General features: G+C 43.5%; 3 protein-coding genes across 9 annotated transcripts in view; 2 read left to right on the forward strand and 1 right to left on the reverse strand.

Annotated features, from left to right (window-relative positions):
* LOC123992823 (serine/threonine-protein kinase PAK 1-like) overlaps positions 1–6,013 on the forward strand; it is a 46,050-nt gene extending 40,037 nt beyond the window's left edge. For 5 of the 6 annotated variants that reach the window (XM_046294368.1, XM_046294367.1, XM_046294370.1 and 2 more), the window contains 5 exons: positions 1,171–1,288; positions 1,441–1,540; positions 1,711–1,907; positions 2,098–2,235; positions 4,621–6,013. In XM_046294368.1, the coding sequence (XP_046150324.1) occupies positions 1,171–1,288; positions 1,441–1,540; positions 1,711–1,907; positions 2,098–2,235; positions 4,621–4,707 (640 nt within the window). In that variant the 3' untranslated portion in view covers positions 4,708–6,013. Of the gene's footprint in view, positions 1–1,170; positions 1,289–1,440; positions 1,541–1,710; positions 1,908–2,097; positions 2,236–3,853; positions 3,877–4,620 lie in introns of all 6 variants that reach the window. The other variant, XM_046294372.1, reaches the window with a different exon arrangement.
* Positions 6,014–15,141: 9,128 nt separating this feature from the next.
* On the forward strand, positions 15,142–40,635 carry LOC123992289 (glycerophosphodiester phosphodiesterase domain-containing protein 5-like). Its single transcript, XM_046293452.1, has 17 exons — positions 15,142–15,215; positions 22,004–22,051; positions 22,644–22,749; positions 24,176–24,279; positions 24,454–24,547; positions 27,438–27,497; positions 28,091–28,189; positions 28,329–28,422; positions 29,536–29,681; positions 36,805–36,887; positions 37,474–37,624; positions 37,754–37,972; positions 38,185–38,342; positions 38,416–38,560; positions 39,076–39,158; positions 39,317–39,396; positions 39,775–40,635. The coding sequence occupies exons 1-17, from the start codon at positions 15,142–15,144 to the stop codon at positions 39,867–39,869; spliced, it is 1,839 nt and encodes a 612-aa protein (XP_046149408.1). The 3' UTR covers positions 39,870–40,635.
* Positions 40,636–68,115: 27,480 nt separating this feature from the next.
* Positions 68,116–70,000, reverse strand: part of LOC123992826 (unconventional myosin-VIIa-like) — a 68,156-nt gene continuing 66,271 nt past the window's right edge. For both annotated transcript variants that reach the window (XM_046294378.1, XM_046294377.1), the window contains one exon: positions 68,116–69,741. In XM_046294378.1, the coding sequence (XP_046150334.1) occupies positions 69,649–69,741 (93 nt within the window). In that variant the 3' untranslated portion in view covers positions 68,116–69,648. The remainder of the gene's footprint in view (positions 69,742–70,000) is intronic.

A 70,000-nucleotide genomic window follows, 5' to 3' on the forward strand; every position in this document is an offset into this window, starting at 1 on the left:
ACACACACCAACATTGTTTACTAGACAGGTGAGACACACACACACACACCAACATTGTTTACTAGACAGGTGAGACACACACACACACACCAACATTGTTTACTAGACAGGTGAGACACACACACACACACACCAACATTGTTTACTAGACAGGTGAGACACACACACACACACACCAACATTGTTTACTAGACAGGTGAGACACACACACACACACCAACATCGTTTACTAGACAGGTGAGACACACACACACACACACACACACACACACACACACACACACACACACACACACACACACACACACACACACACACACACACACACACACACACACACACACACACACACACACACACACACACACACACACACACACCAACATTGTTTACTAGACAGGTGAAAAACACACACACACACACACCAACATTGTTTACTAGACAGGTGAGACACACACACACACACCAACATTGTTTACTAGACAGGTGACACACACACACACACACACACACACACACACACACACACACACACACCAACATCGTTTACTAGACAGGTGAGACACACACACACACACACCAACATCGTTTACTAGACAGGTCAGACACACATACACACACACACACACACACACACACACACACACACACCAACATCGTTTACTAGACAGGTGAGACACACACACACACACACCAACATCGTTTACTAGACAGGTGAGACACACACACACACACCAGCATCGTTTACTAGACAGGTGAGACACACACACACACCAACATCATTTACTAGATGTGTGAGACACACACACACACACACACCAACATTGTTTACTAGACAGGTGAGACACGAACACACACACCAACATCATTTACTAGACAGGTGAGACACACACACACACACACAAACCAACATTGTTTACTAGACAGGTGAGACACACGCATACAAACGCACACATTGACATGTAAACACAAACACACTTTCAAATGTAAACACACACACATTAGTTGTGAGAACTATATATCTTCATCTTGTCTTTCGTCTCCTTCTTCATCACACACCCTAACTCACTCACACCATATCATATCTTCCCCTTACCATTGAGGAACTGGTACAGTGGTGATATTTGGTGTTACCATGGTAACATGGCCATGGTTGTTGTGTTTCTGTAGTTACCTGGTGGGGGAGGAGCTGTGGGTGGTGATGGAGTATCTGGCTGGAGGTTCTCTGACTGACGTTGTCACGGAAACCTGTATGGACGAGGCTCAGATCGCTGCTGTGTGTCGGGAGGTCAGTGCTGCTGCGTGCGTGTGTGTGTGCGTGCGTGTGTGTGCGTGTGCGTGTGTGTGTGTGTGTGTGTGTGCCTGGCTTGTTGGCCTGCTTGCTAATTCAGAAAGTGATGCCTTGAGCACTTTTGTACATCTCTCTCTCTGTCTCTCCAGTGTCTGCAGGCCTTGGAATTCCTCCATTCCAACCAGGTGATTCATCGTGACATCAAGAGTGACAACATCCTTCTGGGAATGGACGGATCAGTGAAACTCAGTAAGTAACACACTTGGGGTTGGACATGGGCATTAATGTGCAGTGTCTCCATTTGACCAGCAGTGGGCACTCATAGTCTGTGTTCTAATGCAGTACTACCACCTTAGACTTATACAGTGCATTGGAGTGCTATGTCCTATTCTAACGCGTGTTCTCTCTCTCCTCTCTAGCTGACTTTGGGTTCTGTGCCCAGATCACTCCAGAGCAGAGTAAGAGGAGCACCATGGTGGGGACTCCCTATTGGATGGCTCCAGAGGTGGTGACCAGAAAAGCCTACGGTCCTAAAGTTGACATCTGGTCTCTAGGCATCATGGCTATAGAGATGGTGGAGGGAGAACCCCCTTACCTCAACGAGAACCCACTCAGGGTAAGAGAGAGAGAGAGTGGTGTGTGTGTGTGTGTGTGTGTGTGTGTGTGTGTGTGTGTGTGTGTGTGTGTGTGTGTGTGTGTGTGTGTGTGTGTGTGTGTGTGTGTGTGTGTGTGTGTGTGTGTGTGTGTGTGTGTGTGTGTGTGTGTGTGTGTGTAACGGCCCCTCTCTGTCCTGTCCTATTTCCTAGGCGTTGTATCTGATTGCGACCAACGGGACTCCAGAACTTCAGAACCCAGAGAAACTGTCCTCAGTCTTCAGAGACTTCCTCAACTGCTGCCTGGAGATGGATGTGGAGAAGAGAGGGAGCGCTAATGACCTACTACAGGTAGAGAGGGAGCGCTAATGACCTACTACAGGTAGAGAGGGAGCGCTAATGACCTACTACAGGTAGAGAGGGAGCGCTAATGACCTTCTACAGGTAGAGAGGGAGCGCTAATGACCTACTACAGGTAGAGAGGGAGCGCTAATGACCTACTACAGGTAGAGAGGGAGCGCTAATGACCTACTACAGGTAGAGAGGGAGCGCTAATGACCTACTACAGGTAGAGAGGGAGCGCTAATGACCTACTACAGGTAGAGAGGGAGCGCTAATGACCTACTACAGGTAGAGAGGGAGCGCTAATGACCTACTACAGGTAGAGGGAGCGCTAATGACCTACTACAGGTAGAGAGGGCGCGCTAATGACCTACTACAGGTAGAGAGGGCGCGCTAATGACCTACTACAGGTAGAGAGGGCGCGCTAATGACCTACTACAGGTAGAGAGGGAGCGCTAATGACCTACTACAGGTAGAGAGGGAGCGCTAATGACCTACTACAGGTAGAGAGGGAGCGCTAATGACCTACTACAGGTAGAGAGGGAGCGCTAATGACCTACTACAGGTAGAGAGGGAGCGCTAATGACCTACTACAGGTAGAGAGGGAGCGCTAATGACCTACTACAGGTAGAGGGAGCGCTAATGACCTACTACAGGTAGAGAGGGAGCGCTAATGACCTACTACAGGTAGAGAGGGAGCGCTAATGACCTACTACAGGTAGAGAGGGAGCGCTAATGACCTACTACAGGTAGAGAGGGAGCGCTAATGACCTACTACAGGTAGAGAGGGAGCGCTAATGACCTACTACAGGTAGAGAGGGAGCGCTAATGACCTACTACAGGTAGAGAGGGAGCGCTAATGACCTACTACAGGTAGAGAGGGAGCGCTAATGACCTACTACAGGTAGAGAGGGAGCGCTAATGACCTACTACAGGTAGAGAGGGAGCGCTAATGACCTACTACAGGTAGAGAGGGAGCGCTAATGACCTACTACAGGTAGAGAGGGAGCGCTAATGACCTACTACAGGTAGAGAGGGAGCGCTAATGACCTACTACAGGTAGAGAGGGAGCGCTAATGACCTACTACAGGTAGAGAGGGAGCGCTAATGACCTACTACAGGTAGAGAGGGAGCGCTAATGACCTACTACAGGTAGAGAGGGAGCGCTAATGACCTACTACAGGTAGAGAGGGAGCGCTAATGACCTACTACAGGTAGAGAGGGAGCGCTAATGACCTACTACAGGTAGAGAGGGAGCGCTAATGACCTACTACAGGTAGAGAGGGAGCGCTAATGACCTACTACAGGTAGAGAGGGAGCGCTAATGACCTACTACAGGTAGAGAGGGAGCGCTAATGACCTACTACAGGTAGAGAGGGAGCGCTAATGACCTACTACAGGTAGAGAGGAGCGCTAATGACCTACTACAGGTACAGGAGAGGGAGCGCTAATGACCTACTACAGGTAGAGAGGGAGCGCTAATGACCTACTACAGGTAGAGAGGGAGCGCTAATGACCTACTACAGGTAGAGAGGGAGCGCTAATGACCTACTACAGGTAGAGAGGGAGCGCTAATGACCTACTACAGGTAGAGAGGGAGCGCTAATGACTTACTACAGATAGAGAGGGAGCGCTAATGACCTACTACAGGTAGAGAGGGAGCGCTAATGACCTACTACAGGTAGAGAGGGCACGCTAATGACCTACTACAGGTAGAGAGGGAGCGCTAATGACCTACTACAGGTAGAGAGGGAGCGCTAATGACCTACTACAGGTAGAGAGGGCGCGCTAATGACCTACTACAGGTAGAGAGGGCGCGCTAATGACCTACTACAGGTAGAGAGGGAGCGCTAATGACCTACTACAGGTAGAGAGGGCGCGCTAATGACCTACTACAGGTAGAGAGGGCGCGCTAATGACCTACTACAGGTAGAGAGGGAGCGCTAATGACCTACTACAGGTAGAGAGGGAGCGCTAATGACCTACTACAGGTAGAGAGGGAGCGCTAATGACCTACTACAGGTAGAGAGGGCGCGCTAATGACCTACTACAGGTAGAGAGGGAGCGCTAATGACCTACTACAGGTAGAGAGGGAGCGCTATGACCTACTACAGGTAGAGAGGGAGCGCTAATGACCTACTACAGGTAGAGAGGGCGCGCTAATGACCTACAGGTAGAGAGGGAGCGCTAATGACCTACTACAGGTAGAGAGGGCGCGCTAATGACCTACTACAGGTAGAGAGGGAGCGCTAATGACCTACTACAGGTAGAGAGGGAGGAAGGTTAGGGTAAGTACGCCTGTGGTGAATAAGGTTGGTTTGAGCATCATACCACATCACTAGTTTTACCAGTTATAAACTACATCCATCTCTCCTCTCCTCCTCCTCTCTACAGCACCAGTTCCTGAAGGTGGCCAAGCCTTTATCCAGTCTGACTCCTCTCATCCAGGCAGCCAAAGAAGCAGCTAAGGCTAACCGCTAACCTGCTAGCTGCTAACCCCACAGATCACCCCTTCATTCTCTCTCTCTGTCGCTCTCCCCCACTGGGGCAAACAAGACCCAGACAGGGGGTGTTTCAGGGGGTCCCATCCCCCTCAACCCCTTGACCGATCACGGTGACTGTGGGAAGGACGCTCTTACTGATGTCATCGCTGGTACAAATATACTGATCGGATTGGAGGAGAGATTCAGGCCCAAAGACTCATGGGAGTTGTAGTTTCAGCAGGACAGTGGCTGTGGACTGGATCTTATCTGACCTTTGAACTGTTTGTTTGTTGATGTCTGCCTGTTATTTTCATGTGTTGAAAAAGTGCATTTTAGTTTGATCTTTTCTTATGTGCTTTGTTTTGTGGAGAAGGGTTTGGTTGAAAGTGTAATGAAGAGACACAAAGTGGTACTGTTGATATCATCTCAGTCCCAAACTGCACCCTATTCCCTACATAGTGCACTACGTTTGTCAAAAATAGGGTGCCATTTGGGACAGTCTTTCAAGTCTGATCAAACGTTGGAATTCTATCTCTTTATCTCTCCCTCTCTTTCTCTGTCTGGCTGAGTGAGATGACACGCATGACAAACCTTTTTTATGGAATGTCTAACATCATAATACAATAGTGATGATAATGATGGTACATGAAGGATGCCCGTGTACGATACAGTATAGAAGAACATATCTAAATCCTATTTTCCAGTACAATCGTTGCGGTACAATGTTGAACTGATCCTAGTCCCAACCCTCTGAAGATAGTGTACATTACATGTGAAAAAACTGCTCTAAAAGAACCAGAAGAATATTGTGTGCATTCTTTATTCAGCAACGTGCTTTCTTTATGCAGATGGCGCTGAAGAATACCACGGTACCATTAAGAAGTATACTTTCTACCAGGTTTGGCTTTGTTCTGTTTTTAAAATCTTGTGTTGAAACTGCCTTTGGCCTTAAACTGTCTCACAGGTGGAAGAGTTCCAGCAGACAGTTGGACAAACTCTAGTCTCTCTCACCAGACTCAGTGCTCTGCACGCTCCTGCGGCTGTGAGAAGAGACCACACAACCTTCAAATCTTGTCAGTTCCCCAGACTACTGTAGCCCACCTGAGGTTAGACAGGTTTAGAACTGGGATAGACTGGATTGAACTTGCCCAAACTGGTTTAGACTGGTTTGGGACTGGTTCAGAGAAGGGTGGTGATAGTTATTGAAGTCTTCTCTTCCTGTGTATTGGAGCCATAATTATGTTTATCAAATGATTGGATTATTTTGACTGAGACAAATAAAGTAAAGAAAACGCTGTATGGTGGATAGAGTCTGGCTGTCTGTAAATCTGTTTCGGGCTGTTGTGTGTACCCCTGGTTAGGTCTGTTTATATAAAGTGTTATTGTCATCTTAAGTGTGTCAGCTCCTCTAAGAGGGTTCTCATCTGAATGGGAAATTAGACTCGTCGCTGATTAAACTGGTAATTACTGTTGCCACAGTCTTAATCTGCCAGGCTAGACAAAGGCTATGTGTGTGTCTGTCGTAACCCACCAGCTCTTTATTTCTAGACCTTTTGTTTCTCTCTCACTGCCTCCAAGTCTCTGTCTCTCTCTCTACTTCTCTCTCTCCATCTCTGTGAGGATCTCAATTGCGTACTCCTTGCATCCTCTCTCCTTGCCTCTTACTCAAAACCCATTGGATGAGAAAGCCAGAGGTCCCGCTCCTCTGGCCTTCTCCTCCAATGGGTTTTGAGAAGGAGGCAAGGCGAGAGGACAATCAGGAGTAAATCAGAGATTTTCCCTCTATCTATTCTCTCCACCTCTCTCCCTTGTACGTTCTTCCCCATCCTGGGCTGGTAGACTGATGATGCTCATTCTTGCTGAATCGGCACGAGAGAGAGAAGAGAAGAGATGTGGAGGAATGGCAGAGTGTGACATCATCAGTGACATGGGCAAACAACCACAGGAGCAGAGGAGAGAAAACAAAGGAGAAAAACGGGGAGACCCAAGGAGAGAGTGATCAAGACACAGGCTCAGAGTTAGGCTCTACTCAAGGGGATGGTGTGTCTGCTCTCCTTCATGTAATAATGTGTCTGCTCTCCTTCATGTAATAATGTGTCTACTCTCCTTCATGTAATAATGTATGTGGGTGTGTCTGCTCTCCTTCATGTAATAATGTATGTGGGTGTGTCTGCTCTCCTTCATGTAATAATGTGTCTGCTCTCCTTCATGTAATAATGTTTCTACTCTCCTTCATGTAATAATGTATGTGGGTGTGTCTGCTCTCCTTCATGCAATAATGTGTCTGCTCTCCTTCATGTAATAATGTATCTGGGTGTGTCTGCTCTCCTTCATGTAATAATGTATCTGGGTGTGTCTGCTCTCCTTCATGTAATAATGTATGTGGGTGTGTCTGCTCTCCTTCATGTAATAATGTATCTGGGTGTGTCTGCTCTCCTTCATGTAATAGTGTGTCTGCTCTCCTTCATGTAATAATGTATCTGGGTGTGTCTGCTCTCCTTCATGCAATAATGTATCTGGGTGTGTCTGCTCTCCTTCATGTAATAATGTGTCTGCTCTCCTTCATGCAATAATGTGTCTGCTCTCCTTCATGCAATAATGTGTCTGCTCTCCTTCATGTAATAATGTATCTGGGTGTGTCTGCTCTCCTTCATGTAATAATGTATCTGGGTGTGTCTGCTCTCCTTCATGTAATAATGTGTCTGCTCTCCTTCATGTAATAATGTATCTGGGTGTGTCTGCTCTCCTTCATGCAATAATGTATCTGGGTGTGTCTGCTCTCCTTCATGTAATAATGTATCTGGGTGTGTCTGCTCTCCTTCATGTAATAATGTGTCTGCTCTCCTTCGTGTAATAATGTATCTGGGTGTGTCTGCTCTCCTTCATGCAATAATGTATCTGGGTGTGTCTGCTCTCCTTCATGCAATAATGTATCTGGGTGTGTCTGCTCTCCTTCATGTAATAATGTATCTGGGTGTGTCTGCTCTCCTTCATGTAATAATGTGTCTGCTCTCCTTCATGCAATAATGTGTCTGCTCTCCTTCATGCAATAATGTGTCTGCTCTCCTTCATGTAATAATGTATCTGGGTGTGTCTGCTCTCCTTCATGTAATAATGTATGTGGGTGTGTCTGCTCTCCTTCATGCAATAATGTGTCTGCTCTCCTTCATGTAATAATGTATCTGGGTGTGTCTGCTCTCCTTCATGTAATAATGTATCTGGGTGTGTCTGCTCTCCTTCATGTAATAATGTATCTGGGTGTGTCTGCTCTCCTTCATGTAATAATGTGTCTGCTCTCCTTCATGTAATAATGTATCTGGGTGTGTCTGCTCTCCTTCATGCAATAATGTATCTGGGTGTGTCTGCTCTCCTTCATGTAATAATGTATCTGGGTGTGTCTGCTCTCCTTCATGTAATAATGTGTCTGCTCTCCTTCATGTAATAATGTATCTGGGTGTGTCTGCTCTCCTTCATGCAATAATGTATCTGGGTGTGTCTGCTCTCCTTCATGCAATAATGTATCTGGGTGTGTCTGCTCTCCTTCATGTAATAATGTATCTGGGTGTGTCTGCTCTCCTTCATGTAATAATGTGTCTGCTCTCCTTCATGCAATAATGTGTCTGCTCTCCTTCATGCAATAATGTGTCTGCTCTCCTTCATGTAATAATGTATCTGGGTGTGTCTGCTCTCCTTCATGTAATAATGTATGTGGGTGTGTCTGCTCTCCTTCATGCAATAATGTGTCTGCTCTCCTTCATGTAATAATGTATCTGGGTGTGTCTGCTCTCCTTCATGTAATAATGTATCTGGGTGTGTCTGCTCTCCTTCATGTAATAATGTATCTGGGTGTGTCTGCTCTCCTTCATGTAATAATGTGTCTGCTCTCCTTCATGTAATAATGTATCTGGGTGTGTCTGCTCTCCTTCATGCAATAATGTATCTGGGTGTGTCTGCTCTCCTTCATGTAATAATGTATCTGGGTGTGTCTGCTCTCCTTCATGTAATAATGTGTCTGCTCTCCTTCATGTAATAATGTATCTGGGTGTGTCTGCTCTCCTTCATGCAATAATGTATCTGGGTGTGTCTGCTCTCCTTCATGCAATAATGTATCTGGGTGTGTCTGCTCTCCTTCATGTAATAATGTATCTGGGTGTGTCTGCTCTCCTTCATGTAATAATGTGTCTGCTCTCCTTCATGCAATAATGTGTCTGCTCTCCTTCATGCAATAATGTGTCTGCTCTCCTTCATGTAATAATGTATCTGGGTGTGTCTGCTCTCCTTCATGTAATAATGTATGTGGGTGTGTCTGCTCTCCTTCATGCAATAATGTGTCTGCTCTCCTTCATGTAATAATGTATCTGGGTGTGTCTGCTCTCCTTCATGTAATAATGTATCTGGGTGTGTCTGCTCTCCTTCATGTAATAATGTGTCTGCTCTCCTTCATGCAATAATGTATCTGGGTGTGTCTGCTCTCCTTCATGTAATAATGTATGTGGGTGTGTCTGCTCTCCTTCATGTAATAATGTATGTGGGTGTGTCTGCTCTCCTTCATGTAATAATGTATCTGGGTGTGTCTGCTCTCCTTCATGTAATAATGTATGTGGGTGTGTCTGCTCTCCTTCATGTAATAATGTATGTGGGTGTGTCTGCTCTCCTTCATGTACTAATGTATGTGGGTGTGTCTGCTCTCCTTCATGTAATAATGTATCTGGGTGTGTCTGCTCTCCTTCATGTAATAATGTATGTGGGTGTGTCTGCTCTCCTTCATGTAATAATGTATGTGGGTGTGTCTGCTCTCCTTCATGTAATAATGTATCTGGGTGTGTCTGCTGTCCTTCATGCAATAATGTGTCTGCTCTCCTTCATGTAATAATGTATCTGGGTGTGTCTGCTCTCCTTCATGTAATAATGTATGTGGGTGTGTCTGCTCTCCTTCATGTAATAATGTATCTGGGTGTGTCTGCTCTCCTTCATGCAATAATGTATCTGGGTGTGTCTGCTCTCCTTCATGTAATAATGTGTCTGCTCTCCTTCATGCAATAATGCTCTTTGGCCATCTAGAGCTTTTACTAGCTGAGGGTTGTCAAAGTCCATTATGGCTGCTTGGTAAGGTACTATTGTCATTACACACATGTGTTACAGATTACCAAGAGCTTCACTGCCTCAAATTAGAGAAACACACACACTGTAGCCTAGGCTACTAAATAGTGATCAATTCGACTATAACAATATAAAGTCTGTCGGTGTGGTTAAATCGGTTATGTAGCACCAGTCCAGTCTGAGCTTCAAACAACCTTTTCATTTCCTGCCAAAGAACAGAATAGTTTCAGCCTATTTGTATCATTATTCCTTACTGTAATTATAGATGCATGTACTGTTAGCAACAGGTGGGAGTGGCCGTCTCTACGGCGTGTGCTGTCGTACTTTCTCTGGCGCGAGACAAACGCGGCTCTGATTATACCACCAGACTGCAGGAGGCTGCGGCAACACAGATCGCGTGCTTTTTTTTCAACGGATAAACAGACGGAGAATAATAACGGCCGACGAGCTTTTATAATCACCGTCCGGTAAGTCTAAAATAGTTCCTAGCACAGTAAACGGTGGTAATATGAACCAACCGTTGTGTATTTTCTTGTTTTACTATTGGTTAACTAGTCCCATGCATATAAAGGCGGATCATCCTCTCTTGTGCAATGGGCAACCTACCGTCACGAAAGAATAGTAGTTTACTGGGCTATTCTACAAATATATAAATAAAACGATGACTGACTATTCGTTAGTATTCATTAGTAGGCCGTAGATTGACCAGTGAACACTATGATCATAACAGTTGATTGAATGAAGATTGATAGATTGCGTCTGCTGGCTGCTGCTGTGTGGAGTAGTCATTATCTCCGTGGAGACCGACACACGGAGGGAATGACCAGGCGGTTCTGTTGGCCACCGGTAAATTTCTAGACTTACAAGATCTATCTGTTTCTTTCGGGGTCCTGCCTTTGTTTATTCTGTTATGTATGTGACGGTCCAGGAATATGAGGGTACACAGCCTACAGAACTCTCTCTCTCTCCCTCATCCCTTCTTCTGTCCATGATTAGCCTGGATGCTGTTTTAGGTTAGGTATTGCATTGGTGCTGGGCTAGCTCAACTGCTTTTTGGATGGGTGCTGGTATAATGGTATGATTATTTTTTATTGGTGCTGGTGTATAGCTTGGATGGGAAGCCGATTGGTGCTAGTCTAGCTTGAATGGGAAGCCCATTGGTGCTGGGTTAAAGTGTGGATGGGAAGCGTATTGGTGCTGATGTATAGCTTGGATGGGAAGCCTATTGGTGCTGGGGTGTAGCTTGGATGGGAAGCCTATTGGTGCTGGTGTATAGCTTGGATGGGAAGCCTATTGGTGCTGGTGTATAGCTTGGATGGGAATCCTATTGGTGCTGGAATATATCGGGGGATGGGATGTCTATAGGTGCTGAGATATAGCTTGGATGGGAATCTTATTGGTGCTAGGGTATAGCTTTTATGGGAAGCCTATTGGTGCTGGGGTAAAGCTTGGATGGGAAGCCTATTGGTGCTGGTGTATAACTTGGATGGGAAGCCTATTGGTGCTGGTGTATAGCTTGGATGGGAAGCCTATTGGTGCTGGTGTATAACTTGGATGGGAAGCCTATTGGTGCTGGTGTATAACTTGGATGGGAAGCCTATTGGTGCTGGTGTATAGCTTGGATGGGAAGCCTATTGGTGCTGGGCAGCTTGGATAGGAAGCCCATTGGTGCTGTGGTATAGCTGGGGGTGGGAAGTCTATGGGTGCTGGGATATAGCTTGGATGGGAATCTTATTGGTGCTGGTGTATAGCTTGGATGGGAATCCTATTGGTGCTGGTGTATAGCTTGGATGGGAATCCTATTGGTGCTGGAATATATCTGGGGATGGGAAGCCTATTGGTGCTGGTGTATAGCTTGGATGGGAAGCCTATTGGGGAAGCCTATTGGTGCTGGTGTATAGCTTGGATGGGAATCCTATTGGTGCTGGAATATATCTGGGGATGGGAAGCCTATTGGTGCTGCTGTATAGTGTGGATGGGAAACCTATTGGTGCTGGTGTATAGCTGGGGGTGGGAAGTCTATAGGTGCTGGGATATAGCTTGGATGGGAATCTTATTAGTGCTAGGGTATAGCTTTTATGAGAAGCCTATTGGTGCTGGGTTAAAGCTTGGATGGGAAGCCTATTGGTGCTGGTGTATAGCGTGGATGGGAAGCCTATTGGTGCTGGTGTATAGCTTGGATGGGAAACCTATTGATGCTGGGGAGGGCTTTGATGGGAATCCCATTGGTGCTGTGGTATAGCTGGGGGTGGGAAGTCTATAGGTGCTGGGAAATAGCTTGGATGGGAATCTTATTGGTGCTGGTGTATAGCTTGGATGGGAAGCCTATTGGTGCTGGTGTATAGCTTGGATGGGAATCTTATTGGTGCAGGAATATAGGGGGATGGGAAGCCTATTGGTGCTGGTGTATAGCTTGGATGGGAATCTTATTGGTGCTCGTGTATAGCTTGGATGGGAAGCCTATTGGTGCTGGGGTATAGCTTGGATGGGAAGTCTCTAGGTGCTGGTGTATAGCTTGGATGGGAAGCCTATTGGTGCTGGTGTATAGCTTGGATGGGAAGCTTATTGGTGCTGGTGTATAGCTTGGATGGGAAGCATATTGGTGCTTGGAATAGCTTGGATGGGAAGCCCATTGGTGCTGGGGAATAGCTTGGATCGGAAGCCTATTGGTGCTGATGTATAGCTGGGGATGGGAAGCCTATTGGTGCTGGAATATATCTGGGGATGGGAAGCCTATTGGTGCTGATGTATAGCTGGGGATGGGAAGCCTATTGGTGCTGGTGTATAGCTTGGATGGGAAGCTTATTGGTGCTGGTGTATAGCTTGGATGGGAAGCATATTGGTGCTTGGAATAGCTTGGATGGGAAGCCCATTGGTGCTGGGGAATAGCTTGGATCGGAAGCCTATTGGTGCTGATGTATAGCTGGGGATGGGAAGCCTATTGGTGCTGGAATATATCTGGGGATGGGAAGCCTATTGGTGCTGATGTATAGCTGGGGATGGGAAGCCTATTGGTGCTGGTGTATAGCTTGGATGGGAATCCTATTGGTGCTGGAATATATCTGGGGATGGGAAGCCTATTGGTGCTGGTGTATAGCTTGGATAGGAAGCCTATTGGTGCGGGTGTATAGCTTGGATGGGAATCCTATTGGTGCTGGAATATATCTGGGGATGGGAAGCCTATTGGTGCTGTGAAGAGCTTGAATGGGAAGCGTATTGGTGCTGGGATATAGCTTGTGCGGGAAGCCTATTGGTGCTGGTTAGCTGGGGTATAGCTGGGGATGATGATGTGGTGATGCTGGGAGAAAATGAACAACAGAGACAACAGAGAGTCACTGTTAAGTTTAACACTATTTAAAGACACACACACACTGTCTGTAGCCCTGGCCTATGGTCATTGTTAAAGCCTACGGTACAGGGCAGATACCAGATGGTGTATATTAGGCCATATAGTAATAACAATGAGTGTTATGGGAAGCCCCTTTCAATGTCAGCCATTGTGAGTGTACCGATGAGTTTACCAGTCATTGACAAGGTCAGGGGTTCCTTGACCATTCTACTCAGTCTAATTCTATGGTTTCCAACACCAGCCCATGCTACCATTTACAGTGTCTTACTGTTTGCTGCTGTTTGTTTGCTGCTGTGTTTCTATGTGGTTTGTGTATGTTATGTGTGAGCTGTAAGAATTTCCTCTTGTAGGACAATAAACATCAATCTAGACAATAAACATCAATCTAGTCTATCTAATCTTTACCTGGACCTCAGATCAGTTTAGTCACTGTCTCTTTCACTCCTTCAGATTTGACATCAAATCTCTTTTACCATAGAGAGTATTACTCCAGTGAGCTGGTATGGCACCGCCACCATAACACCACTGTTATGTGCCAGTTCACTGGAGTGTCCTGTGAAAGAGATATGATCATTGTATGGGATTAACCTAGTTTAATGGCAGTTCAGATGATTTGTCATGGGTTAGTGTTACAGTACAGATGAGGTAGGTTTATTTAATCCTACATACAGTTGAAGTCGGAAGTTTATATACACTTAGGTTGGAGTCATTAAAACTCATTTTTCAACCACTCCACAAATGTCCTGTTAACATACTATAGTTTTGGCAAGTTGGTTAGGACATCTACTTTGTGCATGGCACAAGTAATTTTTCCAACAATTGTTTACAGACAGATTATTTAATTTATAATTCATTGTATCACAATTCCAGTTGGTCAGAAGTTTACATACACCAAGTTGACTGTATCTTTAAAAAGCTTGGAAAATTCCATAAAATGAAGTCATGGCTTTAGAAGCTTCTTGAAAGGCTAATTTACATCATTTGAGTCAATTGGAGGTGTACCTGTGGATGTATTTCAAGGCCTACCTTCAAACTCGGTGCCTCTTTGCTTGACATCATGGGAAAATCAAAAGAAATCAGCCAAGACCTCAGAAAAAATATTGTAGACCTCCACAAGTCTGGTTCATCCCTGGAAGCAATTTCCAAATGCCTGAAGGTACCACATTAATCTGTACAAACAATAGTACACAAGTATAAACACCATGGGACCACATAGCCGTCATACCGCTCAGGAAGGAGACGCGTTCTGTCTCCTAGAGATGAACGTGCTTTGGTGCGAAAAGTGCAAATCAATCCCAGAACAACAGCAAAGGTCCTTGTGAAGATGCTGGAGGAAACAGGTACAAAAGTATCTATATCCACAGTAAAATGAGTCCTATATCAACATAACCTGAAAGGCCACTCAGTAGGGAAGAAGCCACTGTTCCAAAAAGCCAGACTGTGGTTTGCAACTGGACATGAGGACAAAGATCGTACTTTTTGGAGAAATGTTCTCTGGTCTGATGAAACAAAAACAGAACTGAACTCCTGCGAGCAAGGATACCTTACAAACCTGACTCCTTTACACCAGCTCTGTCAGGAGGAATGGGACAAAATTCACCCACCTTATTGTGGGAAGCTTGTGGAAGGTTCACTGAAACGTTTGACCCAAGTTAAACAATTTAAGGTCAATGCTACCAAATACTAATTGAGTGTATGTAAACTTCTGACCCACTGGAAGAAATGAAAGCTGAAATAAATCATGCTCTCTACTATTATTTTGACATTTCACATTCTTAAAATGAAGTGGTGATCCTAACTGACCTAAGACAGGGAATTTTTACTAGGATTAAATGTCAGGAATTGTAAATGTATTTGGCTAAGGTGTATAAACTTCCGACTTCAACTGTAGATGTGTGTACCTTAGCTCAATGGAGTACAGGCTTAACTGAATGAACAATAAAGACGGACAGCAATATGACATTTTATTAAATAGTTTGGGGAATGGCCTCGTCGACAGATGATGTGATGGCAGGTAGCCCTATGCAGGACTCCTGGCATCGAAACCACCCCGCTGGGTGAAAGGAGTTCCAATTATGGCCCTTGTTATTATAGCTGCTGGTGGTGGGGAGGTGGATGGTGCTGAAAAAGAGCAAGTGAGAGAACATATAAATTAAATTTACATATAAATACATCCCATGATTTACGCCCGTTTGTTGAGAGAGGAAGGTGATAATTGCAAGAGTGAGCCCATAGGTTAAACAGCTAGCATGAGGAATGTGCATTATTGTGCCGTGCCTATAGGCTATAATGTAAATAGGTGAATGGTTAGTATGGAAAGAGGTAAAGAAATGAGAGGCTATGCTGATGATACGTTTGTATTCGTAGAATAGGAAACAACAGTGATTTATGTTATGCTAAATGGATTAAGTTAAACAAGCATTCAGACCAGCCTTCCTGATTGAACTTTAGTCAACTACATTTTAATCCACTAACTGTACGCTAAATGTCCAAAATGAAAGCAAATAGAGTGAAGAAGGTAGATAGTTTGTATTCTGTGTGAGAGACCTGTTTGGCTAGCCTGATTATCTGATTGTTTGTGTCTGATAGGTAGTAGGCCTTCAGCGCTCTGGAGAAAACGGATCCTATTTTTACCCTAATCTCTTTCCCTAGTCTTAATAATATCAAATCAAAGTTTATTTGTCACTTGCCCCCGAATACAACCTTCCAGTGAAATGCTTACTTAAAGGCCCTAACCAACAGTGGAATTTTAAAGTAAAAAATAGGTATTAGGTGAACAATAGATGAGTAAAGAAATAAAAATAACAGTAAAAAGACAGTGAAAAATAACAGCAGCAAGGCTACAACAGTAGTGAGGCTATAACAGTAGCAAGGCTATATAAAGTAGTGAGGCTATAACAGTACCAAGGCTATATAAAGTAGTGAGGCTAATAACAGTAGCAAGGCTATATAAAGTAGTGAGGCTATAACAGTAGCAAGGCTATATAAAGTAGTGAGGCTATAACAGTAGCAAGGCTATATAAAGTAGTGAGGCTATAACAGTAGCAAGGCTATATAAAGTAGTGAGGCTATAACAGTAGCAAGGCTATATAAAGTAGTGAGGCTATAACAGTAGCAAGGCTATATAAAGTAGTGAGGCTATAACAGTAGCAAGGCTATATAAAGTAGTGAGGCTATAACAGTAGCAAGGCTATATAAAGTAGTGAGGCTATATAAAGTAGTGAGGCTATAACAGTAGCAAGGCTATATAAAGTAGTGAGGCTATATAAAGTAGTGAGGCTATAACAGTAGCAAGGCTATATAAAGTAGTGCGGCTATAACAGTAGAGAGGCTATAACAGTAGCAAGGCTATATAAAGTAGTGAGGCTATAACAGTAGTGAGGCTATAACAGTAGCAAGGCTATATAAAGTAGCGAGGCTATAACAGTAGCAAGGCTATATAAAGTAGCAAGGCTATATAAAGTAGTGAGGCTATAACAGTAGAGAGGCTATAACAGTAGCAAGGCTATATAAAGTAGTGAGGCTATAACAGTAGTGAGGCTATAACAGTAGTGAGGCTATAACAGTAGTGAGGCTATAACAGTAGTGAGGCTATAACAGTAGTGAGGCTATAACAGTAGTGAGGCTATAACAGTAGCAAGGCTATATAACAGTAGTGAGGCTATAACAGTAGCAAGGCTATATAAAGTAGTGAGGCTATAACAGTAGCAAGGCTATATAAAGTAGTGAGGCTATAACAGTAGCAAGGCTATATAAAGTAGTGAGGCTATGACAGTAGCAAGGCTATATAAAGTAGTGAGGCTATAACAGTAGCAAGGCTATATACAGTAGAGAGGCTATATAAAGTAGTGAGGCTATATACAGTAGAGAGGCTGTATAAAGTAGTGAGGCTATATAAAGTAGTGAGGCTATATACAGTAGCGAGGCTATATACAGTAGCGAGGCTATATAAAGTAGAGAGGCTATAACAGTAGTGAGGCTATATACAGTAGTGAGGCTATATACAGTAGTGAGGCTATATACAGTAGTGAGGCTATATACAGTAGTGAGGCTATAACAGCAGTGAGGCTATATACAGTAGTGAGGCTATAACAGTAGCAAGGCTATATAAAGTAGTGAGGCTATAACAATAGCAAGGCTATATACAGTAGAGAGGCTATATAAAGTAGTGAGGCTATAACAGTTGCGAGGCTATATACAGTAGAGAGGCTATAACAGTAGTAAGGCTATATACAGTAGAGAGGCTATATAAAGTAGGGAGGCTATAACAGTAGCAAGGCTATATAATGTAGTGAGGCTATATACAGTAGTGAGGCTATATACAGGCACCGGTTAGTCGGGCTAACTGAGGTAGTATGTACATGTAGGTATGGTTAAAGTAACTATGCATATATGATAAACAGAGAGTAGCAGTAGTATAAAAGAGGGGTTGGTGGGCGGTGGGCGGTGGGTGGCGGGACACAATGCAGATAGTCCGGGTAGCCAATGTGGGGGTCACCGGTTAGTTGGGCTAATTGAGGTAGTATAGTTAAAGTGACTATGCATATGATAAACAGAGAGTAGCAGCAGCGAAAAAGAGAGGTTGGTGGGGGGGGGCAATGAAAATAAAAACTGTTGAGAAGCATTACATTACATTTACATTACATTTAAGTCATTTAGCAGACGCTCTTATCCAGAGCGACTTACAAATTGGTGCATTCACCTTAATGACATCCAGTGGAACAGCCACTTTACAATAGTGCATCTAAATCTTTTAAGGGGGGGGGGAGGATTACTTTATCCTATCCTAGGTATTCCTTAAAGAGGTGGGGTTTCAGGTGTCTCCGGAAGGTGGTGATTGACTCCGCTGTCCTGGCGTCGTGAGGGAGTTTGTTCCACCATTGGGGAGCCAGAGCAGCGAACAGTTTTGACTGGGCTGAGCGGGAACTGTACTTCCTCAGTGGTAGGGAGGCGAGCAGGCCAGAGGTGGATGAACGCAGTGCCCTTATTTGGGTGTAGGGCCTGATCAGAGCCTGGAGGTACTGAGGTGCCGTTCCCCTCACAGCTCCGTAGGCAAGCACCATGGTCTTGTAGCGGATGCGAGCTTCAACTGGAAGCCAGTGGAGAGAGCGGAGGAGCGGGGTGACGTGAGAGAACTTGGGAAGGTTGAACACCAGACGGGCTGCGGCGTTCTGGATGAGTTGTAGGGGTTTAATGGCACAGGCAGGGTGCCCAGCCAACAGCGAGTTGCAGTAATCCAGACGGGAGATGACAAGTGCCTAGATTAGGACCTGCGCCGCTTCCTGTGTGAGGCAGGGTCATACTCTGCGGATGTTGTAGAGCATGAACCTACAGGAACGGGCCACCGCCTTGATGTTAGTTGAGAACGACAGGGTGTTGTCCAGGATCACGCCAAGGTTCTTAGCGCTCTGGGAGGAGGACACAATGGAGTTGTCAACCGTGATGGCGAGATCATGGAACGGGCAGTCCTTCCCTGGGAGGAAGAGCAGCTCCGTCTTGCCGAAGTTCAGCTTGAGGTGGTGATCCGTCATCCACACTGATATGTCTGCCAGACATGCAGAGATGCGATTCGCCACCTGGTCATCAGAAGGGGGAAAGGAGAAAATTAATTGTGTGTCGTCTGCATAGCAATGATAGGAGAGACCATGTGAGGTTATGACAGAGCCAAGTGACTTGGTGTATAGCGAGAATAGGAGAGGGCCTAGAACAGAGCCCTGGGGACACCAGTGGTGAGCGCGTGGTGAGGAGACAGATTCTCGCCACGCCACCTGGTAGGAGCGACCTGTCAGGTAGGACGCAATCCAAGCGTGGGCCGCGCCGGAGATGCCCAACTTGAAGAGGGTGGAGAGGAGGATCTGATGGTTCACAGTATCGAAGGCAGCCGATAGGTCTAGAAGGATGAGAGCAGAGGAGAGAGAGTTAGCTTTAGCGATGCGGAGCGCCTCCGTGATACAGAGAAGAGCAGTCTCAGTTGAATGACTAGTCTTGAAACCTGACTGATTTGGATCAAGAAGGTCATTCTGAGAGAGATAGCGGGAGAGCTGACCAAGGACGGCACGTTCAAGAGTTTTGGAGAGAAAAGAAAGAAGGGATACTGGTCTGTAGTTGTTGACATCGGTGGGATCGAGTGTAGGTTTTTTCAGAAGTGGTGCAACTCTCGCTCTCTTGAAGACGGAAGGGACGTAGCCAGCGGTCAGGGATAAGTTGATGAGCGAGGTGAGGTAAGGGAGAAGGTCTGGAGAAGAGAGGAGGGGATAGGGTCGAGCGGGCAGGTTGTTGGGCGGCCGGCCGTCACAAGACGCGAGATTTCATCTGGAGAGAGAGGGGAGAAAGAGGTCAGAGCACAGGGTAGGGCAGTGTGAGCAGAACCAGCGGTGTCGTTTGACTTAGCAAACGAGGATCGGATGTCGTCGACCTTCTTTTCAAAATGGTTGACGAAGTCATCTGCAGAGAGGGAGGAGGGGGGAGGAGGATTCAGGAGGGAGGAGAAGGTGGCAAAGAGCTTCCTAGGGTTAGAGGCAGATGCTTGGAATTTAGAGTGGTAGAAAGTGGCTTTAGCAGCAGAGACAGAGGAGGAAAATGTAGAGAGGAGGGAGTGAAAGGATGCCAGGTCCGCAGGGAGGCGAGTTTTCCTCCATTTCCGCTCGGCTGCCCGGAGCCCTGTTCTGTGAGCTCGCAATGAGTCGTCAAGCCACGGAGCGGGAGGGGAGGACCGAGCCGGCCTGGAAGATAGGGGACATAGAGAGTCAAAGGATGCAGAAAGGGAGGAGAGGAGGGTTGAGGAGGCAGAATCAGGAGATAGGTTGGAGAAGGTTTGAGCAGAGGGAAGAGATGATAGGATGGAAGAGGAGAGAGTAGCGGGGGAGAGAGAGCGAAGGTTGGGACGGCGCGATACCATCCGAGTAGGGGCAGTGTGGGAAGTGTTGGATGAGAGCGAGAGGGAAAAGGATACAAGGTAGTGGTCGGAGACTTGGAGGGGAGTTGCAATGAGGTTAGTGGAAGAACAGCATCTAGTAAAGATGAGGTCGAGCGTATTGCCTGCCTTGTGAGTAGGGGGGAAGGTGAGAGGGTGAGGTCAAAAGAGGAGAGGAGTGGAAAGAAGGAGGCAGAGAGGAATGAGTCAAAGGTAGACGTGGGGAGGTTAAAGTCGCCCAGAACTGTGAGAGGTGAGCCGTCCTCAGGAAAGGAGCTTATCAAGGCATCAAGCTCATTGATGAACTCTCTGAGGGGACCTGGAGGGCGATAAATGATAAGGATGTTAAGCTTGAAAGGGCTGGTAACTGTGACAGCATGAAATTCAAAGGAGGCGATAGACAGATGGGTAAGGGGAGAAAGAGAGAATGACCACTTGGGAGAGATGAGGATCCCGGTGCCACCACCCCGCTGACCAGAAGCTCTCGGGGTGTGCGAGAACACGTGGGCGGACAAAGAGAGAGCAGTAGGAGTAGCAGTGTTATCTGTGGTGATCCATGTTTCTGTCAGTGCCAAGAAGTCGAGGGACTGGAGGGAGGCATAGGCTGAGATGAACTCTGCCTTGTTGGCTGCAGATCGGCAGTTCCAGAGGCTACCGGAGACCTGGAACTCCACGTGGGTCGTGCGCGCTGGGACCACCAGATTAGGGTGGCAGCGGCCACGCGGTGTGGAGCGTTTGTATGGTTAAACACTAACATATCTAGTCTACTTAAAACCAGGTCTCCTAACATCCATCTACAGCATTCTATACTGTATCCACTGACCTAACAACCATCTACAGCATTCTATACTGTATCCACTGACCTAACAACCATCTACAGCATTCTATACTGTATCCACTGACCTAACAACCATCTACAGCATTCTATACTGTATCCACTGACCTAACAACCATCTACAGCATTCTATACTGTATCCACTGACCTAACAACCATCTACAGCATTCTATACTGTATCCACTGACCTAACAACCATCTACAGCATTCTATACTGTATCCAATGACCTAACAACCATACACAGCATTCTACACTGGCTCTACTGACCTAACAACCATCTACAACATTCTATACTGTATCCACTGACCTAACAACCATCTACAGCATTCTATACTGTATCCACTGACCTAACAACTATCTACAGCATTCTATACTGTATCCACTGACCTAACAACCATCTACAGCATTCTATACTGTATCCAATGACCTAACAACCATCTACAGCATTCTATACTGTATCCAATGACCTAACAACCATCTACAGCATTCTATACTGTATCCAATGACCTAACAACCATCTACAGCATTCTACACTGTCTCTACTGACCTAACAACCATCTACAGCATTCTACACTGTCTCTACTGACCTAACACTTAATCTTCATGTCCACTGACCTAAGACCTGTTGGTAGTTAGAGGGAGAGTGGGGGGAGGAAAGGAGGAAGGGAGAGAGGGAGTACCCATCTTCCGGTTAGAGGGGATAGGATAGAGAAGATGATTGTGGACTACAGAAAAAGGAGGACTGAGCACGCCCCCATTCTCATCGATGGGGCTGTAGTGGAGCAGGTTGAGAGCTTCAAGTTCCTTGGTCCATCACCAGAATGGTCCAAACACACCAAGACAGTTGTGAAGAGGGCACAACAAAGCCTATTCCCCCTCAGGAAACTAAAAAGACGTGGCATGGGTCCTCAGATCCTCAAAAGGTTCTACATCTGTAACACCGAGAGCTGGTTGCATCACTGCCTGGTACGGCAACTATCACTATCACAACTATCACTCCCTCCTTCCCTTCCTCTCTGTCTCTCATCCTCTCTTTCCCTTTTGTCTCTGGGATGCGGGGCTGCAGGTGAGGCTGCGGGTGAGGGTCCGTGTCCAGTCCGAAGCTGGGGAAGCTAAAGGTGGTGCGGCGGCAGCTGCTGCAGAGGTAAACTACTAGTGTCTGTGTGTGTTCACGGTCACGTTCGTTATGGTGATGAGAATACATCTTCTTTGATGAAACGAAGAAACTTAAACAAACTTACAAAAACGAACGTGAAGCTATAATAATAGTGCTGACACAGGAAACTAAACATAGACAATCACCCAAGGAATATGGCTGCCTACTTATGGTTCCCAATCAGAGACAACGATAAACAGCTGCCTCTAATTGAGAACCAATCTAGGCAACCATAGACATACAAAACACCTAGACTAGTTAACAACCCCATAAACATACAAAAACCCTAGACAGGACAAAACCCAACAAACCACCCCTTGTCACACCCTGACCTGTCCAAAATAATAAAGAAAACAAAGATAAATAAGGTCAGGGCGTGACATGCACGTGTGTGTTTCTTGTTATGAAGATTCCATTCTAATTGATAGATGATACAGTACTATAGTAATAGCTGTCGTTAACAGGTAGAATAGTATTGTTATAGTATTATAGTGTGTTGTTCCCAGGTGATATTACATTAATATTGTATTATATTCTTGTGTATTGTATTATATCTTAGTATTATTGTGATTTTATCCAGGTATGAGCACCAGCCGTTTGTGTCGTGTCTGGCTGGTCTGTACGGCTGTCAATGGAGACGCTACCAGAGGGCCAAGTCTCAGCCTGGGGAGTGCTGCTGCAGCAGGGTAGCCTATACACAGGCACACACACACACAGAGAAGCACGCTCGCACGCACACACACACACACACAGAGAAACACACACACACACACACACACACACACACACACACACACACACACACACACACACACACACACACACACACACACACACACACACACACACACACACACACACACACACACACACACACACACACACACACACAGAGAAGCACGCTCGCACACACACACACACACATACACATACAGACTCAGGCACATGCACAGGTAGGGTTCAACCAGTGCCCTTCTGTGAAAAAGTGTCTTTGCAGCTCTGTGGATTTTTTGTTGTTGTTGACAAATTAGCCTACTTTTCAATTTTATTTTGAGTCTTTTGTTGTTTTAATATGAAATGTAACATTTAAATTAGGATATTTCATAAGCTCTTGATTCTCACATAATACCCCCCTCCCTGTCTTCCTGCTCTTAGAGCGCACTTGTGTCTGACTTGCATGCAGTGACCACTGTCTGTGGGCGCCGACCGGGGAGACTTGAATACTGTTCGAGACAAAGATTGGGGCAATTCGACTGCTTGTTAGTAAGAGGAAAATGTCAGCAGCAGAATAAACCCAAATCAAGTAAAAACATGTTTGTTTCGACTGCTTAGCTAACTAGCTAGCTAGAATATTTATATCATAATTCGCTCTGATCAGCTGATAGCCACTCTTTTCCTGATGTCAATCATCTCTCATGGTGTTTAGCCCAAGGAGTCACTGCCTTGCTTGCAGTGTGTGATGAGTGAGTGTGTTGTTGTAGAAAATAAATAGACTGTTCTGCAGCAAGGTGCTCACACTGACTAAAGCGAGAATGTTATCTGAAACACTGACTAAAGCTAGAACGTTATCTGAAACACTGACTTAAGCTAGAACGTTATCTGAAACACTGACTAAAGCTAGAACGTTATCTGAAATACTGACTAAAGCTAGAACGTTATCTGAAACACTGACTAAAGCTAGAACGTTATATGAAACACTGACTTAAGCTAGAACGTTATCTGAAACACTGACTAAAGCTAGAACGTTATCTGAAACACTGACTTAAGCTAGAACGTTATCTGAAACACTGACTAAAGCTAGAACGTTATCTGAAACACTGACTAAAGCTAGAACATTATCTGAAACAGTGTGTGATGAGTTTGCTGATAGTGCAGAGTGGACTGGGCACGTGCTGAGTATTGATTCTCTCTGCTGACATACTGCAACTGCAGTGTATGTTGTAAATGTTACTGATCTAACCCTTTATAGGAACAATTACTCTCTCTCTCTCTCTTTGACTGCCTCTCTCTCTGAGCCCCCACTCTCCCTCTATCCCCCCCTCGTGTCTCTCCCCTTCTCATCCCCTCTCCCTTCTCTCTCCCCCTCTCTTCTTCCTTCTCTCTCTCCTCCAGGTGGAGTGTGGGAGTGTCGTCCTTCTGGTCCTGACCTTCCTCCTCTCCTCTCTGTTCCTCTACTTCTGGAGCCAGGCTCACAACGATTACAATGATTTTGATTGGTGGGTCACGCGCATGCACGACACACAAACACATGTGTACGACACACACACCACCCACGCACACGTGCATGCAAGCATGCACGCACAGACACACACACACCACACGCGCATATATACACACACACACACACCACACATGCACAGATTGTACTACAGTATATGTATGCATTGCAGGTTTAACTTTGAGACTCTGGGATTCTGGTTCCCTTGGTCTCTGGTGCTGCTGGTTGTTGCTGCTGCTCTGTTCTCCTACATCTCTCTGCTGCTGGTGAGAATTAGAACTACTACTATAAATACTACTATACTTATACTACTGATATTACTGTACTATTTATACTGTTATCACTACTGTGCAACTACTGCTGCCCATTTCCCCTACATCTCTCTGCTGCTGGTGAGAACTAGTAATACTACTATACATACTATACATACATACTACGTACTATACTTTTATTAATACTATTACTATAATAGTATTACTACTATTCTATTGCTGCTGCTCTGCTGCTGGTGAGAACTATAGTACTATCACTATATGAAGTATATGCTAATGCTGCTACTCTCTTCAGTACTACTACATTACTATACCACTGTACTGCTGCTGCTCTCTTCAGTACTACTACATTACTATACCACTGTACTACTGCTACTCTCTTCAGTACTACTACATTACTATACCACTGTACTGCTGCTACTCTCTTCAGTACTACTACATTACTATATCACTGTACTACTGCTACTCTCTTCAGTACTACTACATTACTATACCACTGTACTACTGCTACTCTCTTCAGTACTACTACATTACTATACCACTGTACTGCTGCTACTCTCTTCAGTACTACTACATTACTATACCACTGTACTACTGCTGCTATCTTCAGTACTACTACATTACTATACCACTGTACTGCTGCTACTCTCTTCAGTAATACTACATTACTATACCACTGTACTACTGCTGCTCTGTTTAGTACTACTACATTACTATACCACTGTACTGCTGCTACTCTCTTCAGTACTACTACATTACTATACCACTGTACTGCTGCTGCTCTGTTTAGTACTACTACATTACTATACCACTGTACTGCTGCTACTCTCTTCAGTACTACTACATTACTATACCACTGTACTGCTGCTGCTCTGTTTAGTACTACTACATTACTATACCACTGTATTACTGCTACTCTCTTCAGTACTACTACATTACTATACCACTGTACTACTGCTGCTCTCTTCAGTACTACTACATTACTATACCACTGTACTGCTGCTACTCTCTTCAGTACTACTACATTACTATATCACTGTACTACTGCTACTCTCTTCAGTACTACTACATTACTATACCACTGTACTACTGCTACTCTCTTCAGTACTACTACATTACTATACCACTGTACTGCTGCTACTCTCTTCAGTACTACTACATTACTATACCACTGTACTACTGCTGCTATCTTCAGTACTACTACATTACTATACCACTGTACTGCTGCTACTCTCTTCAGTACTACTACATTACTATACCACTCTACTGCTGCTGCTCTGTTTAGTACTACTACATTACTATACCACTGTACTGCTGCTGCTCTGTTTAGTACTACTACATTACTATACCACTGTACTACTGCTGCTCTGTTTAGTACTACTACATTACTATACCACTGTACTACTGCTACTCTCTTCAGTACTACTACATTACTATACCACTGTACTGCTGCTACTCTCTTCAGTACTACTACATTACTATACCACTGTACTGCTGCTACTCTCTTCAGTACTACTACATTACTATACCACTGTACTGCTGCTGCTCTCTTCAGTACTACTACATTACTATACCACTGTACTGCTACTGCTCTGTTTAGTACTATTACATTACTATACCACTGTATTACTGCTACTCTCTTCAGTACTACTACATTACTATACCACTGTACTACTGCTGCTCTCTTCAGTACTACTACATTACTATACCACTGTACTGCTGCTACTCTCTTCAGTACTACTACATTACTATACCACTGTACTGCTGCTGCTCTCTTCAGTACTACTACATTACTATACCACTGTACTGCTGCTACTCTCTTCAGTACTACTACATTACTGTACCACTGTATTACTGCTACTCTCTTCAGTACTACTACATTACTATACCACTGTACTGCTGCTACTCTCTTCAGTACTACTACATTACTGTACCACTGTACTGCTGCTGCTCTCTTCAGTACTACTACATTACTATACCACTGTACTACTGCTGCTCTGTTTAGTACTACTACATTACTATACCACTGTACTGCTGCTGCTCTCTTCAGTACTACTACATTACTATACCACTGTACTACTGCTGCTCTCTTCAGTACTACTACATTACTATACCACTGTACTGCTGCTGCTCTCTTCAGTACTACTACATTACTATACCACTGTACTGCTGCTACTCTCTTCAGTACTACTACATTACTGTACCACTGTATTACTGCTACTCTCTTCAGTACTACTACATTACTATACCACTGTACTGCTGCTACTCTCTTCAGTACTACTACATTACTATACCACTGTACTACTGCTGCTCTGTTTAGTACTACTACATTACTATACCACTGTACTGCTGCTACTCTCTTCAGTACTACTACATTACTATACCACTGTACTGCTGCTGCTCTGTTTAGTACTACTACATTACTATACCACTGTACTGCTGCTGCTCTGTTTAGTACTACTACATTACTATACCACTGTACTGCTGATGCTCTGTTTAGTACTACTACATTACTATACCACTGTACTACTGCTACTCTCTTCAGTACTACTACATTACTATACCACTGTACTGCTGCTACTCTCTTCAGTACTACTACATTACTATACCACTGTACTACTGCTTCTCTGTTTAGTACTACTACATTACTATACCACTGTACTGCTGCTACTCTCTTCAGTACTACTACATTACTATACCACTGTACTACTGCTGCTCTGTTTAGTACTACTACATTACTATACCACTGTACTGCTGCTACTCTCTTCAGTACTACTACATTACTATACCACTGTACTGCTGCTCTGTTTAGTACTACTACATCACTATACCACTGTACTGCTGCTGCTCTGTTCATTTACATCTCTATGTTGTTGTCTTGCAGGTACTGGCAGTGTGTTTACTGTCTGAGGGACAGAGGTTGTACCTTCACTGGAGTCACAAGGTATCTCCCATCCTCCATGGAGTACAGCACAGTCAAATCAAATCACATTTTATTTCTCACATACACATGTTTAGCAGATGTTATTGCGGGTGTAGCGAAATGCTTGTGTTTCTAGCTCCAACAGTCCAGTAATATCTAACAAGTAATATCTAACAATACACACAATCTAAAGTAACGGAATGGAATTAAGAATATATAAATATTTGGATGAGCAATTTCAGAGCAGCATAGACTAAGATACAGTAGAATAGAATAGAATACAGTATATACTTATAAGATGAGTAATGCATAGACTAAGATACGGTAGAATAGTATAGAATACACTATATACATATGAGATGAGTAATGCATAGACTCAGATACAGTAGAATATAATACATTATATACTTATGAGATGAGTAATGCAAAATATGTAAACATTATTTAAGTGACTAGTGTTCCAATGACTAAAGTGGCCAGTGATTTAAAGTATATGTATATAGGGCAGCAGCCTCTAATTCACACACACACACACACACATCATCTGTGAAGAAGCACATACTGATCTGGATGACACATATGTTGATTAGTCCTTTGATATTTTTCTGTGTTAGATGGGGATTGTGGTGACCCTGGCATTCGCTGTTAGTGCCACGGCTGTTCTGTCTGAGGTGTGGAGTAAAGAGTGGAAGACCCTCCTCCTCTCCCTGCAGGTTGGCTAGTCTAGCCGTCACTCACACATACACAGACCAATAAAATCAAGCGACCCAAAGTGACAATGTGAAATGTGTATGTTCAGTTGTCTGCATTGTGATATGAACCTTTCGCTGTCTCCCCTTCTCTATTGGCTAGGTCACAGCCCCCTTTCTTCATGTAGGCTGGGTTTTATTTTTGACTCTCCTGTCCTGGCCAATAGCACTGCACTTTTTTCGCATGAACAAGAGAGGTAAGTGCTCCGATTGGCTGCTGTAAAACAAGTCCAGTTTCTGGTCGTGTTCCCCTGCTCAGTCGTTGCGGACAAATGCCAGATTTTTCAAAGCCTGGATAGGTATTTTACGTATCAGCTAACCACATCCATGTTATAGCAACCTGGTGTCCAACTGCACGGTCAAGGATGTGGCACACAACCATTAGTTGACGCATGAAACATCTGAGCAGAAGAACGCAACCCCTGTTGACTGAGACTTAGAGGAAACTTTTCAGAGTTGTAAACCTGACATAGACACTGCATTGTGTGGATTGTTGTGAATTGTTAAATATTACTGCACTGTTGGAGCTAGAAACACAAGCATTTCACTACACTCGCACTAACATCTGCTAAATGTGTATGTGAAAATGAAATTTGATTTGATGACGCACACTCTGTGCTTTGCTTTCTCTCTCTCTTTTTCCCTCTATCTCTCGCTCTCTCTTGTCTCTCCGTGGTCACTGTTCTGAGTTGTCGTGTTGACGTGAAGCTGTAGGTGGACTAGCTGACTCATGTCTGGCCTCTCTGTGGAGGATAATGACACACACACACTTAAGCTGTGTCAGGTGTACAGTAGTCTGATTTAAAGGGGCAATCTGCGGTTCACACAATAACAAACGACTCCCGCCACCTATTGTGGTAAACAGCTACGGGATGGGGCTGGAGAAATGTAACCACTCTTACCAGATTCATAGACCAAGTGTTTATACATTCATGAGGCATTCATAAATCATTCAATAAATCAATGGGTAAATAAAAATGGATGTAGCAATCACAGATTGCTCCTTTAAACTCTGATTTCATCATTAAGACTTGTATAACTAGAATTAGAACACTGGATCTCTGCTAGAGAGCCTGTTCCAGTATGAGGTTGTTGTGAAATATGGTCACGCTCTCTCTCGCTCTCTCTCACTCTCTCACTCTCTATGGCTCGCTCTCTCTTGCTCTCTATGGCTCTCTCGCTCTCTCTTGCTCTCTATGGCTCTCTCGCTCTCTCTTGCTCTCTATGGCTCGCTCTCTCTCTCTCTCTTGCTCTCTATGGCTCTCTCGCCCTCTTGCTCTCTATGGCGCGCTCTCTTTCTCTCTCTCTAGTGCATCAGGTGTGTCTGTTGGGTGTGTACCTGGGTGTATTGTTCAGTCTGTACCTGGTTCCTCTGGCCATGTATTCTCCCTGCATCAGAGAAGCTGGAACCCTGGGGCCAAAACCAACACTCCTCGGACACAGAGGAGCTTCCATGGTACATATCTATATATCAATGACATCATTATCAATATTATCACTATCTATATATAACATTATTATCAATAGTATCACTATCTATATATAACAGTATTATTAACATTATCATTATCAGTAACTTCATTATCAATATTATCACCATATATATAACATTACAATCTATCAATAACTTCATTATAAATATTATCACTATATATATATATATATATATATATATATATATATAACATTATTATCATCTATCAATAACTTCATGATCAATATTATCACTATATATATAACATTATTATCAACATTATCATTATCTATCAATAACCTCATGATCAATATTATCACGATCTATATATAACATTATTATCATCTATCAAAAACATTACAATCTATCAATAACTTCATTATCAATATTATCACTATCTATATATAACATTATTATCATCTATCAAAAACATTACAATCTATCAATAACTTCATTATCAATATTATCACTATATATCACTATATATATAACATTATTATCATCTATCAATAACTTCATGATCAATATTATCACTATATATATATAACATTATTATCAACATCTATCAATAACCTCATGATCAATATCTATATATAACATGATCAATATTATCACTATATATATATAACATTATTATCATATATCAATAACTTCATGATCAATATTATCACTATCAATATTATCACTATCAATCAATACAACATACAAGATACAGTATGACACAGAAACGTTCCCATGTTAAATCCAGTGGCATTACTTTAACACAGAGGCTCTGGCCTGATGTTACTTTAGAGAGTCAGAGAAGAGAGTCAGTTCCTGATTAGAATAAAGTCTGGCACTGGAAAATTTACTTTACTTTGATGCCCTTGTATTGGAAATCTCGCGCACCGCTCCACCGCTCTGCTAAAAACCGCTCCGGCGCTCCATGTCCTTTTCTACTGCTCTGCTAAAAACCGCTCCGGCGCTCCATGTCCTTTTCTACTGCTCTGCTAAAAACCGCGCCGGCGCTCCATGTCCTTTTCTACCGCTCTGTTAAAAACCGCTCCGGCGCTCCATGTCCTTTTCTACCGCTCTGTTAAAAACCGCTCCGGCGCTCCATGTCCTTTTCTACCGCTCTGCTAAAAACCGCTCCATGTCCTTTTCTACCGCTCTGCTAAAAACCGCTCCGGCGCTCCATGTCCTTTTCTACCGCTCTGCTAAAAACCGCTCTGGCGCTCCATGTCCTTTTCTACCGCTCTGCTAAAAACCGCTCCGGCGCTCCATGTCCTTTTCTACCGCTCTGTTAAAAACCGCTCCGGCGCTCCATGTCCTTTTCTACCGCTCTGCTAAAAACCGCTCCATGTCCTTTTCTACCGCTCTGCTAAAAACCGCTCCGGCGCTCCATGTCCTTTTCTACCGCTCTGCTAAAAACCGCTCCATGTCCTTTTCTACCGCTCTGCTAAAAACCGCTCCGGCGCTCCATGTCCTTTTCTACCGCTCTGCTAAAAACCGCTCCATGTCCTTTTCTACCGCTCTGCTAAAAACCGCTCCGGCGCTCCATGTCCTTTTCTACCGCTCTGTTAAAAACCGCTCCGGCGCTCCATGTCCTTTTCTACCGCTCTGCTAAAAACCGCTCCATGTCCTTTTCTACCGCTCTGTTAAAAACCGCTCCATGTCCTTTTCTACCGCTCTGCTAAAAACCGCTCCGGCGCTCCATGTCCTTTTCTATTGCTCTGCTAAAAACCGCTCCGGCGCTCCATGTCCTTTTCTACTGCTCTGCTAAAAACCGCTCCATGTCCGTTTCTACCGCTCTGCTAAAAACCGCTCCGGCGCTCCATGTCCTTTTCTACCTCTGCTAAAAACCGCTCCGGCGCTCCATGTCCTTTTCTACCTCTGCTAAAAACCGCTCCGGCGCTCCATGTCCTTTTCTACCTCTGTTAAAAACCGCTCCGGCGCTCCATGTCCTTTTCTACCGCTCTGCTAAAAACCGCTCCATGTCCTTTTCTACCGCTCTGCTAAAAACCGCTCCGGCGCTCCATGTCCTTTTCTATTGCTCTGCTAAAAACCGCTCCGGCGCTCCATGTCCTTTTCTACTGCTCTGCTAAAAACCGCTCCGGCGCTCCATGTCCTTTTCTACCTCTGCTAAAAACCGCTCCGGCGCTCCATGTCCTTTTCTACCTCTGCTAAAAACCGCTCCGGCGCTCCATGTCCTTTTCTACCGCTCTGCTAAAAACCGCTCCGGCACTCCATGTCCTTTTCTACCGCTCTGCTAAAAACCGCTCCGGCGCTCCATGTCCTTTTCTACCGCTCTGCTAAAAACCGCTCTGGCGCTCCATGTCCTTTTCTACCGCTCTGCTAAAAACCGCTCCGGCGCTCCATGTCCTTTTCTACCGCTCTGCTAAAAACCGCTCCGGCACTCCATGTCCTTTTCTACCGCTCTGCTAAAAACCGCTCCGGCGCTCCATGTCCTTTTCTACTGCTCTGCTAAAAACCGCTCCATGTCCTTTTCTACCGCTCTGCTAAAAACCGCTCCGGCGCTCCATGTCCTTTTCTACCGCTCTGCTAAAAACCGCTCCATGTCCTTTTCTACCGCTCTGCTAAAAACCGCTCCGGCGCTCCATGTCCTTTTCTACCGCTCTGCTAAAAACCGCTCCGGCGCTCCATGTCCTTTTCTACCGCTCTGCTAAAAACCGCTCCGGCGCTCCATGTCCTTTTCTACCGCTCTGTTAAAAACCGCTCCGGCGCTCCATGTCCTTTTCTACCGCTCTGCTAAAAACCGCTCTGGCGCTCCATGTCCTTTTCTACCGCTCTGCTAAAAACCGCTCCGGCGCTCCATGTCCTTTTCTACCGCTCTGCTAAAAACCGCTCCGGCACTCCATGTCCTTTTCTACCGCTCTGCTAAAAACCGCTCCGGTGCTCCATGTCCTTTTCTACTGCTCTGCTAAAAACCGCTCCATGTCCTTTTCTACCGCTCTGCTAAAAACCGCTCCGGCGCTCCATGTCCTTTTCTACCGCTCTGCTAAAAACCGCTCCGGCGCTCCATGTCCTTTTCTACCGCTCTGCTAAAAACCGCTCCGGCGCTCCATGTCCTTTTCTATTGCTCTGCTAAAAACCGCTCCGGCGCTCCATGTCCTTTTCTACTGCTCTGCTAAAAACCGCTCCATGTCCGTTTCTACCGCTCTGCTAAAAACCGCTCCGGCGCTCCATGTCCTTTTCTACCTCTGCTAAAAACCGCTCCGGCGCTCCATGTCCTTTTCTACCGCTCTGCTAAAAACCGCTCCGGCACTCCATGTCCTTTTCTACCGCTCTGCTAAAAACCGCTCTGGCGCTCCATGTCCTTTTCTACCGCTCTGCTAAAAACCGCTCCGGCGCTCCATGTCCTTTTCTACCGCTCTGCTAAAAACCGCTCCGGCGCTCCATGTCCTTTTCTACCGCTCTGCTAAAAACCGCTCCGGCGCTCCATGTCCTTTTCTACCGCTCTGCTAAAAACCGCTCTGGCGCTCCATGTCCTTTTCTACCGCTCTGCTAAAAACCGCTCCGGCACTCCATGTCCTTTTCTACCGCTCTGCTAAAAACCGCTCCGGCACTCCATGTCCTTTTCTACCTCTGCTAAAAACCGCTCCGGAGCTCCATGTCCTTTTCTACCGCTCTGCTAAAAACCGTTCCGGCGCTCCATGTCCTTTTCTACCGCTCTGCTAAAAACCGTTCCGGCGCTCCATGTCCTTTTCTACCGCTCTGCTAAAAACCGTTCCGGCGCTCCATGTCCTTTTCTACCGCTCTGCTAAAAACCGTTCCGGCGCTCCATGTCCTTTTCTACCGCTCTGCTAAAAACCGCTCCATGTCCTTTTCTACTGCTCTGCTAAAAACCGTTCCGGAGCTCCATGTCCTTTTCTACCGCTCTGCTAAAAACCGTTCCGGCGCTCCATGTCCTTTTCTACCGCTCTGCTAAAAACCGTTCTGGCGCTCCATGTCCTTTTCTACCGCTCTGCTAAAAACCGTTCCGGCGCTCCATGTCCTTTTCTACCGCTCTGCTAAAAACCGTTCCGGCGCTCCATGTCCTTTTCTACAGCTCTGCTAAAAACCGTTCCGGCGCTCCATGTCCTTTTCTACTGCTCTGCTAAAAACCGTTCCGGCGCTCCATGTCCTTTTCTACTGCTCTGCTAAAAACCGCTCCGGCACTCCATGTCCTTTTCTACCGCTCTGCTAAAAACCGCTCCGGCGCTCCATGTCCTTTTCTACCACTCTGCTAAAAACCGCTCCGGCGCTCCATGTCCTTTTCTACCGCTCTGCTAAAAACCGCTCCGGCGCTCCATGTCCTTTTCTACCGCTCTGCTAAAAACCGCTCCGGCGCTCCATGTCCTTTTCTACCACTCTGCTAAAAAACGCTCCGCACTCACATGAAAAAAATCTACCCAAAATCAATTATGGCCTAGAGTCAAAATCAATTATGGCCTATAGAGTCAAAATCAATTATGGCCTATAGAGTTAAAATCAATTATGGCCTATAGAGTCAAAATCAATTATGGCCTATTGTGTCAAAATCAATTATGGCCTATAGAGTTAAAATCAATTATGGCCTATAGAGTTAAAATCAATTATGGCCTATAGAGTTAAAATCAAGTATGGCCTATAGAGTTAAAAATCAATTATGGCCTATAGAGTTAAAATCAATTATGGCCTATAGAGTCAAAATAAATTATGGCCTATAGAGTCAAAATCAATTATGGCCTATAGAGTCAAAATCAATTATGGCCTATAGAGTCAAAATCAATTATGGCCTATAGAGTTAAAATCAATTATGGCCTATAGAGTCGAAATCAATTATGGCCTGTAGAGTCGAAATCAATTATGGCCTATAGAGTTAAAATCAATTATGGCCTATATAGTCAAAATCAATTATGGCCTATAGAGTGAAAATCAAGTATGGCCTATTGTGTCAAAATCAATTATGGCCTATAGAGTTAAAATCAATTATGGCCTATAGAGTTAAAATCAATTATGGCCTATTGTGTCAAAATCAATTATGGCCTATAGAGTTAAAATCAATTATGGCCTATAGAGTCAAAATCAATTATGGCCTATAGAGTTAAAATCAATTATGGCCTATTGTGTCAAAATCAATTATGGCCTATAGAGTTAAAATCAATTATGGCCTATAGAGTTAAAATCAATTATGGCCTATTGTGTCAAAATCAATTATGGCCTATAGAGTTAAAATCAATTATGGCCTATAGAGTTAAAATCAAGTATGGCCTATATAGTCAAAATCAATTATGGCCTATTGTGTCAAAATCCATTATGGCCTATTGATTCAAAATCAATTATGGCCTATTGTGTCAAAATCAATTATGGCCTATAGAGTTAAAATCAATTATGGCCTATAGAGTTAAAATCAATTATGGCCTATAGAGTTAAAATCAATTATGGCCTATAGAGTTAAAATCAAGTATGGCCTATAGAGTTAAAAATCAATTTTGGCCTATATAGTTCAAATCAATTATGGCCTATAGAGTCAAAATAAATTATGGCCTATAGAGTCAAAATCAATTATGGCCTATAGAGTCAAAATCAATTATGGCCTATAGAGTCAAAATCAATTATGGCCTATAGAGTTGAAATCAATTATGGCCTGTAGAGTCGAAATCAATTATGGCCTGTAGAGTCGAAATCAATTATGGCCTATAGAGTTAAAATCAATTATGGCCTATATAGTCAAAATCAATTATGGCCTATAGAGTGAAAATCAAGTATGGCCTATAGAGTGAAAATCAAGTATGGCCTATAGAGTTAAAATCAATTATGGCCTATAGAGTTAAAATCAATTATGGCCTATAGAGTGAAAATCAATTATGGCCTATAGAGTCAAAATCAATTATGGCCTATAGAGTTAAAATCAATTATGGCCTATTGTGTCAAAATCAATTATGGCCTATAGAGTTAAAATCAATTATGGCCTATAGAGTCAAAATCAATTATGGCCTATAGAGTTAAAATCAATTATGGCCTATTGTGTCAAAATCAATTATGGCCTATAGAGATAAAATCAATTATGGCCTATAGAGTTAAAATCAATTATGGCCTATTGTGTCAAAATCAATTATGGCCTATAGAGTTAAAATCAATTATGGCCTATAGAGTTAAAATCAAGTATGGCCTATAGAGTCAAAATCAATTATGGCCTATTGTGTCAAAATCAATTATGGCCTATAGAGTTAAAATCAATTATGGCCTATAGAGTTAAAATCAATTATGGCCTATAGAGTTAAAATCAATTATGGCCTATAGAGTTAAAATCAATTATGGCCTATAGAGTTAAAATCAATTATGGCCTATAGAGTCGAAATCAATTATGGCCTGTAGAGTCGAAATCAATTATGGCCTATAGAGTTAAAATCAATTATGGCCTATAGAGTTAAAATCAATTATGGCCTATAGAGTTAAAATCAATTATGGCCTATAGAGTCGAAATCAATTATGGCCTGTAGAGTCGAAATCAATTATGGCCTATAGAGTTAAAATCAATTATGGCCTATAGAGTTAAAATCAATTATGGCCTATAGAGTTAAAATCAATTATGGCCTATTGTGTAGATAATAAAATGGAAATGAACGCAACATTTAAGAGATCTGATGTTTAGTTAATAAATACTTTGCTACAACGGAACACTTAGTTATCTATCCACCTCGTTCTTTTCTTTTAGCATGTGCACGTAGTATGTACACCATCATGCTTCAGGATACCTTTCTTTTCAGATTCCACAATGATTATTTAATTATGGACACTACATCACCTCACTCCCTCTTGTTCTTGGTCCTCATCTTTGTCACATTGATTTAAATACCTGTGTGTTTTATCAGTTTCTTCATGAAAATATTTAGTGAACTCAATGACAGTAGCTAAAGCAAGGGGCTATAGCAGCACACAAGTAGACTACAAATGCATGCTGGGCCGGGAATGCCCTGAGCTGGTGAGGTGAGTGCTACTGGAGACCAAATTGGACCTGGCGAGAAGGCTGACGCTCCAGCCTTTAGGAATCTCGCACCAGGCTCCAGTCAAATTGGGAACGCTCTGCTCCTCGCTCCGCTCACATACATTGGTGTGTTCGTGCTTGTCTGTCCTCTAACAGCTTGCTCCAGAGAACACTCGAATGTCCTTTGAGAGTGCAGTGGAGGCTGGAGTGGACGGGCTGGAGACTGACATCACTATAAGGTACACACCCCTCTCTGTCTTGTTTTGTCTGTCTTGTTTGTCTGTCCCCTTCTGATCCCTGTAATAGCCCCGTGTCCTGGCTAGCTTTGACCCCTGTCCTGCCTTGTCCTGTCCTGGCAGCCTTGTACTAATCCTAGAGATCAGACATTAGCGTTAGCGTCCCTCCACTCCTCACAGTTAATGGGATTACAGCCTAACTAATCCAGTTAGCGGTTAGTACTCCTGTCCAGGCCTGCTAGCCTGGTGCTGGCTGTGTTCTCTGTGGCCTTTAGCATCAGCATGTAGGACGCAGACCTGGACTCAAATACTATTTCAAATCATTTCAGGTACTGGGAGGGTGTAATGGAGTTAGCCTGGTGTAATGGAACCGCCCATCAGGCACTCATCAGGCACTCCAGAAAGGATAAAGCAAAAGCTCAAAGTATTTGAAAGATTTAAAATAGTACATGCATTTGAACCGGGCCTGTTAGCAGGACCTTAGCTAGCAGACCTAGTGAATCTTCACCTGAGACCTGCCACACATGTCTGTCTTGACTATGTGAACAGCAGCACCAAATCCCTCCCCTCCCCCTTCTCTCTCTCCTAGTGCTGATGGCGTTCCGTTTGTGATGCATGACCTCACCCTGCAGAGGACCACGAACGTAGAGGAGGTGTTTCCTAACAGAACACACACACCTGCTGCCCTGTTCACCTGGTCTGATGTACAGCTGCTCAACGCTGGGGCCTGGTTCCTCTCTGTAAGGACACTCACACTTTTGAATGGAGACACAAACACACACACACACACACAGTAGCTGACTTCAGCGCCATGGGTTAGTTAGTAGCTGTATTACAGACCGCTTTATACATCTCTCTCTCCCTCCCAGTGGGATCCTTTCGGCACGGTGTCCTCTCTGTCTCCAGAGCAGCGAGCGCTAGCTGCCAACCAGACCGTTCCCTCCCTGGCTGAAGTTCTGGACGTAGCGAATCGGACGGGCAGGACAGTGTTGTTTGACATGAGACGGCCTCCTCCTGGACACCCTTATAGAGACAACTACCTCAACATCACCCTCGACCTCATACACACACACATCAACTCCAGCCAAGTATGTGTGTGGCTGGGGGGTGATGGGGGGGAACCATGTTACAGGACCATGTTAGAAAGGCCTGCCGCCATGCTCTTATAAGGGACAGACTTTTTTAAGAGTGTGTGTGTGTGTGTGTGTGTGTGTGTGTGTGTGTGTGTGTGTGTGTGTGTGTGTGTGTGTGTGTGTGTGCGTGTGCGTGTGCGTGTGTGTGCGTGCGTGCGTGCGTGTAGGTGCTGTGGCTGCCATCAGATCAGAGAGGGGAGATACAGCAGGTGGATCCAGAGCTGCAACAGACAGCCGGACAGACTGCCTCTATTCAGGAACTACAGGACAACCACATCACTTCCCTCAACCTGCATTACAGCACCATGTCTCTGCAACACATCAGGTACACACCCACACACACATGATGTACTATACAACGTCTCACTCCTCACCCACCATGAATGTGTGTGTTTCAGTAAGTACAGGTCGGTGAACATCAGTGTGAACCTGTATGTAGTGAACCAGCCGTGGCTCTACTCTCTGGCCTGGTGCAGTGGAGCATCCTCTGTTACCACCAACAACATGCTGCTGAGAGATATACACACACCTCTGCTCCTTGTGGTGAGACACACACACACACACACCTCTGCTCCTTGTGGTGAGACACACACACACCTCTGCTCCTTGTGGTGAGACACACACACACACACACCTCTGCTCCTTGTGGTGAGACACACACACCTCTACTCCTTGTGGTGAGACACACACACACACCTCTGCTCCTTGTGGTGAGACACACACACACACCTCTGCTCCTTGTGGTGAGACACACATACACACACAACTCTGCTCCTTGTGGTGAGACACACACACACACCTCTGCTCCTTGTGGTGAGACACACACACACACACACCTCTGCTCCTTGTGGTGAGACACACACACACACCATGTTCTTCTTTCCAGCCATTATTATGAGCCATCCTCCCCTCAGCAGCCTCCTGTGACACACACACACACACACTGCTAATCAACATGGGAGGCACACACACACACCTCACACACACATTCTCGTTATGGTGAGACGCACATACAAACACACACTAATGTCTTCACATGTGTTTCCCAACCCCTACAGACTCCAGAGCAGTACAGTGTGATGTGGGTTCTGACTGACCTGGTCTCTGCTGCTCTTATCATCTGCATCTTCATATTCCACTGGTGAGTTCACACGTTTCTACATGCATGTCAAAGGTGTGTGAGTGAGATGATTTCAGTGGAAAATATAATGGGTTAGTTAGGTAAAGGTGTGTCTGTAAGGTGTGTCTGTATGTGTGTGTGTGTGTGTGTGAAGTGTGCTATTTCTCCCTGTCCTACAGGTGGCGTGAGCGAGGCTTACACTTCTGGTCAGGCAGTCGGCAGACACACAAGACCGGGCCTTATAGCAAGTTCCGGACCGGTAAGGACAACAACAATATCATACTAAATACTGTACATCACTGTAGCCCTCTCCCATTGGACTAGTCTCCTACTTGTGGAAACACAGGGGCATATACTAAAAAGCACACCGACATTTTAATCTCTTGCAAATCTGTACAGTTTATGAGCTGGATTAGCTGTATGTTTCAGACATTCAATTCTAAAATAATCTCTGCTCAATGCCCGTGGTGTTCTAACCCTCTAGTTTGTTGGACACATAACATGAAAAAGCCTGTTTCATCAGAGGCAGTATGTTGGTGCATTTTTAAGGCAGTGTACAGCCGTGCACCTCCAGGATGATTTGATATTTTACTAGCAATGCCGGAGTAAATGATTCTGTGTTCTGTCTGTGCCTTAGATCCAGTGGAGTCAGGGAGGGGTCGATGGAATCCCTTCCACTCAGAGTCTCCCACTAGAACCCTCATCTCCCTCCCTCTGGACCTTAACCCATGAACCACTCAACTCGCGAACCCTGCATGAACCAATGAACCTCCCATGAACCATTCCCAAACCATTGGATCTCAACCCACACATGAACCCTGCACCAACCGCTGACCTGAACCTCAACTACCCCACCCCTGACCTCTAACCCCTATCCTTTGCCCGGCAGAGCTCAGCGACGTCTGGTCCATCTCCAGTGGGAATGTCCGAACGGAACTACGGACCCCCAGTACCCTCCACACCATCACAGAGGAGTAGCACACAGAGGCATATAAGTACACACACACACACACACACACACACACACACACACACACACACACACACACACACACACACACACACACACACACACACACACACACACACACACACACACACACACACACACACACACACACACACACACACACACACACACAGTCACACACACACAGTCACACACACACACACAAAGTGTGAACGCACAAGGAAAACGGGGAGGAAAACAAGAGGAGGAACTGAATGTGTAAAAAGAGGAAGAGGGTGATGTAATGTGAAAGATGAGTCAGTATTTTGATCATCCTGACTAAGACTGTTGTTCCTGTTTCCTCACCTGACCAGCTCATTCACACTCATTCTGGTGACCACTGGCACTACACAACTGAACTGCTCAAGTATGAAGTATACACTGAACAAAAATATAAATGTAACATGTAAAGTGTTGGTCCCATGTTTCATGAGCTGAAATAAGAAATCCCAGACATTTTCCATATGCACAAAAAGCTTATTTCTCTCAAATTTTGTTCACAAATTTGTTTACATCCCTGTTAGTGAATATTTCTCCTTTGCCAAAATAATCCATCCACCTGACAGGTGTGACATGTCAAGAAGCTGATTAAACAGCATGATCATTACACAGGTGCACCTTGTCCTGGGGACAATAAATGCCCACTTCAAAATGTGCACATTTGTCACACAACACAATGCCACAGATGACTCAAGTTTTGAGGGAGCGTGTAATTGGCATGCTGACTGCAGGAATGTCCACCAGAGAATTGAATGTTAATTTCTCTACCATAAGCTGAATGGTAGAGAGTTTGGCAGTACATCCAACCAGCCTCAGAACCACAGACCACGTGTAGCCACTCCATCCCAGGACCTCCACATCCGGCTTCTTCTTCACCTGAAGGATCGTCTGGGAGGGGGGGCACGGCTCCCCAGTGGGTGGGCCTATGCCCTCCATGGCTGCACCCCTACCCAGTCATGTGAAATACATAGATTAGTGCCTAATGAATTTATTTCAAATGACTGATTTGTTTCTATGAACTGTAACTCAGTAAAATCTTTGAAATGGTTGCATGTTGTGTTTACATTTTTGTTCAGTATATATTTGTTGTTCTCATAACTGCACAGACATCAGCTGCATTAGAGGAATTGATGAATAGTGTCTTGTATTTTATGTGTGAGTGAGTGGCTGCAGGTGAACACTGACTGTACTGTGGTTTTAATGATCATCAGTTGCTATTTAGATTTGAATGTATGACCAAGCAGTAGCCTAGTGTTTTAGCATGGCAGTGTAATACAGCGTCTGCTTCTGCAAACATACATCTATCTATCATGGGATCTACTTTATTTTGAGGTTGTAGAAGCTATGTGAGTATGACTTTCAGGTGTTGTGTGGAAAGTTGCTGGTTTCAGGTGTTAATCTGAGGGTTGGTTGGTTGGTAATGGCTCTGTGGACAGTGTTGAGCGGGAGACAGTAGATCTAAGTGCCATAGGAGACACACTGTCCACAAGCCACTGGCCAGCCATACAGAGGATATAGAAGAGAGGTTTTAGGGGGCTTCTACAGAACTTTTGTAATTATCTGAAGCCTTCTAGAACTCACAATACATTCTAGAACACTTCAAGACAAAACAAACACATGTTGACAATCTGTATGTTCACAGTAAACCAACTAACAACAGAGCAGTTGATATTCTGATGACCAGAGAGTAAAATAATTATCTTCTGCCATTGGTAGAATTGCACTCCACCTTGCTTGCATTAGAGACCGCTAGGCTATACAAATACCATGCTATCATGAATCAAAACCTATATTTGGTCCCAACAATGATTCAAAGGTATCAAACACTCTGAATGTAATTGTTGTTAAATAGCAAAAGGCTACATAGTATTTCTGGTCGTTTTCTGTTTAACAGGATGACCATTTTGTTTGAAGGTATGAGCCTTCTCAATGTTTACTGTACCTATTTTTTGACTGTAAATGGTAATACCTGATATTAAACATCTTTAAAGGGTTGAGTTGGTTGTTTATTCATTGATTAACCCATTTGATTCCATGTCCACAGTATAACGCTACTTCTGTTACTCCAGTTGAAAAAAAATGCATCGACCCACTGTCCTCGTCCAATCATCTTTATTGTTTTTACAAAAACAGACACCTCGGCTGGGATTCAATCTGAGTGCTCTAATCAACATTGCGGTTTTTAAAGGCAATGCTACCTCATTTACGGAGATCGTATTTGAAGGTAACTACTGCAGATGTCTGCTCAATTGGAAATTCCCTTTAAATGTCAAGCACGATTTCTGATTTGATCCTGGCCCTCATTGGGGGGTGCAGAGGAGAGGCGGGGCAAGGAAAACTATACTAACGCCATCTCTGTCGGTAGCTCCACCGTCATCATGTCTTCTGTTCAAACAGTAGAGCAACACAGCTGCTGTAGTAATGCTGTAGTAATATTACCCAGACAGACCGGGGACACTTTGCATCCTAAAGGGCACCCTATTCCCTAAATAGTACATTTATTTTGCCCAGAGCCTTATTTTTTTTTTTTAACCAGGGACCATAGGGCTCTAGTTAAAAGTAGTGCACTATATAGGGAATAGGGTGCCATTTGTTGTAAACTACACGTAGAGCTTTATAGTGGAAATTCACCCAGAACTCTGTGTTGCTAGTGTAAACTGTATCCCCTCAGGACTATAGATTCACTCCTCATACAAACCATAGTTTTACTAAATGGACAGATACTTTACACAATGTAAATATAAAATAAGTACCAAAAATCTTAAACAAAAACCAACAAATTCAACAGCAGACAGGCAGGTTAGTTAGGGCTGGAGGGAAGTTCTGCTCCTCTGTGCAGAACAGGACAAACAGACAGTAACATCAGCATCCTGCCTGAACACCACACAACTAACACATACAGTGCTTTGCAAAGGTATTCACCCCCTTGGTGTTTTTACCATTTTGTTGCATTACAACCTGTAATTTAAAGTGATTTTTATTTGGATTTCATGTAATAGACAAACACAAAATAGTCCAAATTGGTGAAGTGAAATTAAAAAAATAACTTCAAAAATGTCTTCTTTTTTTAAACGGAAAAGTGGTATGTGCATATGTATTCACCCCCTTTGCTATGAAGCCCCTAAATAAGATCTGGTGCAACCAATTACCTTCAGAAGTCACATAATTAGCTAGATAAAGTTCACCTGTATGCAACATAAGTTTAACATGATCTCCATATATATACACCTGTTCTGAAAGGCCCCAGAGTCTGCAACACCACTAAGCAAGGGGCACCACCAAGCAAGGGGAACCACCAAGCAAGGGGCACCACCAAGCAAGGGGCACCACCAAGCAAGGGGCACCACCAAGCAAGGGGCACCACCAAGCAAGGGTAACCACCAAGCAAGGGGAACCACCAAGCAAGGGGCACCACCAAGCAAGGGGCACTATGAAGAGCAAGGAGCTTACCAAACAGGTCAGGGACCAAGTTGTGGAGAAGTACAGATCAGGGTTGGGTTATAAAAAAATATCAGAAACTTTGAACATCCCATGGAGCATCATTAAATCCATTATTAAAAAATGTAAAGAATATGACACCACAACAAACCTGCCAAGAGAGGGCCACCCACCAAAACGCACAGAGCAGTCAAAGATGGCATTAATCTGAGAGGCAACAAAGAGACCAAAGATAACCCTGAAGGAGCTGCAAAGTTCCACAGCAGAGATTGGAGTATCTGTCCATAGGACCACTTTAAGCTGTACACTCCACAAAGCTGGCCTTTATTATGGAAGAGTGGCCCGAAAAAAATAAGCAAATGTGGGAGACTCCCTAAATATATGGAAGAAGGTCAGATGGTGAGATGAGACAAAAATGTAGCTTTTTGACCATCAAGGAAAATGCTATGTCAGGTGCAAACCCAACACCTCTCATCATCCCAAGAACACCATCATGCTGTGGGGATCTTTTTCATCAGCAGGGACTGGAAAACTGGTCAGAATTGAAGGAATGATGGATGGTGCTAAATACAGGGAAATTCTTGAGGGAAACCTGTTTCAATCTTCCAGAGATTTGAGACTGGGATGGAGGTTCACCGTCCAGCAGGACAATGATGCTAACCATTCTGCTAAAGCAACACTTGAGTGGTTTAAGGGGAAACATTTAAATGTCTTAGAATGGCCTAGTCAAGCCCAGACTTCAATCCAATTGAGTATCTGTGGTATGACTTAAAGATTGCTGCTCCAACTTGAAGGAGCTGGAGCAGTTTTGCCTTGAAGAATGGGCAAACATTCCAGTGGCTAGATGTGTAAAGCTTATAGAGACATACCCCAAGAGACTTGCAGTTGTAATTGCTGCAAAAGGTGACTCTACAAAGTATTGAATATGGGGGAGGTGAATAGTTATGCACGCTCAAGTTTTGTTTTTTTGTCTTGTTTCTTGACTGTTTCACCAAAACCTATTTTGCATCTTCAAAGTGGTAAGCATGTTGTATAAATCAAATGATGCAACCCCCCCCCAAAAAAATATATTTTAATTCCAGGTTGTAAGGCAACAAAATATGAAAAATACCAAGGGGGTGAATACTTTCGCAAGCCACTGTAGTTTGCGTCCCAAATGACTCCCTATATAGTGCGCTACTTTTGACCTGGGCACTATAAAGGGTATCATTTTGACGTAGTGTATAGAACTCAGAATCATCCATGGATCAGGTGTTTTCCAGCTGAGTCAGGTCTAGACCTGGTTCAACTAAGGATTGTAGGGAACTTTGCAACCCTAGTTCTAGTGAGTATGACAAAGGCCATTGTTGAGTTAAACACGTCTCATAGAGCTACAGCACATAGATCTGCAAAAAAACTACAGATAATGATCCTTTCTGGTCAAACACTAATGCTCTATGTTAAAACTCCAGGGCAGCCAGTCCACCTGAGGCTTACAGCAGACAGACAGACCTCTGAACTAAAGCCTAATTATACCATACGCAAGTAGGCAACACAATAACATCTTGCATTGTGTTGAGTCACCACTCCCGAGGCTGCCCATTTGCATATTTCTGCTACTCAAGTAAGCAGAACTGCCACTTTGCAAAGCTTGAGTTGCATACTTGTGTAGGCTCTGTATAAATGAGCTTTACTCTGATGATAAGAGACACAAAACAAACACAAGAATAATATAAAAAACCACAGACTGCCCAGAACTGCAGCGGTCTGTCACATAGACTACCATGCTGCTTCTGAAACAGAGGCAACTGGCTTAAAAGACACATTAAATAAAAATAAAAAAACAGTTAAGGCTTAAAAAAAACTAAAAATATACCTATGTATTGACAGTTCAGTGAAAATCTATTCAGCTACAATAAGAGCATGCAAACCTCTTTTCTTCCAGGTCTGTGTATTAAAGCTTTTTATGGTTATTTTACTCAGTAAGTTAACTTAATTCTTCTTTTCAGTAACTACGTAATTGTCTAGCTAAAGTACCCAATCACATGGCTCTCCATTCAGTCTGTCCATCCAATGATTGGTTATTAACAAGCGTCTCCTTGTTAACATACTGCCAACTCTTCAGTTTGAACGAAATGTGTGTGTGTGTGTGTGTCTCTGGGAAGATAAAGGGGCGGGGCTTAGAGGTAGTCATCCTCACTGGAAGGCTCGTCATCAGGGTCGTTGCTAGGGTTGTTGCTAGAGACGTTGCTAAGGTCGTTGCTATGGGCATAGCTGGAGGCTGTGCTAGAGGATGGGCTGCGGCTCATTCTCCACACCTGATTAGAGAAGCTCCGCCCCCAGCTGCAAGGCTGGCCAACAGGTCGCAGTATTCTAATAAGCTCTGCAGCTTCCTGCCAATAGGAAGTTCACTTGCTGTGTCCCCGCCCAGTTCTCTGTTTGCTCATGGTGGTCAACATCTGACTGATGTAGGAAGTGAGGAGGTCATCCATCTTATAGCCCTGAAAACACACACACACACACACACACACACACACACACACACACACACACACACACACACACACACACACACACACACACACACACACACACACACACACACACACACACACACACACACACACACACACACACACACACACACACACACACACACACACACACAAAGTGTGAACGCACAAGGAAAACGGGGAGGAAAACAAGAGGAGGAACTGAATGTGTAAAAAGAGGAAGAGGCTGATGTAATGTGAAAGATGAGTCAGTATTTTGATCATCCTGACTAAGACTGTTGTTCCTGTTTCCTCACCTGACCAGCTCATTCACACTCATTCTGGTGACCACTGGCACTACACAACTGAACTGCTCAAGTATGAAGTATACACTGAACAAAAATATAAATGTAACATGTAAAGTGTTGGTCCCATGTTTCATGAGCTGAAATAAGAAATCCCAGACATTTTCCATATGCACAAAAAGCTTATTTCTCTCAAATTTTGTGCACAAATTTGTTTACATCCCTGTTAGTGAATATTTCTCCTTTGCCAAAATAATCCATCCACCTGACAGGTGTGACATGTCAAGAAGCTGATTAAACAGCATGATCATTACACAGGTGCACCTTGTCCTGGGGACAATAAATGCCCACTTCAAAATGTGCACATTTGTCACACAACACAATGCCACAGATGACTCAAGTTTTGAGGAGCGTGTAATTGGCATGCTGACTGCAGGAATGTCCACCAGAGAATTGAATGTTAATTTCTCTACCATAAGCTGAATGGTAGAGAGTTTGGCAGTACATCCAACCAGCCTCAGAACCACAGACCACGTGTAGCCACTCCATCCCAGGACCTCCACATCCGGCTTCTTCTTCACCTGAAGGATCGTCTGGGAGGGGGGGGGGGGCACGGCTCCCCAGTGGGTGGGCCTATGCCCTCCATGGCTGCACCCCTACCCAGTCATGTGAAATACATAGATTAGTGCCTAATGAATTTATTTCAAATGACTGATTTGTTTCTATGAACTCTAACTCAGTAAAATCTTTGAAATGGTTGCATGTTGTGTTTACATTTTTGTTCAGTATATATTTGTTGTTCTCATAACTGCACAGACATCAGCTGCATTAGAGGAATTGATGAATAGTGTCTTGTATTTTGTGTGTGAGTGAGTGGCTGCAGGTGAACACTGACTGTACTGTGGTTTTAATGATCATCAGTTGCTATTTAGATTTGAATGTATGACCAAGCAGTAGCCTAGTGTTTTAGCATGGCAGTGTAATACAGCGTCTGCTTCTGCAAACATACATCTATCTATCATGGGATCTACTTTATTTTGAGGTTGTAGAAGCTATGTGAGTATGACTTTCAGGTGTTGTGTGGAAAGTTGCTGGTTTCAGGTGTTAATCTGAGGGTTGGTTGGTTGGTAATGGCTCTGTGGACAGTGTTGAGCGGGAGACAGTAGATCTAAGTGCCATAGGAGACACACTGTCCACAAGCCACTGGACAGCCATACAGAGGATATAGAAGAGAGGTTTTAGGGGGCTTCTACAGAACTTTTGTAATTATCTGAAGCCTTCTAGAACTCACAATACATTCTAGAACACTTCAAGACAAAACAAACACATGTTGACAATCTGTATGTTCACAGTAAACCAACTAACAACAGAGCAGTTGATATTCTGATGACCAGAGAGTAAAATAATTATCTTCTGCCATTGGTAGAATTGCACTCCACCTTGCTTGCATTAGAGACCGCTAGGCTATACAAATACCATGCTATCATGAATCAAAACCTATATTTGGTCCCAACAATGATTCAAAGGTATCAAACACTCTGAATGTAATTGTTGTTAAATAGCAAAAGGCTACATAGTATTTCTGGTCGTTTTCTGTTTAACAGGATGACCATTTTGTTTGAAGGTATGAGCCTTCTCAATGTTTACTGTACCTATTTTTTGACTGTAAATGGTAATACCTGATATTAAACATCTTTAAAGGGTTGAGTTGGTTGTTTATTCATTGATTAACCCATTTGATTCCATGTCCACAGTATAACGCTACTTCTGTTACTCCAGTTGAAAAAAAATGCATCGACCCACTGTCCTCGTCCAATCATCTTTATTGTTTTTACAAAAACAGACACCTCGGCTGGGATTCAATCTGAGTGCTCTAATCAACATTGCGGTTTTTAAAGGCAATGCTACCTCATTTACGGAGATCGTATTTGAAGGTAACTACTGCAGATGTCTGCTCAATTGGAAATTCCCTTTAAATGTCAAGCACGATTTCTGATTTGATCCTGGCCCTCATTGGGGGTGCAGAGGAGAGGCGGGGCAAGGAAAACTATACTAACGCCATCTCTGTCGGTAGCTCCACCGTCATCATGTCTTCTGTTCAAACAGTAGAGCAACACAGCTGCTGTAGTAATGCTGTAGTAATATTACCCAGACAGACCGGGGACACTTTGCATCCTAAAGGGCACCCTATTCCCTAAATAGTACATTTATTTTGCCCAGAGCCTTATTTTTTTTTTTTTTTTTAACCAGGGACCATAGGGCTCTAGTTAAAAGTAGTGCACTATATAGGGAATAGGGTGCCATTTGTTGTAAACTACACGTAGAGCTTTATAGTGGAAATTCACCCAGAACTCTGTGTTGCTAGTGTAAACTGTATCCCCTCAGGACTATAGATTCACTCCTCATACAAACCATAGTTTTACTAAATGGACAGATACTTTACACAATGTAAATATAAAATAAGTACCAAAAATCTTAAACAAAAACCAACAAATTCAACAGCAGACAGGCAGGTTAGTTAGGGCTGGAGGGAAGTTCTGCTCCTCTGTGCAGAACAGGACAAACAGACAGTAACATCAGCATCCTGCCTGAACACCACACAACTAACACATACAGTGCTTTGCAAAGGTATTCACCCCCTTGGTGTTTTTACCATTTTGTTGCATTACAACCTGTAATTTAAAGTGATTTTTATTTGGATTTCATGTAATAGACAAACACAAAATAGTCCAAATTGGTGAAGTGAAATTAAAAAAATAACTTCAAAAATGTCTTCTTTTTTAAACGGAAAAGTGGTATGTGCATATGTATTCACCCCCTTTGCTATGAAGCCCCTAAATAAGATCTGGTGCAACCAATTACCTTCAGAAGTCACATAATTAGCTAGATAAAGTTCACCTGTATGCAACATAAGTTTAACATGATCTCCATATATATACACCTGTTCTGAAAGGCCCCAGAGTCTGCAACACCACTAAGCAAGGGGCACCACCAAGCAAGGGGAACCACCAAGCAAGGGGCACCACCAAGCAAGGGGCACCACCAAGCAAGGGGCACCACCAAGCAAGGGGCACCACCAAGCAAGGGTAACCACCAAGCAAGGGGAACCACCAAGCAAGGGGCACCACCAAGCAAGGGGCACTATGAAGAGCAAGGAGCTTACCAAACAGGTCAGGGACCAAGTTGTGGAGAAGTACAGATCAGGGTTGGGTTATAAAAAAATATCAGAAACTTTGAACATCCCATGGAGCATCATTAAATCCATTATTAAAAAATGTAAAGAATATGACACCACAACAAACCTGCCAAGAGAGGGCCACCCACCAAAACGCACAGAGCAGTCAAAGATGGCATTAATCTGAGAGGCAACAAAGAGACCAAAGATAACCCTGAAGGAGCTGCAAAGTTCCACAGCAGAGATTGGAGTATCTGTCCATAGGACCACTTTAAGCTGTACACTCCACAAAGCTGGCCTTTATTATGGAAGAGTGGCCCGAAAAAAATAAGCAAATGTGGGAGACTCCCTAAATATATGGAAGAAGGTCAGATGGTGAGATGAGACAAAAATGTAGCTTTTTGACCATCAAGGAAAATGCTATGTCAGGTGCAAACCCAACACCTCTCATCATCCCAAGAACACCATCATGCTGTGGGGATCTTTTTCATCAGCAGGGACTGGAAAACTGGTCAGAATTGAAGGAATGATGGATGGTGCTAAATACAGGGAAATTCTTGAGGGAAACCTGTTTCAATCTTCCAGAGATTTGAGACTGGGATGGAGGTTCACCGTCCAGCAGGACAATGATGCTAACCATTCTGCTAAAGCAACACTTGAGTGGTTTAAGGGGAAACATTTAAATGTCTTAGAATGGCCTAGTCAAGCCCAGACTTCAATCCAATTGAGTATCTGTGGTATGACTTAAAGATTGCTGCTCCAACTTGAAGGAGCTGGAGCAGTTTTGCCTTGAAGAATGGGCAAACATTCCAGTGGCTAGATGTGTAAAGCTTATAGAGACATACCCCAAGAGACTTGCAGTTGTAATTGCTGCAAAAGGTGACTCTACAAAGTATTGAATATGGGGGAGGTGAATAGTTATGCACGCTCAAGTTTTGTTTTTTTGTCTTGTTTCTTGACTGTTTCACCAAAACCTATTTTGCATCTTCAAAGTGGTAAGCATGTTGTATAAATCAAATGATGCAACCCCCCCCCAAAAAAATATATTTTAATTCCAGGTTGTAAGGCAACAAAATATGAAAAATACCAAGGGGGTGAATACTTTCGCAAGCCACTGTAGTTTGCGTCCCAAATGACTCCCTATATAGTGCGCTACTTTTGACCTGGGCACTATAAAGGGTATCATTTTGACGTAGTGTATAGAACTCAGAATCATCCATGGATCAGGTGTTTTCCAGCTGAGTCAGGTCTAGACCTGGTTCAACTAAGGATTGTAGGGAACTTTGCAACCCTAGTTCTAGTGAGTATGACAAAGGCCATTGTTGAGTTAAACACGTCTCATAGAGCTACAGCACATAGATCTGCAAAAAAACTACAGATAATGATCCTTTCTGGTCAAACACTAATGCTCTATGTTAAAACTCCAGGGCAGCCAGTCCACCTGAGGCTTACAGCAGACAGACAGACCTCTGAACTAAAGCCTAATTATACCATACGCAAGTAGGCAACACAATAACATCTTGCATTGTGTTGAGTCACCACTCCCGAGGCTGCCCATTTGCATATTTCTGCTACTCAAGTAAGCAGAACTGCCACTTTGCAAAGCTTGAGTTGCATACTTGTGTAGGCTCTGTATAAATGAGCTTTACTCTGATGATAAGAGACACAAAACAAACACAAGAATAATATAAAAAACCACAGACTGCCCAGAACTGCAGCGGTCTGTCACATAGACTACCATGCTGCTTCTGAAACAGAGGCAACTGGCTTAAAAGACACATTAAATAAAAATAAAAAAACAGTTAAGGCTTAAAAAAAACTAAAAATATACCTATGTATTGACAGTTCAGTGAAAATCTATTCAGCTACAATAAGAGCATGCAAACCTCTTTTCTTCCAGGTCTGTGTATTAAAGCTTTTTATGGTTATTTTACTCAGTAAGTTAACTTAATTCTTCTTTTCAGTAACTACGTAATTGTCTAGCTAAAGTACCCAATCACATGGCTCTCCATTCAGTCTGTCCATCCAATGATTGGTTATTAACAAGCGTCTCCTTGTTAACATACTGCCAACTCTTCAGTTTGAACGAAATGTGTGTGTGTGTGTGTGTCTCTGGGAAGATAAAGGGGCGGGGCTTAGAGGTAGTCATCCTCACTGGAAGGCTCGTCATCAGGGTCGTTGCTAGGGTTGTTGCTAGAGACGTTGCTAAGGTCGTTGCTATGGGCATAGCTGGAGGCTGTGCTAGAGGATGGGCTGCGGCTCATTCTCCACACCTGATTAGAGAAGCTCCGCCCCCAGCTGCAAGGCTGGCCAACAGGTCGCAGTATTCTAATAAGCTCTGCAGCTTCCTGCCAATAGGAAGTTCACTTGCTGTGTCCCCGCCCAGTTCTCTGTTTGCTCATGGTGGTCAACATCTGACTGATGTAGGAAGTGAGGAGGTCATCCATCTTATAGCCCTGAAAAACACACACACACACACACACACACACACACACACACACACACACACACACACACACACACACACACACACACACACACACACACACACACACACACACACACACACACACACACACACACACACACACACACACACAGTCACACACACACACACAAAGTGTGAACGCACAAGGAAAACGGGGAGGAAAACAAGAGGAGGAACTGAATGTGTAAAAAGAGGAAGAGGCTGATGTAATGTGAAAGATGAGTCAGTATTTTGATCATCCTGACTAAGACTGTTGTTCCTGTTTCCTCACCTGACCAGCTCATTCACACTCATTCTGGTGACCACTGGCACTACACAACTGAACTGCTCAAGTATGAAGTATACACTGAACAAAAATATAAATGTAACATGTAAAGTGTTGGTCCCATGTTTCATGAGCTGAAATAAGAAATCCCAGACATTTTCCATATGCACAAAAAGCTTATTTCTCTCAAATTTTGTGCACAAATTTGTTTACATCCCTGTTAGTGAATATTTCTCCTTTGCCAAAATAATCCATCCACCTGACAGGTGTGACATGTCAAGAAGCTGATTAAACAGCATGATCATTACACAGGTGCACCTTGTCCTGGGGACAATAAATGCCCACTTCAAAATGTGCACATTTGTCACACAACACAATGCCACAGATGACTCAAGTTTTGAGGGAGCGTGTAATTGGCATGCTGACTGCAGGAATGTCCACCAGAGAATTGAATGTTAATTTCTCTACCATAAGCTGAATGGTAGAGAGTTTGGCAGTACATCCAACCAGCCTCAGAACCACAGACCACGTGTAGCCACTCCATCCCAGGACCTCCACATCCGGCTTCTTCTTCACCTGAAGGATCGTCTGGGAGGGGGGGGGCACGGCTCCCCAGTGGGTGGGCCTATGCCCTCCATGGCTGCACCCCTACCCAGTCATGTGAAATACATAGATTAGTGCCTAATGAATTTATTTCAAATGACTGATTTGTTTCTATGAACTCTAACTCAGTAAAATCTTTGAAATGGTTGCATGTTGTGTTTACATTTTTGTTCAGTATATATTTGTTGTTCTCATAACTGCACAGACATCAGCTGCATTAGAGGAATTGATGAATAGTGTCTTGTATTTTGTGTGTGAGTGAGTGGCTGCAGGTGAACACTGACTGTACTGTGGTTTTAATGATCATCAGTTGCTATTTAGATTTGAATGTATGACCAAGCAGTAGCCTAGTGTTTTAGCATGGCAGTGTAATACAGCGTCTGCTTCTGCAAACATACATCTATCTATCATGGGATCTACTTTATTTTGAGGTTGTAGAAGCTATGTGAGTATGACTTTCAGGTGTTGTGTGGAAAGTTGCTGGTTTCAGGTGTTAATCTGAGGGTTGGTTGGTTGGTAATGGCTCTGTGGACAGTGTTGAGCGGGAGACAGTAGATCTAAGTGCCATAGGAGACACACTGTCCACAAGCCACTGGACAGCCATACAGAGGATATAGAAGAGAGGTTTTAGGGGGCTTCTACAGAACTTTTGTAATTATCTGAAGCCTTCTAGAACTCACAATACATTCTAGAACACTTCAAGACAAAACAAACACATGTTGACAATCTGTATGTTCACAGTAAACCAACTAACAACAGAGCAGTTGATATTCTGATGACCAGAGAGTAAAATAATTATCTTCTGCCATTGGTAGAATTGCACTCCACCTTGCTTGCATTAGAGACCGCTAGGCTATACAAATACCATGCTATCATGAATCAAAACCTATATTTGGTCCCAACAATGATTCAAAGGTATCAAACACTCTGAATGTAATTGTTGTTAAATAGCAAAAGGCTACATAGTATTTCTGGTCGTTTTCTGTTTAACAGGATGACCATTTTGTTTGAAGGTATGAGCCTTCTCAATGTTTACTGTACCTATTTTTTGACTGTAAATGGTAATACCTGATATTAAACATCTTTAAAGGGTTGAGTTGGTTGTTTATTCATTGATTAACCCATTTGATTCCATGTCCACAGTATAACGCTACTTCTGTTACTCCAGTTGAAAAAAAATGCATCGACCCACTGTCCTCGTCCAATCATCTTTATTGTTTTTACAAAAACAGACACCTCGGCTGGGATTCAATCTGAGTGCTCTAATCAACATTGCGGTTTTTAAAGGCAATGCTACCTCATTTACGGAGATCGTATTTGAAGGTAACTACTGCAGATGTCTGCTCAATTGGAAATTCCTTTAAATGTCAAGCACGATTTCTGATTTGATCCTGGCCCTCATTGGGGGTGCAGAGGAGAGGCGGGGCAAGGAAAACTATACTAACGCCATCTCTGTCGGTAGCTCCACCGTCATCATGTCTTCTGTTCAAACAGTAGAGCAACACAGCTGCTGTAGTAATGCTGTAGTAATATTACCCAGACAGACCGGGGACACTTTGCATCCTAAAGGGCACCCTATTCCCTAAATAGTACATTTATTTTGCCCAGAGCCTTATTTTTTTTTTTTTTAACCAGGGACCATAGGGCTCTAGTTAAAAGTAGTGCACTATATAGGGAATAGGGTGCCATTTGTTGTAAACTACACGTAGAGCTTTATAGTGGAAATTCACCCAGAACTCTGTGTTGCTAGTGTAAACTGTATCCCCTCAGGACTATAGATTCACTCCTCATACAAACCATAGTTTTACTAAATGGACAGATACTTTACACAATGTAAATATAAAATAAGTACCAAAAATCTTAAACAAAAACCAACAAATTCAACAGCAGACAGGCAGGTTAGTTAGGGCTGGAGGGAAGTTCTGCTCCTCTGTGCAGAACAGGACAAACAGACAGTAACATCAGCATCCTGCCTGAACACCACACAACTAACACATACAGTGCTTTGCAAAGGTATTCACCCCTTGGTGTTTTTACCATTTTGTTGCATTACAACCTGTAATTTAAAGTGATTTTTATTTGGATTTCATGTAATAGACAAACACAAAATAGTCCAAATTGGTGAAGTGAAATTAAAAAAATAACTTCAAAAATGTCTTCTTTTTTTAAACGGAAAAGTGGTATGTGCATATGTATTCACCCCCTTTGCTATGAAGCCCCTAAATAAGATCTGGTGCAACCAATTACCTTCAGAAGTCACATAATTAGCTAGATAAAGTTCACCTGTATGCAACATAAGTTTAACATGATCTCCATATATATACACCTGTTCTGAAAGGCCCCAGAGTCTGCAACACCACTAAGCAAGGGGCACCACCAAGCAAGGGGAACCACCAAGCAAGGGGCACCACCAAGCAAGGGGCACCACCAAGCAAGGGGCATCACCAAGCAAGGGGCACCACCAAGCAAGGGTAACCACCAAGCAAGGGGAACCACCAAGCAAGGGGCACCACCAAGCAAGGGGCACTATGAAGAGCAAGGAGCTTACCAAGCAGGTCAGGGACCAAGTTGTGGAGAAGTACAGATCAGGGTTGGGTTATAAAAAAATATCAGAAACTTTGAACATCCCATGGAGCATCATTAAATCCATTATTAAAAAATGTAAAGAATATGACACCACAACAAACCTGCCAAGAGAGGGCCACCCACCAAAACGCACAGAGCAGTCAAAGATGGCATTAATCTGAGAGGCAACAAAGAGACCAAAGATAACCCTGAAGGAGCTGCAAAGTTCCACAGCAGAGATTGGAGTATCTGTCCATAGGACCACTTTAAGCCGTACATTCCACAAAGCTGGCCTTTATTATGGAAGAGTGGCCTGAAAAAAATAAGCAAATGTGGGAGACTCCCTAAATATATGGAAGAAGGTCAGATGGTGAGATGAGACAAAAATGTAGCTTTTTGACCATCAAGGAAAATGCTATGTCAGGTGCAAACCCAACACCTCTCATCATCCCAAGAACACCATCATGCTGTGGGGATCTTTTTCATCAGCAGGGACTGGAAAACTGGTCAGAATTGAAGGAATGATGGATGGTGCTAAATACAGGGAAATTCTTGAGGGAAACCTGTTTCAATCTTCCAGAGATTTGAGACTGGGATGGAGGTTCACCGTCCAGCAGGACAATGATCCTAACCATTCTGCTAAAGCAACACTTGAGTGGTTTAAGGGGAAACATTTAAATGTCTTAGAATGGCCTAGTCAAGCCCAGACTTCAATCCAATTGAGTATCTGTGGTATGACTTAAAGATTGCTGCTCCAACTTGAAGGAGCTGGAGCAGTTTTGCCTTGAAGAATGGGCAAACATTCCAGTGGCTAGATGTGTAAAGCTTATAGAGACATACCCCAAGAGACTTGCAGTTGTAATTGCTGCAAAAGGTGACTCTACAAAGTATTGAATATGGGGAGGTGAATAGTTATGCACGCTCAAGTTTTGTTTTTTTGTCTTGTTTCTTGACTGTTTCACCAAAACCTATTTTGCATCTTCAAAGTGGTAAGCATGTTGTATAAATCAAATGATGCAACCCCCCCCCCAAAAAATATATTTTAATTCCAGGTTGTAAGGCAACAAAATATGAAAAATACCAAGGGGGTGAATACTTTCGCAAGCCACTGTAGTTTGCGTCCCAAATGACTCCCTATATAGTGCGCTACTTTTGACCTGGGCACTATAAAGGGTATCATTTTGACGTAGTGTATAGAACTCAGAATCATCCATGGATCAGGTGTTTTCCAGCTGAGTCAGGTCTAGACCTGGTTCAACTAAGGATTGTAGGGAACTTTGCAACCCTAGTTCTAGTGAGTATGACAAAGGCCATTGTTGAGTTAAACACGTCTCATAGAGCTACAGCACATAGATCTGCAAAAAAACTACAGATAATGATCCTTTCTGGTCAAACACTAATGCTCTATGTTAAAACTCCAGGGCAGCCAGTCCACCTGAGGCTTACAGCAGACAGACAGACCTCTGAACTAAAGCCTAATTATACCATACGCAAGTAGGCAACACAATAACATCTTGCATTGTGTTGAGTCACCACTCCCGAGGCTGCCCATTTGCATATTTCTGCTACTCAAGTAAGCAGAACTGCCACTTTGCAAAGCTTGAGTTGCATACTTGTGTAGGCTCTGTATAAATGAGCTTTACTCTGATGATAAGAGACACAAAACAAACACAAGAATAATATAAAAAACCACAGACTGCCCAGAACTGCAGCGGTCTGTCACATAGACTACCATGCTGCTTCTGAAACAGAGGCAACTGGCTTAAAAGACACATTAAATAAAAATAAAAAAACAGTTAAGGCTTAAAAAAAACTAAAAATATACCTATGTATTGACAGTTCAGTGAAAATCTATTCAGCTACAATAAGAGCATGCAAACCTCTTTTCTTCCAGGTCTGTGTATTAAAGCTTTTTATGGTTATTTTACTCAGTAAGTTAACTTAATTCTTCTTTTCAGTAACTACGTAATTGTCTAGCTAAAGTACCCAATCACATGGCTCTCCATTCAGTCTGTCCATCCAATGATTGGTTATTAACAAGCGTCTCCTTGTTAACATACTGCCAACTCTTCAGTTTGAACGAAATGTGTGTGTGTGTGTGTGTCTCTGGGAAGATAAAGGGGCGGGGCTTAGAGGTAGTCATCCTCACTGGAAGGCTCGTCATCAGGGTCGTTGCTAGGGTTGTTGCTAGAGACGTTGCTAAGGTCGTTGCTATGGGCATAGCTGGAGGCTGTGCTAGAGGATGGGCTGCGGCTCATTCTCCACACCTGATTAGAGAAGCTCCGCCCCCAGCTGCAAGGCTGGCCAACAGGTCGCAGTATTCTAATAAGCTCTGCAGCTTCCTGCCAATAGGAAGTTCACTTGCTGTGTCCCCGCCCAGTTCTCTGTTTGCTCATGGTGGTCAACATCTGACTGATGTAGGAAGTGAGGAGGTCATCCATCTTATAGCCCTGAAAACACACACACACACACACACACACACACACACACACACACACACACACACACACACACACACACACACACACACACACACACACACACACACACACACACACACACACACACACACACACACACACACACACAGTCACACACACACACACAAAGTGTGAACGCACAAGGAAAACGGGGAGGAAAACAAGAGGAGGAACTGAATGTGTAAAAAGAGGAAGAGGCTGATGTAATGTGAAAGATGAGTCAGTATTTTGATCATCCTGACTAAGACTGTTGTTCCTGTTTCCTCACCTGACCAGCTCATTCACACTCATTCTGGTGACCACTGGCACTACACAACTGAACTGCTCAAGTATGAAGTATACACTGAACAAAAATATAAATGTAACATGTAAAGTGTTGGTCCCATGTTTCATGAGCTGAAATAAGAAATCCCAGACATTTTCCATATGCACAAAAAGCTTATTTCTCTCAAATTTTGTGCACAAATTTGTTTACATCCCTGTTAGTGAATATTTCTCCTTTGCCAAAATAATCCATCCACCTGACAGGTGTGACATGTCAAGAAGCTGATTAAACAGCATGATCATTACACAGGTGCACCTTGTCCTGGGGACAATAAATGCCCACTTCAAAATGTGCACATTTGTCACACAACACAATGCCACAGATGACTCAAGTTTTGAGGGAGCGTGTAATTGGCATGCTGACTGCAGGAATGTCCACCAGAGAATTGAATGTTAATTTCTCTACCATAAGCTGAATGGTAGAGAGTTTGGCAGTACATCCAACCAGCCTCAGAACCACAGACCACGTGTAGCCACTCCATCCCAGGACCTCCACATCCGGCTTCTTCTTCACCTGAAGGATCGTCTGGGAGGGGGGGGGCACGGCTCCCCAGTGGGTGGGCCTATGCCCTCCATGGCTGCACCCTACCCAGTCATGTGAAATACATAGATTAGTGCCTAATGAATTTATTTCAAATGACTGATTTGTTTCTATGAACTCTAACTCAGTAAAATCTTTGAAATGGTTGCATGTTGTGTTTACATTTTTGTTCAGTATATATTTGTTGTTCTCATAACTGCACAGACATCAGCTGCATTAGAGGAATTGATGAATAGTGTCTTGTATTTTGTGTGTGAGTGAGTGGCTGCAGGTGAACACTGACTGTACTGTGGTTTTAATGATCATCAGTTGCTATTTAGATTTGAATGTATGACCAAGCAGTAGCCTAGTGTTTTAGCATGGCAGTGTAATACAGCGTCTGCTTCTGCAAACATACATCTATCTATCATGGGATCTACTTTATTTTGAGGTTGTAGAAGCTATGTGAGTATGACTTTCAGGTGTTGTGTGGAAAGTTGCTGGTTTCAGGTGTTAATCTGAGGGTTGGTTGGTTGGTAATGGCTCTGTGGACAGTGTTGAGCGGGAGACAGTAGATCTAAGTGCCATAGGAGACACACTGTCCACAAGCCACTGGACAGCCATACAGAGGATATAGAAGAGAGGTTTTAGGGGGCTTCTACAGAACTTTTGTAATTATCTGAAGCCTTCTAGAACTCACAATACATTCTAGAACACTTCAAGACAAAACAAACACATGTTGACAATCTGTATGTTCACAGTAAACCAACTAACAACAGAGCAGTTGATATTCTGATGACCAGAGAGTAAAATAATTATCTTCTGCCATTGGTAGAATTGCACTCCACCTTGCTTGCATTAGAGACCGCTAGGCTATACAAATACCATGCTATCATGAATCAAAACCTATATTTGGTCCCAACAATGATTCAAAGGTATCAAACACTCTGAATGTAATTGTTGTTAAATAGCAAAAGGCTACATAGTATTTCTGGTCGTTTTCTGTTTAACAGGATGACCATTTTGTTTGAAGGTATGAGCCTTCTCAATGTTTACTGTACCTATTTTTTGACTGTAAATGGTAATACCTGATATTAAACATCTTTAAAGGGTTGAGTTGGTTGTTTATTCATTGATTAACCCATTTGATTCCATGTCCACAGTATAACGCTACTTCTGTTACTCCAGTTGAAAAAAAATGCATCGACCCACTGTCCTCGTCCAATCATCTTTATTGTTTTTACAAAAACAGACACCTCGGCTGGGATTCAATCTGAGTGCTCTAATCAACATTGCGGTTTTTAAAGGCAATGCTACCTCATTTACGGAGATCGTATTTGAAGGTAACTACTGCAGATGTCTGCTCAATTGGAAATTCCCTTTAAATGTCAAGCACGATTTCTGATTTGATCCTGGCCCTCATTGGGGGTGCAGAGGAGAGGCGGGGCAAGGAAAACTATACTAACGCCATCTCTGTCGGTAGCTCCACCGTCATCATGTCTTCTGTTCAAACAGTAGAGCAACACAGCTGCTGTAGTAATGCTGTAGTAATATTACCCAGACAGACCGGGGACACTTTGCATCCTAAAGGGCACCCTATTCCCTAAATAGTACATTTATTTTGCCCAGAGCCTTATTTTTTTTTTTTTTAACCAGGGACCATAGGGCTCTAGTTAAAAGTAGTGCACTATATAGGGAATAGGGTGCCATTTGTTGTAAACTACACGTAGAGCTTTATAGTGGAAATTCACCCAGAACTCTGTGTTGCTAGTGTAAACTGTATCCCCTCAGGACTATAGATTCACTCCTCATACAAACCATAGTTTTACTAAATGGACAGATACTTTACACAATGTAAATATAAAATAAGTACCAAAAATCTTAAACAAAAACCAACAAATTCAACAGCAGACAGGCAGGTTAGTTAGGGCTGGAGGGAAGTTCTGCTCCTCTGTGCAGAACAGGACAAACAGACAGTAACATCAGCATCCTGCCTGAACACCACACAACTAACACATACAGTGCTTTGCAAAGGTATTCACCCCTTGGTGTTTTTACCATTTTGTTGCATTACAACCTGTAATTTAAAGTGATTTTTATTTGGATTTCATGTAATAGACAAACACAAAATAGTCCAAATTGGTGAAGTGAAATTAAAAAAATAACTTCAAAAATGTCTTCTTTTTTTAAACGGAAAAGTGGTATGTGCATATGTATTCACCCCCTTTGCTATGAAGCCCCTAAATAAGATCTGGTGCAACCAATTACCTTCAGAAGTCACATAATTAGCTAGATAAAGTTCACCTGTATGCAACATAAGTTTAACATGATCTCCATATATATACACCTGTTCTGAAAGGCCCCAGAGTCTGCAACACCACTAAGCAAGGGGCACCACCAAGCAAGGGGAACCACCAAGCAAGGGGCACCACCAAGCAAGGGGCACCACCAAGCAAGGGGCACCACCAAGCAAGGGGCACCACCAAGCAAGGGTAACCACCAAGCAAGGGGAACCACCAAGCAAGGGGCACCACCAAGCAAGGGGCACTATGAAGAGCAAGGAGCTTACCAAACAGGTCAGGGACCAAGTTGTGGAGAAGTACAGATCAGGGTTGGGTTATAAAAAAATATCAGAAACTTTGAACATCCCATGGAGCATCATTAAATCCATTATTAAAAAATGTAAAGAATATGACACCACAACAAACCTGCCAAGAGAGGGCCACCCACCAAAACGCACAGAGCAGTCAAAGATGGCATTAATCTGAGAGGCAACAAAGAGACCAAAGATAACCCTGAAGGAGCTGCAAAGTTCCACAGCAGAGATTGGAGTATCTGTCCATAGGACCACTTTAAGCTGTACACTCCACAAAGCTGGCCTTTATTATGGAAGAGTGGCCCGAAAAAATAAGCAAATGTGGGAGACTCCCTAAATATATGGAAGAAGGTCAGATGGTGAGATGAGACAAAAATGTAGCTTTTTGACCATCAAGGAAAATGCTATGTCAGGTGCAAACCCAACACCTCTCATCATCCCAAGAACACCATCATGCTGTGGGGATCTTTTTCATCAGCAGGGACTGGAAAACTGGTCAGAATTGAAGGAATGATGGATGGTGCTAAATACAGGGAAATTCTTGAGGGAAACCTGTTTCAATCTTCCAGAGATTTGAGACTGGGATGGAGGTTCACCGTCCAGCAGGACAATGATGCTAACCATTCTGCTAAAGCAACACTTGAGTGGTTTAAGGGGAAACATTTAAATGTCTTAGAATGGCCTAGTCAAGCCCAGACTTCAATCCAATTGAGTATCTGTGGTATGACTTAAAGATTGCTGCTCCAACTTGAAGGAGCTGGAGCAGTTTTGCCTTGAAGAATGGGCAAACATTCCAGTGGCTAGATGTGTAAAGCTTATAGAGACATACCCCAAGAGACTTGCAGTTGTAATTGCTGCAAAAGGTGACTCTACAAAGTATTGAATATGGGGGAGGTGAATAGTTATGCACGCTCAAGTTTTGTTTTTTTGTCTTGTTTCTTGACTGTTTCACCAAAACCTATTTTGCATCTTCAAAGTGGTAAGCATGTTGTATAAATCAAATGATGCAACCCCCCCAAAAAAATATATTTTAATTCCAGGTTGTAAGGCAACAAAATATGAAAAATACCAAGGGGTGAATACTTTCGCAAGCCACTGTAGTTTGCGTCCCAAATGACTCCCTATATAGTGCGCTACTTTTGACCTGGGCACTATAAAGGGTATCATTTTGACGTAGTGTATAGAACTCAGAATCATCCATGGATCAGGTGTTTTCCAGCTGAGTCAGGTCTAGACCTGGTTCAACTAAGGATTGTAGGGAACTTTGCAACCCTAGTTCTAGTGAGTATGACAAAGGCCATTGTTGAGTTAAACACGTCTCATAGAGCTACAGCACATAGATCTGCAAAAAACTACAGATAATGATCCTTTCTGGTCAAACACTAATGCTCTATGTTAAAACTCCAGGGCAGCCAGTCCACCTGAGGCTTACAGCAGACAGACAGACCTCTGAACTAAAGCCTAATTATACCATACGCAAGTAGGCAACACAATAACATCTTGCATTGTGTTGAGTCACCACTCCCGAGGCTGCCCATTTGCATATTTCTGCTACTCAAGTAAGCAGAACTGCCACTTTGCAAAGCTTGAGTTGCATACTTGTGTAGGCTCTGTATAAATGAGCTTTACTCTGATGATAAGAGACACAAAACAAACACAAGAATAATATAAAAAACCACAGACTGCCCAGAACTGCAGCGGTCTGTCACATAGACTACCATGCTGCTTCTGAAACAGAGGCAACTGGCTTAAAAGACACATTAAATAAAAATAAAAAAACAGTTAAGGCTTAAAAAAAACTAAAAATATACCTATGTATTGACAGTTCAGTGAAAATCTATTCAGCTACAATAAGAGCATGCAAACCTCTTTTCTTCCAGGTCTGTGTATTAAAGCTTTTTATGGTTATTTTACTCAGTAAGTTAACTTAATTCTTCTTTTCAGTAACTACGTAATTGTCTAGCTAAAGTACCCAATCACATGGCTCTCCATTCAGTCTGTCCATCCAATGATTGGTTATTAACAAGCGTCTCCTTGTTAACATACTGCCAACTCTTCAGTTTGAACGAAATGTGTGTGTGTGTGTGTGTCTCTGGGAAGATAAAGGGGCGGGGCTTAGAGGTAGTCATCCTCACTGGAAGGCTCGTCATCAGGGTCGTTGCTAGGGTTGTTGCTAGAGACGTTGCTAAGGTCGTTGCTATGGGCATAGCTGGAGGCTGTGCTAGAGGATGGGCTGCGGCTCATTCTCCACACCTGATTAGAGAAGCTCCGCCCCCAGCTGCAAGGCTGGCCAACAGGTCGCAGTATTCTAATAAGCTCTGCAGCTTCCTGCCAATAGGAAGTTCACTTGCTGTGTCCCCGCCCAGTTCTCTGTTTGCTCATGGTGGTCAACATCTGACTGATGTAGGAAGTGAGGAGGTCATCCATCTTATAGCCCTGAAAACACACACACACACACAACACACACACACACACACACACACACACACACACACACACACACACACACACACACACACACACACACACACACACACACACACACACACACACACACACACACACACACACACACACACACACACACACACACACAGTCACACACACACACACAAAGTGTGAACGCACAAGGAAAACGGGGAGGAAAACAAGAGGAGGAACTGAATGTGTAAAAAGAGGAAGAGGCTGATGTAATGTGAAAGATGAGTCAGTATTTTGATCATCCTGACTAAGACTGTTGTTCCTGTTTCCTCACCTGACCAGCTCATTCACACTCATTCTGGTGACCACTGGCACTACACAACTGAACTGCTCAAGTATGAAGTATACACTGAACAAAAATATAAATGTAACATGTAAAGTGTTGGTCCCATGTTTCATGAGCTGAAATAAGAAATCCCAGACATTTTCCATATGCACAAAAAGCTTATTTCTCTCAAATTTTGTGCACAAATTTGTTTACATCCCTGTTAGTGAATATTTCTCCTTTGCCAAAATAATCCATCCACCTGACAGGTGTGACATGTCAAGAAGCTGATTAAACAGCATGATCATTACACAGGTGCACCTTGTCCTGGGGACAATAAATGCCCACTTCAAAATGTGCACATTTGTCACACAACACAATGCCACAGATGACTCAAGTTTTGAGGGAGCGTGTAATTGGCATGCTGACTGCAGGAATGTCCACCAGAGAATTGAATGTTAATTTCTCTACCATAAGCTGAATGGTAGAGAGTTTGGCAGTACATCCAACCAGCCTCAGAACCACAGACCACGTGTAGCCACTCCATCCCAGGACCTCCACATCCGGCTTCTTCTTCACCTGAAGGATCGTCTGGGGGGGGGGGGGCACGGCTCCCCAGTGGGTGGGCCTATGCCCTCCATGGCTGCACCCCTACCCAGTCATGTGAAATACATAGATTAGTGCCTAATGAATTTATTTCAAATGACTGATTTGTTTCTATGAACTCTAACTCAGTAAAATCTTTGAAATGGTTGCATGTTGTGTTTACATTTTTGTTCAGTATATATTTGTTGTTCTCATAACTGCACAGACATCAGCTGCATTAGAGGAATTGATGAATAGTGTCTTGTATTTTGTGTGTGAGTGAGTGGCTGCAGGTGAACACTGACTGTACTGTGGTTTTAATGATCATCAGTTGCTATTTAGATTTGAATGTATGACCAAGCAGTAGCCTAGTGTTTTAGCATGGCAGTGTAATACAGCGTCTGCTTCTGCAAACATACATCTATCTATCATGGGATCTACTTTATTTTGAGGTTGTAGAAGCTATGTGAGTATGACTTTCAGGTGTTGTGTGGAAAGTTGCTGGTTTCAGGTGTTAATCTGAGGGTTGGTTGGTTGGTAATGGCTCTGTGGACAGTGTTGAGCGGGAGACAGTAGATCTAAGTGCCATAGGAGACACACTGTCCACAAGCCACTGGACAGCCATACAGAGGATATAGAAGAGAGGTTTTAGGGGGCTTCTACAGAACTTTTGTAATTATCTGAAGCCTTCTAGAACTCACAATACATTCTAGAACACTTCAAGACAAAACAAACACATGTTGACAATCTGTATGTTCACAGTAAACCAACTAACAACAGAGCAGTTGATATTCTGATGACCAGAGAGTAAAATAATTATCTTCTGCCATTGGTAGAATTGCACTCCACCTTGCTTGCATTAGAGACCGCTAGGCTATACAAATACCATGCTATCATGAATCAAAACCTATATTTGGTCCCAACAATGATTCAAAGGTATCAAACACTCTGAATGTAATTGTTGTTAAATAGCAAAAGGCTACATAGTATTTCTGGTCGTTTTCTGTTTAACAGGATGACCATTTTGTTTGAAGGTATGAGCCTTCTCAATGTTTACTGTACCTATTTTTTGACTGTAAATGGTAATACCTGATATTAAACATCTTTAAAGGGTTGAGTTGGTTGTTTATTCATTGATTAACCCATTTGATTCCATGTCCACAGTATAACGCTACTTCTGTTACTCCAGTTGAAAAAAAATGCATCGACCCACTGTCCTCGTCCAATCATCTTTATTGTTTTTACAAAAACAGACACCTCGGCTGGGATTCAATCTGAGTGCTCTAATCAACATTGCGGTTTTTAAAGGCAATGCTACCTCATTTACGGAGATCGTATTTGAAGGTAACTACTGCAGATGTCTGCTCAATTGGAAATTCCCTTTAAATGTCAAGCACGATTTCTGATTTGATCCTGGCCCTCATTGGGGGTGCAGAGGAGAGGCGGGGCAAGGAAAACTATACTAACGCCATCTCTGTCGGTAGCTCCACCGTCATCATGTCTTCTGTTCAAACAGTAGAGCAACACAGCTGCTGTAGTAATGCTGTAGTAATATTACCCAGACAGACCGGGGACACTTTGCATCCTAAAGGGCACCCTATTCCCTAAATAGTACATTTATTTTGCCCAGAGCCTTATTTTTTTTTTTTAACCAGGGACCATAGGGCTCTAGTTAAAAGTAGTGCACTATATAGGGAATAGGGTGCCATTTGTTGTAAACTACACGTAGAGCTTTATAGTGGAAATTCACCCAGAACTCTGTGTTGCTAGTGTAAACTGTATCCCCTCAGGACTATAGATTCACTCCTCATACAAACCATAGTTTTACTAAATGGACAGATACTTTACACAATGTAAATATAAAATAAGTACCAAAAATCTTAAACAAAAACCAACAAATTCAACAGCAGACAGGCAGGTTAGTTAGGGCTGGAGGGAAGTTCTGCTCCTCTGTGCAGAACAGGACAAACAGACAGTAACATCAGCATCCTGCCTGAACACCACACAACTAACACATACAGTGCTTTGCAAAGGTATTCACCCCCTTGGTGTTTTTACCATTTTGTTGCATTACAACCTGTAATTTAAAGTGATTTTTATTTGGATTTCATGTAATAGACAAACACAAAATAGTCCAAATTGGTGAAGTGAAATTAAAAAAATAACTTCAAAAATGTCTTCTTTTTTAAACGGAAAAGTGGTATGTGCATATGTATTCACCCCCTTTGCTATGAAGCCCCTAAATAAGATCTGGTGCAACCAATTACCTTCAGAAGTCACATAATTAGCTAGATAAAGTTCACCTGTATGCAACATAAGTTTAACATGATCTCCATATATATACACCTGTTCTGAAAGGCCCCAGAGTCTGCAACACCACTAAGCAAGGGGCACCACCAAGCAAGGGGAACCACCAAGCAAGGGGCACCACCAAGCAAGGGGCACCACCAAGCAAGGGGCATCACCAAGCAAGGGGCACCACCAAGCAAGGGTAACCACCAAGCAAGGGGAACCACCAAGCAAGGGGCACCACCAAGCAAGGGGCACTATGAAGAGCAAGGAGCTTACCAAACAGGTCAGGGACCAAGTTGTGGAGAAGTACAGATCAGGGTTGGGTTATAAAAAAATATCAGAAACTTTGAACATCCCATGGAGCATCATTAAATCCATTATTAAAAAATGTAAAGAATATGACACCACAACAAACCTGCCAAGAGAGGGCCACCCACCAAAACGCACAGAGCAGTCAAAGATGGCATTAATCTGAGAGGCAACAAAGAGACCAAAGATAACCCTGAAGGAGCTGCAAAGTTCCACAGCAGAGATTGGAGTATCTGTCCATAGGACCACTTTAAGCCGTACATTCCACAAAGCTGGCCTTTATTATGGAAGAGTGGCCTGAAAAAAATAAGCAAATGTGGGAGACTCCCTAAATATATGGAAGAAGGTCAGATGGTGAGATGAGACAAAAATGTAGCTTTTTGACCATCAAGGAAAATGCTATGTCAGGTGCAAACCCAACACCTCTCATCATCCCAAGAACACCATCATGCTGTGGGGATCTTTTTCATCAGCAGGGACTGGAAAACTGGTCAGAATTGAAGGAATGATGGATGGTGCTAAATACAGGGAAATTCTTGAGGGAAACCTGTTTCAATCTTCCAGAGATTTGAGACTGGGATGGAGGTTCACCGTCCAGCAGGACAATGATGCTAACCATTCTGCTAAAGCAACACTTGAGTGGTTTAAGGGGAAACATTTAAATGTCTTAGAATGGCCTAGTCAAGCCCAGACTTCAATCCAATTGAGTATCTGTGGTATGACTTAAAGATTGCTGCTCCAACTTGAAGGAGCTGGAGCAGTTTTGCCTTGAAGAATGGGCAAACATTCCAGTGGCTAGATGTGTAAAGCTTATAGAGACATACCCCAAGAGACTTGCAGTTGTAATTGCTGCAAAAGGTGACTCTACAAAGTATTGAATATGGGGGAGGTGAATAGTTATGCACGCTCAAGTTTTGTTTTTTTGTCTTGTTTCTTGACTGTTTCACCAAAACCTATTTTGCATCTTCAAAGTGGTAAGCATGTTGTATAAATCAAATGATGCAACCCCCCCAAAAAAATATATTTTAATTCCAGGTTGTAAGGCAACAAAATATGAAAAATACCAAGGGGGTGAATACTTTCGCAAGCCACTGTAGTTTGCGTCCCAAATGACTCCCTATATAGTGCGCTACTTTTGACCTGGGCACTATAAAGGGTATCATTTTGACGTAGTGTATAGAACTCAGAATCATCCATGGATCAGGTGTTTTCCAGCTGAGTCAGGTCTAGACCTGGTTCAACTAAGGATTGTAGGGAACTTTGCAACCCTAGTTCTAGTGAGTATGACAAAGGCCATTGTTGAGTTAAACACGTCTCATAGAGCTACAGCACATAGATCTGCAAAAAAACTACAGATAATGATCCTTTCTGGTCAAACACTAATGCTCTATGTTAAAACTCCAGGGCAGCCAGTCCACCTGAGGCTTACAGCAGACAGACAGACCTCTGAACTAAAGCCTAATTATACCATACGCAAGTAGGCAACACAATAACATCTTGCATTGTGTTGAGTCACCACTCCCGAGGCTGCCCATTTGCATATTTCTGCTACTCAAGTAAGCAGAACTGCCACTTTGCAAAGCTTGAGTTGCATACTTGTGTAGGCTCTGTATAAATGAGCTTTACTCTGATGATAAGAGACACAAAACAAACACAAGAATAATATAAAAAACCACAGACTGCCCAGAACTGCAGCGGTCTGTCACATAGACTACCATGCTGCTTCTGAAACAGAGGCAACTGGCTTAAAAGACACATTAAATAAAAATAAAAAAACAGTTAAGGCTTAAAAAAAACTAAAAATATACCTATGTATTGACAGTTCAGTGAAAATCTATTCAGCTACAATAAGAGCATGCAAACCTCTTTTCTTCCAGGTCTGTGTATTAAAGCTTTTTATGGTTATTTTACTCAGTAAGTTAACTTAATTCTTCTTTTCAGTAACTACGTAATTGTCTAGCTAAAGTACCCAATCACATGGCTCTCCATTCAGTCTGTCCATCCAATGATTGGTTATTAACAAGCGTCTCCTTGTTAACATACTGCCAACTCTTCAGTTTGAACGAAATGTGTGTGTGTGTGTGTGTCTCTGGGAAGATAAAGGGGCGGGGCTTAGAGGTAGTCATCCTCACTGGAAGGCTCGTCATCAGGGTCGTTGCTAGGGTTGTTGCTAGAGACGTTGCTAAGGTCGTTGCTATGGGCATAGCTGGAGGCTGTGCTAGAGGATGGGCTGCGGCTCATTCTCCACACCTGATTAGAGAAGCTCCGCCCCCAGCTGCAAGGCTGGCCAACAGGTCGCAGTATTCTAATAAGCTCTGCAGCTTCCTGCCAATAGGAAGTTCACTTGCTGTGTCCCCGCCCAGTTCTCTGTTTGCTCATGGTGGTCAACATCTGACTGATGTAGGAAGTGAGGAGGTCATCCATCTTATAGCCCTGAAAACACACACACACACACACACACACACACACACACACACACACACACACACACACACACACACACACACACACACACACACACACACACACACACACACACACACACACACACACACACACACACACACACACACACACACACACACACACACATCTGAGTGTTTTCATCAAGTGCGTGTGTGAGTGCGTATGTGTATGTGTACATGTGCGTACGTGAGGGCATGTGTGTTTTTTACGTGTGTGTGTGTATGTG

The sequence above is a fragment of the Oncorhynchus gorbuscha genome, linkage group LG13 (genome assembly GCF_021184085.1).
Source record: "Oncorhynchus gorbuscha isolate QuinsamMale2020 ecotype Even-year linkage group LG13, OgorEven_v1.0, whole genome shotgun sequence".
Classification (NCBI taxonomy): Eukaryota; Metazoa; Chordata; class Actinopteri; order Salmoniformes; family Salmonidae; genus Oncorhynchus; species Oncorhynchus gorbuscha.

What these genes read in the sequence shown, in the direction of transcription:
- LOC123992289 (XM_046293452.1), top strand. Translation starts at nt 15,142, where the DNA reads ATGGCCTCGTCGACAGATGATGTGATGGCAGGTAGCCCTATGCAGGAC. An exon ending in CGGCGGCAGCTGCTGCAGAG is followed by an intron (nt 22,052 to 22,643) that starts GTAAACTACTAG and finishes GATTTTATCCAG; the next exon opens with GTATGAGCACCAGCCGTTTG. An exon ending in CACACATCAACTCCAGCCAA is followed by an intron (nt 37,973 to 38,184) that starts GTATGTGTGTGG and finishes GCGTGCGTGTAG; the next exon opens with GTGCTGTGGCTGCCATCAGA.